Raw genomic sequence first — 68322 nt, 5'->3', positions numbered from 1 at the left:
CACTTCCCAGAGTGGCTGGAGTGTGCTGGTTAAGGGATGTGCACTTACACCAGACAGTCTCCAAGGTGCATCTCAACAGAGACATTGCTGATGGGATTTGCTTTTTTTGGGTGTGTTAGATACTTTTTAAAGTTTGTTTAAAATGCACTGATGTCCTTTATATTACGAGTCTGGCAAGCTCTGTGTTTCAGAAGGCCTTGCAAGGGAGTTGCAGGAATTTCCTGCCTCAAGCACTGTGCACAAGCAGAACTGAATGAAGCTATGTCTTCCACCAGCAGCACTTGGGGCTGTGAGAGCAACAAGCCCTGAGTGCCAGCAAGGGTTAAACACTGTTGCAAATGATCTACATTAGCCTTGTGTTAGAAAGTCTCTCACCTTCACATTTCCAAATATGAGAGTCTGCTTTCCCTGGAGAGGATGGTGTATCTGCTGTCCTCTGCTGAATCCCAGTATTGTGTTTTGACAAACAGGCTGCTAGAGTCTGATGTAGGACCATGTCTCCTTCTTAGCAGTGCAATTTTAACATTTCTTGCAGGTGGGGAGCAAGGGAGGTAGAGAGAATTGGTCTCAGAAAGTAGAAAATGGAAAGTAAAATCTATCAATAGTTTGTTTCTTAAAAGCAAGCCAAAGAACATTGTTCTATTTGTTTAGCTCTGACTGTGAGATGTATAGCTTTTTTTTTTCCTTTCACCACAGCTATAAGCCCATTGTTGAGTTCATTGATGCTCAGTTTGAAGCCTACTTGCAAGAAGAACTGAAGATAAAAAGGGTGTTGCACAACTACCATGACACCCGGATCCATGCTTGCTTGTACTTCATTGCTCCCACAGGCCATTCCCTGAAATCCCTGGACTTGGTAACCATGAAGAAGCTGGACAGCAAGGTTGGCACAAGTAACTCTTACTGGGCAGATTTACAGTTTGCATAGTGGAAAGGCTGCTGCTTTTCCAGAGGATCTCCCCACCTTGAATAGCCCTTCTGGTGGAAATGACTGAGTTGGCAGATAATTCTGTAGATTTATTGAGCACTTACAAGTTTTTGAAGGTTGTATTGCAGACTTAGAGAAACTCCCAGGAGCAAAGTTGATTACTTCATACCTCTGTTTTTTTCTAGGTGAACATCATTCCCATCATTGCCAAATCTGATGCCATTTCCAAGAGTGAGCTGACCAAGTTTAAAATTAAAATCACAAGTGAGCTGGTCAGTAATGGGGTGCAGATCTACCAGTTCCCAACAGATGATGAATCAGTGGCAGAGATAAATGGGACAATGAATGTAAGTAACTCAGTTCTTCCTCCTCTTCCAGAGCAGCACTGTCAGTGTAGAGAGTGGTGGCCCATATCAGGATGTTTCTTAAATCTACTTTCCCTTTTGTTTTGTGTTTTAAAAACAGAGGATTTCATAAGAATCTCATCCTTGTAGTGTCATCCTAGGCTAGGAGAACTTTGTGGTAGGCTACTGGCTCTCTGATGGGCATTTCTAGTCAGAAAAGAGAATTTTAATACCCTCCTTGTCCTCGTGCATATCTGTTGAGGGCCGTATAAGAAATCAGTGTTTCAGCCCTTTTCAGCTCAAAGGTTTGTCATTATTCCTGTCCTATGATCACCTGATGGCCTCCCACCAGTAAACTTCCAGGATCCTGTGGCAAGGAATTACACAGCTTAACCAGCAAGGTGTGAAAAACAGTACACAACTTGGGCCAGACATGCCTCAAGGTGCCTGCAGGTGCCTGTTCTGGCTCTGGCCTTCCCAGCACCTTGGGTACCTGTCTGTGGCTCCTTGAGGATGATGCAAGCTGTCCCTTGGCCCTTCTGGCAGCACATCCTGAACCATGGTCCCATTTTCTAGAAGGCTTTTCACAGGAAATCAAGTAGGGGAAGATGATGACTTTACTGCTGTGGATGTAGTAGAGGTCTGGCTGATGTGCATTTGTGCCACCTCTTGATTTAGTATTAATACTTGTAGAGTGTTCTGGAGAGGCCTGAAAGAAAGATGAAGTTTGTCCTGATGTAGGAGCTGTCAGTGATGGTTCCCTGGTCACAGCAGTTCAGTGTTTGCCTTTCTGAGGGTGGAAGTGAACCTCTGCTTGTCTTTCCTTTCAGCCATTTACTTGTCTCCTGGGAGGGAATTGCTGTCTTGGGTTGTAGATGTTCTGGGTTGTGTCAGTTGCTGCACAGATCAGTCAACTCTTGAATCTTCTATTACAGTCAGAATTACCAGGTTTATGGGACTAAGCAGGCCAGAATTTTGCAGGTCTGGAAAACTGGTATCCAAATACAGATATTATTAGAAACATAAGACAAATATTACTCTTATTTTGTATGTGTCCTATATAAGAGCAGGGGGCTGAGGGATAAGGGGGAAGAGTCAATCTCTGTGAGTCCTTGCTGGCAGTTTTGCTTTGTTTGCAGTTTAACTGTAAAAGAAACACTCTGAAAGCAAAAACATCATCTCTGAAATCAGCTGTCATGAACTTGTTCAAATTTCTGGATAACCTGTGGAATTCACTGCCTGCTCTTGAGAGCAATCCAGGGTCACTGATCTTCCATGTAGTTGGCTTCCTGAGCCCCTTTCAATTGTCCAGGATTTGATGCACTTCAAAAGCTTTTCCTAACAGATGTCACTTCACAAAACTCAGCAGAAAGGATTGGTGCAAGGAGCTGGGAACTCAGAGTGCTGAAACTTTGCACTTGACTTCCTTGCAGCTTGGCAGAATGCAGTATAGTTTGCAGGAGCAAGGGAGGTGGAGAGAAATCTCACTTAGAGAAAAATGCAGCAAAGTACGATGGCAGTGTCTGGGGTTTGCTTGGCTGCCTGAGTTTTGGAAATGAGAAGACTGTAAGATGAGATCTTCAGGGCCTAGATGGGTGTTGGGAGGGTTTCAGTTCCAATTATGCTGAGCTTGTCCTGGACAAGTCTCTTTTTGCCTTCTGCAGAGAGACCATCTTTACTAAGAAGTGACTGTTTCTGATTTCTGAGTTTCTGAAAACCAAATCCCTCTTGTTCTTAGTCAGCCTTTGTATAATGTGGAGTGCATATCTCAGCTTGAAGAGTGTGACCTTGGGCCACACCAGACACAGTGGCTGGGGACATGATCAGCCCTTCCTCACCAGGGCAGAAGCAAGCAGGGAGGAAGGAGCTGTTACTCTGGGGGTGAAGAATGGACTTCCATCTCATAATCTGGTGGAGCAAGGTGTCTTGTGCTCCAGCATGAGCTAAACAAGTGGTGGGGGGTTAAAATCAAGAAGGCTCCAAGACCTCTTACTGCTTCTGTGCTTGTGCAGATGTTCTCCTCAGGCACGGCAAGCCCTGGGACAGCACCGCAGGCCGACCCGCAGCACTCTGTTCCAGCTCTCACTCTGGTGCCAGTCTTGCACTGGCTCATCTCACCTGAGACTCTGTGGCTGGGAGGATCAGCCAGGTAGAAGATATAGAGTGGTAGCACTAACAAGGTTTCCAAAAAAGGACCCACCCTGCTACCCCCTGTCTTGGACTAGTGGCCAGTGACTAGACTCCCTGAGATTAGCGTGTGCATAATGACTGTCTTGCTCAGTGGCTGTGCTCATCTCTGTGTGCTGGTGGGTCAGCCAGGTCTGAGGGGGACTAACATGGATATCATCAAATGTGTTCCAGGCCCACTTGCCATTCGCAGTGATTGGGAGTACGGAGGAGCTGAAAATAGGAAACAAAATGATGAAAGCTCGTCAGTACCCTTGGGGCACAGTGCAGGGTGAGTTGAGCCCTGGGGTTTTCATGGCATGAATGGTGACACTTGTGCAAGGTTGCAGTAGGCTTTCATAAAAGGAGCAAGGGCCTGCTGGACTTGATTATCCATGGGGAATTATCCTCTCTTAAATCCTTGTGTCAGGCCTATAGTGCCAGTTTTCTCTGCTTGGAAGGCTGCTAAACCTGTTGGAGGAGTATACAATAGGGGAACGTGGGAAGAGATCTTAGTTTCTCCTTTTTTGTCCTTACCATGTCTTCTTACAGTGGAGAATGAAGCTCACTGTGACTTTGTGAAGCTGCGGGAGATGCTGATCCGCGTGAACATGGAAGACCTTCGTGAGCAGACACACACTCGCCACTATGAGCTCTACAGGAGATGTAAACTGGAAGAGATGGGGTTCAAGGACACTGATCCAGACAGCAAACCCTTCAGGTGAGATCCCAGGAGAGGCAGGAGAGATTAAGAAAGGCACTGTTGGATGAGCTCTGTGTATGTGTGTCCTTGGGGGAGCACGGAAAAAGCCAATGCAGCAAGAAAAACTGCCAGGTCAGATAAATCCAGACTCCAGCAAAGGAGAAGGTGAAAACACAGGGAGGATGTGCAGGACTGGCTGTGAATCTGCAAGTATGGGAGTAGAAATGTCTGTGCTGCAGAGAGATGGTGATGCCTGCTTTGGGCTTACCTAGAAACAGAGGCCAGACAAATTGAAAAGGATGAAAGGAGATATATTTAATGAAGGGCCTTCAGGTACATTAAGGGGCCTCCCTAAGGGGTTACACACAAAATGGATGATGGTCACAAGTTTTTCAGACAGATACAAGTTTTATATATTTACATATCAGGTGTTAATCCTCCAATAATGACTTCAGGTAATCAAGTCATATACCCCCAGTTTGCTCCTCCCCAAGTCATTTTTGTTTATACTTTTTGGGGCCTGATGCTTTAGGGTGTCCTTGGGTTTCAGGCCCAGAGGGATTGTTTTGTCTGACCAAAATGTGAAGACATTTAACTAACACTTTATATGGAGTTTAGAATTATGCATTAATGAAGTACAGGATTTGAAAAATATAAAGGCTAAAATCTTAAGGCATCAACACCAGTGTTCTTCTGAACTAGTGTTTGTTGCCAGCTGATCTCTTTGAATTGCCCAATATTTAACATACAGAGAAGTGACAAAAATCATTGGATAAAGAAGACCTTGGGCATATGTGGGTGAGTAGCAAATGTATTGTGTGCAAAGCAGTAGTCATGGTGAGGGTCTGATTTCAGAGGGTCAGGGAAAGCAGTTTGTCCCAAGTCTTATCACTTGACTTTCTTTCCTTTTCAGCTTACAAGAAACTTATGAAGCCAAAAGAAATGAGTTTCTGGGAGAACTGCAGAAAAAGGAAGAGGCAATGAGACAGATGTTCGTCCAGAGGGTCAAGGAGAAAGAAGCAGAGTTGAAGGAGGCTGAAAAAGAGGTAAAGACTGAAGTACTTGTGTCTTCATGTCTGTGAGTGATAGATTCACTGCCAAATAGGTAGTTGTTGCCAAAGCACTTTTTGCAGTGTGGTTTGGGACTTTCTTACCAAGAAGTCTGAGGTTTAACTTGGGGGGGGAATGTTAAGGTGTTCAGTCTGTAGAAAAAACTGAATCACAGTGCTTGTTGTGCACAACTTACTGCACCAGGAAAGGGCCAGGGTCTTGATTCTGATGGAAGGTTGCAGTCTGGTGAAAGTCAAGGAGAGACGAAGTCCATGAGATGAACGTTTTTTACAAAAAGTACACCCATGCAACTTTCTTAGGATTGTGAAAAATCCATTAATTTACTGGCCTTTAAAGAGGAATAAGGCAGAGGCCCCTGGAGATGGATTAGGGTTTTGTTTTACACTTATGCTCTCCTAGTCCTCTGTTCTTAGTCTGCACAATGATGCATTATCAGAACACTGCCTATTAGTTATTGTGGAAGGAGGCTGTTCCCTGCCCTTTGGGCAGTGGCAGCTCAGGAGCTAGAAATGATGTGGAGACCAATGGAGACTCACAAGTTCAGATCTCAAGGGATCCTTCCATCTTCCTCTTTTCCTGTGAACAGAGTATCTGGTAGTGCTGCGTCCTGCTCACCTCTCCTTTCCCTTTAGCTGCATGAAAAGTTTGATCGCCTGAAGAAATTGCATCAGGATGAAAAGAAGAAGCTAGAGGACAAGAAGAAGTCTCTGGATGATGAAGTAAATGCATTTAAACAAAGGAAGACAGCAGCTGAATTGCTTCAGTCACAGGCTCAGCAGGCTGGAGGATCACAAACTCTTAAAAGGGATAAGGAAAGGAAAAAGTAAGTTGCTAACCCAGAGGTATTTGCTGTTTGGTTATGGTTCTCCTTTACTGTTTTTCTGCATGTTCATATCTCCCTCCCCACATAGCCAGTCCATATCAGAGAAAGGTTTGCAGCCAGGTTTAATCCCTAGCAAAGCTGAGCAGTATCTGGAACCATGTAACATTTGCTGTCATCCTGAAGAGCAGGGAGCAGTACTAACCTGCTCTTTACCTTCTGACAGCATGGGAGGGGATGAACTCGTTTTTATTCCCCAAGATTGCCTGTTCCTCCCTTGGTCTCTCAGTGCTTATAAAGAAGTGGAACCATACTAGCTGCCAAGGCTAGGGTGTGGGTAGCAGGGATGTCTCATTACCCTCAGAGAGGAGCATGGTCTCGCTCAAGTTCTTACTTGTTTAGGTTGAAAAGATTGTGGAAATTATTCATGGAGACTCACAGTCTTGAATTCTAGAATCTACAGAATGTAAGACTGCAAAATGAGGGGACAGGTCATAGCAGCTTGTTAGCATTAGTACTCTTCCATCCTAAATCAGCTTTTTGCCCTCCACAGAAACAGTGGGAGATACAGCATGGCTGTAGCAGGGGTTCCCCATGCCAGGGACTGGTGTGACAAGATCCAGCCCCTCATCAGGGTCTGGCATCTGGACTGTCTGCAGTGCCTGTGCCAGGCTCCTGAAGCTCTGCAGTTGCTCAAGAGCAACCAGCTGTACAATGAAACAGTTCTCCCAGTCCTCCCAGCACTGAGCAGTTCCCTTCCTTCTTACTGTGGTACATTTCCCAAAAGGAGCTCTGTGCCACCTGTGCAGGTGTGCAGACAAACAGGTTTTGTACCACTGCCATGATCCCCCCTCTGCACAGCCCTGGGGCAGTCCTTGCCTGCACTATGCAGGCTTAAGTACATGAAGAAGTGCTGTTGAATTGGACAGTATGGGGCATGCCCAAAGTGCTGAGAGCACTGTTTGTTATGGAAGAAGCCTGTGGCTGTTAAGCTTTGGATCAAATGAGACAGTGGAGGAAAGACTCAATTACAGGAATGAGATCCTGGTTTAGTTTTTTAGTTTAGAGCTGAAGCTGCTTCAACATGAACATTGTTTTGCAATTAGCAAAACAATGCCCTTTTCTCACTCACCCATTACTTTTTTCTACTGCTTATTTTGATTTGTTAATTTGAATCACATTCAGGGGGTTTTAATATCTTTTCATGCTGAGGAGTCTGAGACTGACTGGGGAAAGACCTCTCTCCAGCCTGGACTGTGAGAGGAATACCCAGCTGAGTTCTTTCATGCTTAGATCCCTTAGACATCTGCTCACTCAGGACTGCAGACTTCAGGCTTGAGATCAGTCAGGATCAGAAATGTAGAGAAGGGAAGCAACAGCCATGTAGTATCAGCAATTAGTTGTGGCCCAGGTCAAACTCTTGGTCCTTGAAGTGGTTCTCATCTCAGAACATCTCCTTGACATCAAGCACATTGATGCAGAAAAGCTTTGGCACTGTCCTTGTCAGTTAAGGGCATGGAAAACTCCATGACACAGAGATAGGTCAGTGCTTCAGTAAGGCTTGGGAAGATAATGGGAAGCCTCTCTTGCCTCCAGGAACATTTCTGTGCTAGAAATGGTGCTGCTTTCTTTGCTCTGTAACTTCTCTGATTATCCTTAATAATGGATTTCAGTATTTAGATCATATTTTTTTTTTTAACAATCCATGAATTTTGCAAGCTGGAGCTTAATTGTAGCTTAATTATAGTTTGTTTACTACTGGCTGGCAGTACAATAACCTTTTTCTTTCACAGGTGACTTGTTTAAACCCAAGCTCTGTAATTTGCACTAATCATGACTTGGTTTATTTTTTTGTTGTTACATCATTATCATCATTATTAGGTCTTACATGTGTGCTGTTTTACAGTTAGCTGCTGTTTGGCTGCATGGTGCATGAGGCACATTGTCCTGGTAAGCGTCATTTACTAATAGAACCTCACAGTGGGATCAGTTACCTTTCTGAGAAAAGCAGACTGTGTGCAAGTCCTGAAGCTTATAAGTATTATCTGTCTTCCTCTGCTTTCACCCCCACTATATGTGCTCTACCAGTCACTCTCTACATGTGCAGTTGTAGAAAAAGTATGTTATCTTTAAAGATTCTGCAAAGTTAAATTCAGAGACTCAGGATATGGAACATAGAAAAATAAGGATTACGTCCTCTTCCTTTTAAATCTTCCCAGCACTTCATTGGCTCTCTATTCCATCTCTTTTAAAAATAAATTAAATTCTTTAATCACACAGGTTATGTTGATACTATAGCAACAATTGCTATGGAGATGTGATGCTGATGATACAGCCCAGCTAGCCATGAAAATGTCTCTCTTTTCTTTCTCCTCCTTCCCTCCCACTCCTCCAAGCTGTAATGTTGACTTGTGCTTACAGTGAAGGTAGATGCAAGACTAGTTTCTATAATCCTTATTAGGATTATTAGTTAAACTGCTAATGACAGTGGTCTACTTACAGCTAGGTTGAGTGGGTTTAATTGAGCTTTTTTAATTTGCTGGTGATTCTGTGGTGAGAGAAAGAGGAAAACATCCCACAGGAATGTCTTGCTTCTTGACAGAGCAGCAATAGTTATTATCTGTGACAAACATGACAGTGCCTCAGGCTGAGGTGCACAGGCCTCTCAGAGAAGGGACCCTGTTGGAAATAAACTATAACACACCCTAAAATCTCATCTTTGAGTACACTCTTCCCTGCAGACAAAGTTAAGACTTACATTCTCTCCTGGATAGTCCAAACTAAATTGCAGTCTACCCTTTAAACTGGTAGAAGCTGATTCCAGGATTCCTTCCCTCTTACTTCCACCAAGGGAAACAGAAAAGCAAGTAAACATTATTCTGTCAATGAGAGGCATTGGAATGTAATTTAAATTGTACCTTCCACTTAACAGAAGAGCTTCAGAAGGGTCTTGCACTGACTTGAACTGGCTCTTGCAGTTGTCTTGAGCTGTCCAGTTGAATGAATGTCTCTGCTGCCAATGGTAACTGTAGAACAATGAAAAGAACAATTCTCTACTTATCAGGCTGCAAATATAGACAAATAAGCTCAAAGAATAATAGTGTTCATTCTGGTGCTGAGTACGAAGGCACAGCTAAAGTGCAGTTAGAGTGAACATTACTGATTTTTGTTGGTTTTGGATTGCTTTTGGCAATGTCCTCCTAACTGTACACTGTTGTGTGCTGGGCTTTGAATCAAATGAAGTTCTTTGTTCTCACTATACAAATGCAGGCAGTGCCTTTTTCAATGGGCATTTGTCATTGCTATATTAAATATGTATATGTGGTACTTTTCCAGGATTTAGAAAAACACTCTCCATATTGATCCATAAAGTGTTGCAGGGCTTCACTGTTTTGCAAGGATATGAACAAGTCACAGTTGATGAGTCCTATAGCTTGCAAAACTGTGAAATCATTGTTTTAGAAAATAAATTTGGTTCATCCCACTGCTGAGTATGTGTGTGTGTCTGCATAAAGCATGTTTTGTAGTCAGATTAAACCTTATTAACACTTAGCAACATTTTTTTTTGTGTGTGTGTGCGTGCGCATTAGGAAAATTTGTATTTTTATTTTGTTTTTTGTCATTAATCCATAAAACCATTAACCTGCCTTTTTCTTTCATTTTCAGTTCGGGTTTCCTGTAGAACCTTTCCCTTGGCCCCAGAGGCGAATGCCCCACCCTCGGCTGTGCCATTGTGCCTGTTTGCTCACCTTTCCCATTGCTCCTCTCCCGTGCTCGCCACTCGGGTTAAACCAGAGCTGCTGGGATTGTTCTTGTGAGGGACCCTGCTGGCCAGAGGGGCTTGTGCCAGGTCCCTCCTGCCCCTTGGGCAGCAGCAGGACTCCCACTGCTCTCCCCTGCTCAGCTTTTCCCCTCTCCCTGCTGTCAGAGCTGCTTGGGGGGTGCATTCAGCTCCTGCTCTGGCTGCAGCCCGGTGCTGCCCTGGGGTGGGATGTGCTGTCTCCAGAGACTGGCTGCCCTCTCCCCATGTTAATTTGCTGTTCCTAAGCCCCCATTATCCCATGTGTGACTCAAATAACTTCCAAGGACTTTTTGCAAAACTTGACATCCTCACAGACATGGGCCTGAGTCCAAACCTCTAGTTCCCAGGCTTGAGGAAATCTCAAATTTGGATCCATGGTTTGCAACTAAGTGTTCTCTGAATGCTGCAGGGGTCATGAAGGATCTCTTGCCTGGTCTCCCTCTCAGTTTGCTGACCTGGATGCACATCTTGGATCCAATCTCAGGGAAAGCTGGTCACCTTGCTGTACAAATCAGTGTTTCTGAAGAAAGATGATGCTGTTTCATTGACTTTCTTCTCAGTGATTCCAACAATTTCTGGTTTTAATGAAAACAAAAAATACTACCTTTATTTGTTTTTAATCTGGCATTTCTTTAGAACTGTACAGATGTTGACAGGTTTTTTCTCATATTTTTTATTCAGCAAAAGCCTTGTTTTTATTGCAAGATTTGCACTAAAAAGGAGGGTGTTTTGCTCACTGGGCCAGGAGTCACTCTGGCCAAGTGCAACTGTAGTTTACTTGCAAGTGCCTTATCTCTGTAATTCTGGCTGAGTTTTGTTTTTAAATAAAGAGTTCATGGGACAGTGAATTCTGGTTAACATTTACTTCTTTTGTTTTTTGTTTTCTTTGCCCTTCTTTTACAGTAACCCATGGCTCTGTACTGAGTAATTACCCCTGAATACAATGGCCTGGAATGGACCTTCATTTACTTGTTAAATCGGAGGGTCTAATAAAACATGACAGCATTTCAGCTGTGACCTTTCCAGGGTGTTATCCTTGCTCTTTTCTATGTCCTCGTTGTGATTTTGTCTTTACTATGTACTGGTGGTTATTGCTTTTATTAAATGATGTAAAATTACTCATAACAAGTTTCTGGATGCTACAACTTTAAATTCTGCCATATTTTTTTTCCTACAATTAATGGATTCCTTTTTTTCCTGGTCTTATTCCACCCAGCTAAATAAGGTATACGGAAATAAGTTCTGTGAGTTATTTTTGCTGGCAAAATAACAGTGCAGTTTAAATATATTTATTGATTACATTAAAATGACAACACGGTCTTAGTTTAATTATCACACAGTTCAGAGATAAAATGCTCTTGTCTCATTATATTTGGTGTCATTTTCATGACATCGTCTGTCTTTTTTCATTTGCTTTTATTTTTTTCTTTTGCTAATTCATGCTGTCTGAAGACTGTCAAGTAAATCCTCGTTTCCATTTCAGACTTGCTTGTTGTGGCCCCGATCCTCCAGTGGCTCTGTGGGCGGGCTCAGTGCTCTGGATGTGGTGAATCCACAGTCCTGCCCCTGCTGAAAGATCAGATGTGTGCTGCCAGACAGCCTCCACAAACCCCCTCCAGACTCCAGCAGACCTGAGATGGCAGCCCAGCCCAGATGGGTGATGCTGTTCAGTGCTAGCTGCTGCTGAGGCTTTAGCTGAGCAGTGCTCTGGGTGATGCCACAGGCTCAGGAGCAGTTTCAGCACAGGGTCATCCTGGCTCCTGCTCACAGCAGCAGCCCCAGGTCCAACCATGGCCTGGCCTCTGTTCCCAGCAGTCAGGGCAGTCCAAACTCTTGATTGCAATGTATTTTCTCAGGTATTCTGTTTCACCATAAATACAATTTCATTTCCCATAGAGCTCTTTTATTGCTTTGTGGTTTGTTTGGGATTTTTTTAACAAGTTAAAATGATTTGAATATTTTCTTCTTCCTCTACTTTTGAATGTTTCCCTGCTCGCAAAACCAGTCAACATTAATCTGTTAATGATTTCTAGATTATCTGCTAAAAGGACAATTGAATGTGACTTATTTTATCTTACTGCAGGTCACTGTTCTTCCTGACCATTTGCCTTATTAGAATGTTATTTAAAGTTACGTGAAATATTTTTAAAGACTTTAAAGAAAAAAAGGTTTTTACTTGTGTGATTTTCCTGAAGTACTTGAGATACCACAAGGAGGTTCCATCTCTCTGTCAACTGTTTCCATGTTGCATGTCTTTTTCTTGCTTTTTGAATGTCTTTCTCTTTTTTACTAATCTTCTGGTTTTTCTCTTTTTTTCCCCTTTTCTCTCTCTGTAGCTTTTTTTAATCTGTCTTCGCCAGCTGCACTGTGTCTGAGGGAGAAGACTGCCACTTCTAGAAGAGTTTAAGGGTCTTATGTCTGGGGAGGGGGGAAACAAATCTTCAGTGTTAGTGTCTTGGAAAGAAGCTCTTTTAATGACTTGCATGATACTTAAAATTGAAGTGTCTTGTAATTTGTGTGACAAGACAGGGTGATGAGGGGGAAACTGATGACCTGGAATTTTGAAAAGCCACAGAAACGTGATGTTGGGACTAATGATGTAGCGAATACATTTTCAAACGTTGTTATGGGCATATGTTTTTTCTAATGTTGTCTTTAATAATATAAATGTCATGGGCTTCCCTGAGGTGTGAAGCCTAAGGAATATTTTCAATATGCTGTTGTTTGATTGGTTTTGGAAACCATGCATTCAGAGTCAAAGGAAATATAAACATGGTGCAACTTGCTCTGTTGGCAGCCACGAAATATTTAATTTTATCAAAGAAATAAAGTAAGAACTGTGTGTTCTCACCGGTGTCCTGTGTCTCACCATCCTGTTAAAAAGCCCCATTGGCTGGTGGACGTGACTCCAGTGGTACTTTGTTTCCTAACTGCAGTTGCTCTTGTTTGGAGTCAGGGGGATGTGGCAGTGCCAGGGGCGGGTGGCAGGGTGAGTGTCCCCTCACGGCCCCCGAGCCACCCTCCTTATTACAGCGAACTGCGTGGAAACAGCACCGCGCCCTGTACTTACACGGCAAACACTGAGGAACCAGCACTGTTCCGCCTGTTACCTTTCTAATTTTCATGTACATTTTAAATAAAAAATACGAAAGCCAGCGCGGCTGCTGTGGTGTGTGTGTGTGTGTGCGCTGCTGGCGGGCCCGGCGCGCCGGACGGGCACGGGGAAGCGAGGTGAGGATGGCGGTTCCCGGCCCTTGGGGCGGCTTGCGGCTGTTCGGAGAGGCCCGGGGCAGGTCCCCGGGCGCCGGGAGGCGGGCGCGGAGCGGGGCCGCGGGTGCCGTGGGTGCCCCGGGCGCCGCCCCGGCCGCGCTCCCTCAGCGCCGCTCCCGCGCGGGGCAGAGCCGCCAGGGGGCGCCGGCCCCGCCATGGCCGCTGTTTCTCGCGGCGTCTCGCGCGATCCTGACGCGCGGCCACGTGACGCGGCGCCGGCCGGGCCGCGCCGTTCGGCCCCGCGCGAGCGAGGGGAGCGGAACCGGTACCGCGGCGGCACCTGCGGGGCGGGACCGCCAGGGAGCGGGGCCGGGGGGGGAAGGTGGCGGGGAGCTGAAGCCGGGCCGGGCCGGCGCTTCCCGGTAGCGCGCGGCGAACCGCGGCCTGGTCCACACGTGGGGCCTGGTCCCGCCGTTCGCGCCCGGACCCGGTGGGTCCGCGCCCCCGGCGGGGTTCGGCCCCGCGGCCTTTGTCCGCCATGCCGCCGCCGGCGGAGCCGCAGCCGGCGGAGCCGCAGCCGGAGGCGGTGCCCGAGCCGGCGCTGGAGCAGTGGCGGCAGTACAACGAGACGGACCGGCAATGGGCGCTGCGCCGCCGCTTCATCCTCCGCCACCTCCCCGCGTACCCCGGCGCCGCCATCGACAAGCTGCTGGCGCTCTCCGTCCTCTGGACCAACCACGTCTTCATGGGCTGCAGGTGAGCCCCGCGGGGCGCCCCGGGCGGGCTGTGGGCTCCCCGCGCCCGCAGCACGGCGGGGCTCGGGGGCTCGGCCGCACCGTGCTGCGGGCAGCTCCGGGGGTGTTTGAAGGCGGGACGGGACCCTCGCGGGGAGAAGGGGCACCGGCTCCCGTCGTGGCTAAATCTCGGCCCCAGATGCATTTTAGAAAGTAGCCGCGGAAAAGCTGGGATGAAAGGGGCTGATGCAAGAGAACCTGTCCCTGGCCAGTTTAGTTTGCTCGAATATGTCGGTGTTTGTGTGTGGAGAGGAGCAAGCTAAAGTTTATGTGTGTTTTGCAAGTAGCTCTTGGTGTCCCGCCCCCAGGACTCGTTAAGTTTGTGGTGCTGTGCTGTGTCATTTTAAGTGAGGAAAGAGTTTCCCTCTGAGTACAAAGCAGCCTGTACAGTCCCCTGAACGCTCAGCAGAAAAGGGAGAAATAGGCGCGGAGAATGGAAGGCGTATCCTTTCATCTAGCCGTACTGTCCCTAGCTGGGTTGTGGAGATCTCCAGAAACGTCACCCACGTTCCGCTGACACCTTTGATGATGTGATTTGTTTTTAACTGGACGAAAGGACCGAAGCAGTTGCTTAACGACCAACTTCTGCAAACTGCAGTGACACAGTAGCTTGTAAGCATTGATGGCACATAGATGGACTTTTAATAACGTTCCATCCCATACTCCTTGTTGGGGAATACTTTGTGTCATCTCTACAGAGCAGAATCAGTATCTTTAAATACAGATCTTCCTGTTTCCTTTTTTTTTGCCCCTAGGACAGATAGTAAACTGTTCTGCTCTGCAAACACCAAAATTAAACATAGATTTAAAATAGTTTCAAATTCCAAAGCTTGAGTAATATGTCAAAATTGAGAGTGTCTTCTTCGTATAGAGTCTGTGTGGTCCATCTTAATGTATTTGTGTGCTGTCTTAGTGAGGGAGCTTCTCTGTGCCTCTGCTTTTGGGAATGGTGCAATATAGTTACAGGGTGCTGGTAATAGAAGTGGACAACTATGTTGGAAGGTTCCAAATCCCAAAAACTGATGCAGTTTAGGCCTGTCCTTGCCCATACTTTCTGTGATGGACTCCTTCACCTGCAGCTCTCAGGGGAGATGAGATTTGGGCAGGATGCAGTCTGGAGCCATTACAATGAAGATGTTTCCCCAGAGCTGGTGTGTCTAGCTGGGAGCACTGCATAGTGTTAAACATAGGGAACATAGTGTGAAAACAATTCTAGCTTCACTTACAATTGCCTAGGGAAAGAAGCGACCCACAGCATTCCCTAGTACTGCCTTTTGCTGTTTGGGAAGAGCAGTTGTTGATTTATCAAGTAAACAGCTTCAAAGTTTGAGGGATTTTTGTTGTTTTCTCTTAGGTTTGTTGTCTGGAGTTTGGTTTGGGGTTTTGTTTTCCTAATGCTGATTTCTTGTCAGCTGAAGACAACCTGTTTGTCAGAGTAGCTCAGCTAGTTAGAGCAGGATGCTGATAATGACAAGAGTTGTGGGTTCAATCCACGTATTGGCCATTCACTCAAAACTGGGACTTGCAACTCAGACTATTCTGTGGTTTTGTGAAGATCAGATCAGAGTCTTTGTAATGAAATCTGAATGAGTATTCTGTTGGGAGATGATGTGGAGAATGTCCAGAATGCTTAGAAAACATGGTCTGTGAGGAAGGGGTTAAGTGAAATGCTCCATTTGGTTTAAGTGTGGAGAGAGAAGCGCTCCTATTCCCAGTTATGTTAAAGGTGGCTGAGAATGGGGGCAGTGGTGCAGGAAGGCATTATGCTCCAGAGCTGCAGGGATCAGGATAAGGGATAACCTATTAAAGTCACAGCAGGGAGATTTCAGTTGGGTGCTCTAGGCACTGGATTCCTCTAGGCAGATTAGACAAACACATGTTGAGACTGGTTGATCTCCTCCCCACCTCCAGCAGAAGTATGAGCCCCAAAGATCTCCATCCTTTGTGAAGAATGACAGGTGTCAAATCTGACACTGTTTCCTTACACCCTCCTGGAAAGGGATATTGTCCTTCATAGGTAATGTCATCTCGTCCCTGTAAGCCAGAGTGAGAAACAGATTCCCACTCCTCTCCCCTTTGGCTGTGAGAGGATGAGGACATGTCTTGGTTTGAAAGGCAGGCGCCTGCCAAGATAGCTTGGAACCTCCCTTGGAATGGAAAATATGATCCCCTCCCCTCCAAAATATTGTAACTTTGAAAATACGGGACTTTTAGGAAAAGATATGGGGAAAGGAACATCAGTTCTTTGCTGGTGTGTGCCTGCAGAGCAAGGCCAGCAGCAGGAACAGAACACAAACCCAGGCACAGCCTCTCTGGGCGCTGCAGTTCCGGGCACGGCCAGCAGGGGCGCTGGGGGCTCCCGGCCCCGCGGAGAACAAAATGTAACAGGAACCGCGGGGCCTTGGCAGGGGGGACTGGGGTGCAGGGGTAAAGTGTAGCAAGAAGCCCCAGGCAGCTGCAGAAATCCCCCCCTGTGGGAAGGGGGGGGGGTCTTTGGGTTTTTTTGGGGTTTTTTCCCCCTGAAGCACCCACACAGATGGTGAGGGTCCTTTCCAGTGTGACCAGGTGTTAATAAGGTCACAGTTCAGTGGCTGCTCTTATGAGCAGAGGCTCACTCACAGCAGGGGAAGCAGTACAGGGCTGGGCTCTGGCAGTGGCAGTGAATTCTCCCTGCACTAAGCAGCAGCTCAACTGTCCTCCTCCAATACCAACAGTGAGAGATGGAGAGGAGCTGAGCCCAGCTCCTCATCCCCTGGCCAAAATCTCATGGTATCTTTTCCCTTCCAAAGAGACAACCCCCCCAGGTAAGACAGTAGCAAGCTGCACACTTCCCTCATCTTGGCTATTTCTTTAGTCTCTCTTAAGTACTGGTTGTTATTGTCTCTTAGCAACAGATGGGACAAAGTTTCATGAGAGAAAGCAATAAAAGGAAAAATCCTAACCCCTGACTTGGTGGTAGGTGTCACCACTATCTCATGTCCCTTTGATGTCTCCTGGAATTTTCTTCCCATTCCCAGTTCCACTGCCTCCTCTGAGGGCTGAGCTGTGCTGGTGAAGGAAGCACTGCAATAGTCTGTGCTAAATTCTCACACAGGTATTTATATGGATCTAATTTCTGCGTGCCCCTCTAAATCAGGAGCAGGAAAAACCTTTCTTGAGTGGATTTCCAGAGCCTGTGAAAACAGCAGTACTTAGAAGCTGGTGCAAATCACTGCAGCCCTGGCTGTTGGGGCTCCTGTCTGTGGGCAGTGCCCTGATGCTCTCTGACTTTGGAAGGTGAACATACCATGGAGCAGATGCAGCACTGCTCTTCCTCCTTTCTGAACCATGGTGTGCAGCTGTCAGAGGCTGGTGTCAGCCTGTGTTTGTAGGCTCTCCTTGGATAGAAAGGTTTGAGTTTTTTTCCTGTTCAGTCTCAGTGTGCAAATGGCTCGAAATCATGTGACAGATCCCCAGTGCAATGGAAAACTGAGCTGGAGGGGGATGTAAGGCCTAGAGGGATGGGACAGGGCTGTGCCATGCACATCCTGCCTGAGTGAAACTGTGGGTGCTGCAGCAGGATCAGGATTTACTCAGAGCTTGTCACAGCCACCTCACCTCTCATGGTACAGGAACCTAAAACATTTTGCTTACAGCACCCAGCTAGAATTTAGTTTGGCTTTTTAAAGAGTGGTCGATGAAGGCTGAGTGGTGCCTTTGTAAGCTGACATGGCAGTTGCAGTGTTGGTGACATGCAGGCTCTGTCTGCTGCCCCACGTAGGGCTCCAGTGCCAGTCTGAGCTCCCATGTTTGATTCACTGAAGCTGCTGCTCCTCCTTCACACCCCAGTGTTCATTATCAGTGCTCCTGGCAGCTCTGCCAAATACTGTATTTTGTCAGCTAATGTATTTAAATTTCAGTTCAGAACACTGTCAGTGTGGTGGCTGCATGGTTTGCTCAGAAGTGGGTTGATGCAGAGCCAGGTCAGCTGGTGTGTTGGCTGTGTGGCTGTGCCTGTGGCAGGGGGACAGTGGTCAGCGCTGTGCTCTGCTCCAGCAGGATCAGAGGAGCATCTCCCTTGCACCTGCTGCTGTGTCTCAGGCAGCTTTAGTTCTTGTTGTACATAATAAAAGCGTGTGTGTGCCTGTGTGCTGCCCTGGGGCTGGCTCTGAGGTTCTGCTGCTGCACCCGCACAGGTACGGCCTGCAGGTCATGGAGAAGGTTCTCAAGATGGCCGAAGGCATCGACATCGGGGAGACGCGGTCCTACGAGTTGGTGCCCAACAGGAAGCTGAAGAGATACCACTCTCCAGCAGACAGTGAGTACATCTGCCCTGCTAATGACCCCTTCCCTGTCCCTGTCTGGTGGCCATCCCTGCGAGCGTGGGATGCAGGGAGGTGCCAGTGGTGTGCTCTGCTGGACTGCAGAGCAGTTCCCCCTCCTCTGCTGTGTGCATGATTCACACAGACTTCTGTCTTTGCTTAAGAAAATACCATTTTTCATTTCAATTATCAGGTAATTGGTTTCCCCTAGGGATGGTGTCTGGAATTGAATACCTGTCTGGCTTTGTCTGCTGTGGTAAGGGGTGATGTTATGAGCTGAGGAAGGATTGTACATGTACATAGAGATGTTCACCTCATTGATTTTGAGTTACAGCCTGTTTGGAGCTTTGAGTGGATGGGAAGCAGATATGATGTTTAGTTTTTGGTTTATTTTTTTTTTTCACTCCCTGCTGGGCCCAGAAGAGTGCTGTATATGTCAGTCCAGTCCTATGGTCTTAGGGATCAGCTGTAGCTTTTCCAGTGGAGGAAATGCAACAGGCTGGCAGTTTGTTGGCTGTGTCTGCTGGCTTCTCCATGGTACCTTCAGAGCTGCCTGTCCTCCCTCTGGAGCAGGGCAGAAATTGTGCCTGGGTGCAGGCAGGCCCCCGTGTCAGTCAGCAGTGTGGCTGCCTAAGGCACAAATGGTCAGACAGCACAGGACTCCTTTGGGCTTGGAAATAATTTCTAGCTCTGCTAAAGTTGCTTCCCTTACTTTGACAGCCAGTAATCTTTCTGTGCTTCTGTGGGTCAGCTGCAAAACTGAGGAGACACTGCTCTTCTCCTGTGTTTTGTCTGTCACAGGCAGCAGCCCTGAGGGTTCTCCAGAGCTTGTTGCACGGACGGCATAATGAGCTGTTCTGCTGGCAAGAACCTTTAGGTGCTGCTGCAGTGCAACCATCAGAAACAGACGAGGAAGAAATGCAAACTGTGCCATAATTCGTCAGAACCAATGGGCAAAAAGGATTTATTGTGTAAGAGCTTTTTCACCTGATTTCAGTACAAAGGAAGGACTCTTGATGCTGTGTGCAGGTGTTGTTTTCACCTGCAGCAAGCTGAATGCTGATACCTGTGCTGTGGTGGTTGATGTCTAGACAGCCTGACCTGCAGCAGGGCTGCACACATTGGCACTGGATTAGGCAGCATTTCCTGGCACTGGGCTGGCCTTTTGCTCCTCCGATGAAATTACACACATGTACCACGTCAGCATGTGGGTGCTGAATCTTCCACAGGAGAAGCCTTGTGTAACCATCTCTTAGATGTAACATATTTGCTTGTCGGCTATTTGATTCTCCCTTTCTGCAGTAGCTGTGCACACCAGGATAGTCTGTCTCATTTGCATTTCTTCTGGTGAAGAAACAAGAGGTCTGTCAGTAACGGGGCCCTCAGTCACCGCAGCTGTCCCTTGAGGCTTGGGCAGATTTCTTCATGTTTGCTGCCCTTTAGCCCAAAGCAACTGAGAGAAAATGTGCTTAAGTCAGTATCAGCCCCGTGTGTTTTGGAAAGGGGGTTTTGGTACCACTGTGTTCCACCTCAGATGAGAAGACCTGATGATAAGGTAGTTTTATCTGATATCATCCTGCAACCCTGCAGCAGAGTCAGAGCTGAGGCTCTAGTTCAGCTCTGGTGTTCCGTCTTGTTGGCCATAGTTTTACTTATTTAGTAGATTTGGAGAAATTAACTTCAGAAATGACCAAGTGGGTCAGTGTGCAATGCTGGAAGGCAGTATCATGTGACTAAGTATGTAGAGATTTTTGTGTGGTAGCTGTGAAGGTGGAAATACCACTGTAGTGACCTGCAAAAGAATGACTGGCTGTTTGATGAATTGTGAATGCCTTTTGGAAGGAAACCTTTTGGATTTTGACTAAGGAATGCAAATCCTGTGTTCAGAGCCTGCAGGCTCTTCTTGAAGATCACTTTCTGAAAACACTGTCTCCCTGTCACAGCACATATTGGTAACTGTGTAATTTTCTTCTATCTCACAGGTCCAGAGCCAGAAGAGATTGCTGAGCCACCCAAAAAGGTGGTCCCCAGGTTCCGAGTGCGACCGCGCTTTGAGCCCATACATTTTGTCACCAGCGCTGAGAAGGACAATTCTCTGGATAACCAAATACAGGAGGTGAACCAGGAGCCAAATACAAACAGCGTGGCACAGCCAGCTGAAAACTGTACAAACTCTTTTGTGAGTGCACGAGAGGTGGATCCCCGGCTCTCCAGCTCAGGGCCTGCGAAGCCAAGCCCAGCAGCAGCAGCCAAGAAGGCTGTGAATAGTGTGGACTCTACCACAAGCAGCGCCTTGCAGGTTTCTGTTTCCCCTTCAACTGCCCCATCTGCATCAGAGACTTTCCCTCAGTCAGCAATAATGCTGAAGCAGAGCTTTATGGAGAAACTGTCAGCAGCTGTCTGGAAAAATCTTACTAATCCAGATGCAAACACTGGGACGGATAAAATTAACTTCACGTATCTTTTGACACGTTCAATTCAGGCATGCAAGACAAACCCTGAATATATTTATGTTCCTCTGAAAGAGATTGCCCCAGCCGACCTGCCCAAGAGCAAGAAGCTGCTGACGGACGGCTTCGCTTGCGAGGTGCGCTGCCAGAACGTGTACCTGGCCACGGGCTACGCGGGCAGCAAGAACGGCTCCCGCGACCGAGCCGCGGAGCAGGCGGTGAAGCTGCTGAAGAAATCCGTGGAAGTGCGAATTGTGCAGCGGAAGTTCAAGCACACCTACCACGAGGACCTGGTAGTGTGTGAGGCAGGTGTGTGTCGCCCAGATTTCCCTCCCGCGCTCAAACCTCACGACGAGTTCGTAGCTGCCAACAGGGACTGTGTCCCAATGCAGCCTGGTACTGAAGCCACAAAAGGTGCCACAAATGCCAACAAACACTGGACTAGTTTTGTCCTCACAGAGAATGCCAGCGATGCAATAGGAATACTTAACAATTCTGCCTCATATAACAAAATGTCTGTTGAATATAAATACGAATTAATGCCCAACCGCTCGTGGCGTTGTCAGGTTTATCTCCAAGATCACTGCCTGGCCGAGGGATTTGGCACAAAAAAGACCAGCAAGCACGCAGCAGCTGAGGAGGCACTGAAAATCCTGCAGAAGATGCAGTCAAATATAGCATCCCTCAAAGTGACCCAGGTGCAGAAAGTGGGCTGCTCATCGCGGGGCTCTGGGAAGAAGAAGGACCTGAAGGACCTGGTGATCTACGAGAACTCCAGTAACCCGGTGTGCACCCTGAACGACACCGCCCAGTTCAACAAGATGACGGTGGAGTACGTCTTTGAGAGGATGGCAGGCATGCGATGGAAATGCAAGGTGATGCTTGAAGATGAATTCATCGCAGAAGCAGTTGGAGTGAAGAAATCTGTCAAGCATGAGGCAGCAGAGGAAGCCGTGAAAATCCTCAAAAAGACTCAGCCAACTGTTGTTAATAACCTGAAGAAAGGCACTGTCGAAGACGTCATCTCCAGAAATGAGATTCGAGGGCGATCAGCAGAAGAGGCTTTCAAACAGAAGATCAAAGAAGACAACATTGGGAACCAAATTTTAAGAAAGATGGGCTGGACAGGTGGTGGCCTAGGGAAGGATGGTGAAGGAATTAGGGAGCCTATTTCAGTAAAGGAGCAGTTCAAAAGGGAAGGACTTGGGCTTGATGTAGAAAGGGTGAACAGAATCGCTAAGAGAGATATTGAAGAGATCATTCGAAACTATGCACGCTCGGACAGTCACATTGACTTGACTTTCTCTAGAGAACTGACCATGGATGAGCGGAAGCAGATACATCAAATTGCCCAAAAATATGGTCTTAAAAGTAAATCCCATGGGCAGGGACACAACAGATACTTGGTGGTGAGCAGGAAGCGGCGCAAGGAAGATCTGTTAGACCAGCTGAAGCAGGAAGGCCAGGTTGGGCATTATGAGCTTATCATGCCCCAAGCAAACTGAGGTGAGGTGTCCCCTTTGACCAGAGACTCAGTTTCCTGGACACTCAACTAAAGAAAGAGATGCTGCATTTTTCTTGTGGGTAATAATGACATTAAAGTATTTTTCTTTGGCAATATCATTTCTAAAATGTTGTTAGGTGTTTAGGACCGACCGAATTCTGTTCAAGCACATTAGCACAACCCAAAAGCAGTAGTGCTGTTACTGTATGTGTCTTTGATATTACTTGTTCCTTCACAATTTAATAGTTTTGTAATAGCAAACACACAGAAGGAATTCGACATCATTTAAAATTAAGGTCCCTTATTCTTCTTGAACAAAGAAGGGGAAAAAAAACTTTAAAAAATAAATTAAAAAGCAAAGGAAATGCAGTTGGAGGCATAAACTTGTATGTAAAATTGGTATTAATGACAACAAAAATAAAGTTTTATTTCTGGAAAAAAAGGTTTTGTCACACTTTGTATTAAAAAAGTGTGAAAACTTGATTAGTTTAAGAAATACATATATCGAGGTCTTGTCTCTGCTCTGTGTATGTACAGTATGTAATCCTTAACCAGTTTAGTGGTAGTTTTATTCATAGATTTCTACCTTGAGTTTCCCATTCTGAGAATCACTGAAGGCGCCTTCATTGCCAGCAAATGGGACTGAGGGAATTGCAGCGTGTTCCTACCTTGGAGAACAGTGGACATGTGCAGAGACCATGGTGAAGTGTGAAATAGAAAAACTGGAGGTAAATGCAGAGCCCACGTTCAAAGATGCTCATGTAGCTTGTGAGGACTGTTATATAACTTATTTTTTTACTTGGAATATCAGCTCTTTAATCCTGAACAAAACTGAATCTGTGCCTGGTTATTTCTCTGCTCCATCCCTGTACCGGTGCTCGTGTCTGATGAGGGCGATTCCCCAGGAAACTTCTGGCCTTGCTCTGACCATGTGTGAGTGTGGGAGCTCTCCACGGCTGGCTTCTGCCCCTGGGAGACCTGAATGCTTCCCTCCTCAGGGGAAGCAGCCTCTGAGCTCCATCTGTGCTGCTCTGCTGGCAGGGTTACAGGACACAGTGCCCTGAGCCTTGGAGAACACTCACTTCGTGCTTGGGATGCTTAAGGGATAGCAATTGACCTTGGAGAGCCAGGAGTGGGGCATGCCTAGAGAGCTGGTTGTTCTATCAGCAGTGGGGTCTGCAGATGCCCTCTACTGCTAAGCCAGTCCTACTGCAGTGCATTTGCCTGGGCTCCTGTTGCCATGTCTCAGCCATCACCTTCAGTTTTTTGCTGCTTATATTTGCCTCTCCAAATCATTACCACCCTCCTCTACCTTTTTTCCCATCTCTTGTTCTGTTTCTAAAATGCTCTCAGGGCTGAGGTGAGGATGTCTAACCTCACAATGTCCCAGTGGTGAGCAGTTAGGGGGATTTTGATCCCTGCAGGGTGAGGAGGAAGAGGAGAGCTTGCCCTGGCAGGTGAGATTCAGGAAGCAGAGAGCAAGGCTGCAGCACAGCTTCTGCCTGCTTGGCCTGCTGAGTAACAACGTGCAGCTGCTGTGAAAAAATAATATGGCAGTTAATTCTGAAAGTAGGGGTTTTTCCATTTTGTTAGGGGTTGTTTTTGTGCATTATTTCTTCTCCCTATGTCTGAATTCTGCTCTCAAGAACACTGGGCTCTAGCAGATGGTACTGTAGGAGTGGAAGAAGGCTGGTATTTTCTAGGGAAAGAAAAGTGAAGCTCCTCCTCCCTAAACTAGGGTATGCACCAGGTTGTTAGAGCTTGGTGATACCAAGGCAGTAAGAGCACCACTGGTATTCAAGATGAAAATCTCTTTTGGGAGAGATGGGGCCTAGCTGTAGTCACTGCAGCTCAGCAGGGGCTGAGCCCTGACAGTCTGCAGGACGCTGCTGTTCCTGTCCTGGCTGGTGGCTGTGACCCCTCTGCCACACACGGTGCCCGTGCAGGACCTGGGGGGGCTGAGTTTGGCTGCCAGGGCCGGGCAGGGCAGGGGGGAACAGCAGCACCACTGTCCCCAGGGGGCTGCAGAGCCTCAGCCCTCAGGAGAGACACCATGGGGGCGGTGATGGGGTCTGAATGAAGGACTGAAGGTGGGATGGAGCTGCTTTGGCACCTCTGTGCTGCTCATTTCTGGCTGTTTTAACTAGTGAAACAAACACAAGAATGGTGGGACTGCTAGGAGGCCTTAGAGACTTGTCTCCCCTCAGAATGGGCTGTGCCTGCAGCAGGCATCACAGCTGCTCCAAATGAGGCACAAGGCTACTGTCACTGCAGGTACAAATCAGCATTGAATCTTTTGAAAGAACCCAGCCACAGAACCAGCTTGTGGTGCCTGCCACTCAACATCAATCCTGTTTTCTACCTGCTAAGACAGGAGGAAAAAGAATGTGATTACTGTATCACCTGAGCTAACGCAGGGTGACAGGCTCCTTTCTGTCCCCAGCCCCATCCCTGCCCCAGGCCCCTCTCCCCCCACTGCTGCCCCCAGGAGGAAATATTACACAGTGCTGGAGCTTCACCCTACACCCAGCTGTTGGCAGCCCAGTTAAATAAGCACAGTTGTACACTTATTGCCTATTTATACAATAAGCACTAAGGTTACACTTTATTTACAACATTTGAAAAATGTACAGTTTCTTACATGGGTTACTTGTGCAAAGTTATAGTTTTCAACTAACAGACCAATGTGCACACAAAAGACACTGGAACAGTGGACAACACAATTGCAGGTTCCATCCCACACTGCTGCTTAAGGTTCTGTATCCAAAGGTACAAACTTGCCTTACAAAAAAAGTGACTGGACTTACAAATGTTTTTTTCAGAATTGAAAAAATACTTTCATAAAACTGAAGGGAAGGAACTCGAGCATGCAGCAGTAGCTCAGACAAACCACACGGTCATCTACAAAGAGCAGAAACTGCAGACTCGAGTGCCCACCCTGGACTTAATTCAAACTTTCCATAAGACAAAGATCCCAAACAACTTATCTTTCTCAGCTAAAGATAAGGGGCAGGAGAAAGACACCAAAGGAGAGTAATTCCATTGCTGGAAGAGGTCAGGTTTTACCTCTTCCTTAATGTGGAAGGCCTTTTGCTGAGTATCACAGCTCTACCTGGTTTTGTCCAGTAATGCCTCAGTGACAGGACTATACAAACCTACTGACAGTGTCTGTAGGCTGTCCTTTAAAATATTAATTTAAAAAAAAAAAAAAAAAAAAAAAAAAGGGCTTGTTTCTCACCCTCAGCAAAGATCCAAGTACCACAGCCATAGTAATTTATGTAGATCTGTACATAAATCTTGCATGTGAAGTGCAGAAGTGACAAGCATTCCAGGGCCCTACTAAATCTTTGAACTGGAATCAATTGAAGAGTTGATTTTTTTAACATGAGTAAAGGACTTGATAAACCAATACAAAAGGGAAAGTAAAGATGATTTCTTCACTCAGTACTTACAAACGCAGTGGGGTCTAAATCAATAGAAGAGGTAAGTGACCAGCCTGGACACATCAGCACTTTAATTAATATCAGTTAAAAAATGTGTATGTATATAAACATCCCTTTTATCAAGCTACACATAAGCATCACTGTGTATAACACAATTACAATTAAAAGCTTAGTGTACACTACAGAAATGCACAATACTGCCCTAAGACTGGAGAGGGACCACAGAAAATGAATTCAGCATCAGTAACTCTTTTGCAAGTAACCCAAGTACAGAACGTTTGACTTCAAAGTGGGTGTGTTCTGATGTCCAAGGAGAAGAAGCTTCAGCAAGGGAGGGTGGCAACAGCACAACAGCTATTTTGCTTGCAAAGTAAATGCTAGGAGGAAAAAGATGACTCGGACACTTTGTTTATTTTCCTCATCAACAGAGTGTTCATTTGCATCATCCTGGGTCAACAGTCACGCCAGCTCTGTTCTACTATTGCAGAAACCCGTTTTTCATATTCCCGCTTATTCTCTTGGTATAGCTGAGCTGCCTGGCTGTTTGCTGGACTGTTCGGATTTGGCTCATCCAATAGGGACTGTGCAAAGAGAAAAAGATCCTTAGGCACTGCAAAGTACAGCTCTACAACACCTTCTCTAGACTGTGCACACTAGTCAGAGCAGAGATGTCAGTCCAGGTGCAGCACACTGCATCCCTGCAGCTGGAAGGCTTTAGAGGCTTTGGCCACCAGTGTCACTCCTGCACAGTGCAGGCGAGTGACAGCCAGGCAGGGCATCACCGGGGCCCTGCAGTGACCACCAGTGTCACTGCCTGGCCACTTCACACCCGGCAAGGATTCACACTTGGCCAGTATGTAGCTGCTATACTGGTACACAGTTAAAACTGCTATACTGGCTCTTAGGAAAGGGGAAAAAAGTTTCCCAAGCTGTGTTTGTCAAGCATCCTAATGTAATTCTGTCTCTTCATGCAGAGTTATTTTACCTGTATGGATGTTAAGATGGAGGAGACATCATAAGTGGGGCTCCAGCGATTCTGAAGGATATCCAGACATATACTACCATCTGCATAGACTGGAAAGGGTCAAAAAAAACCAGCTTAAAACACAACTTGTACAGCTATTGGCTTTTCTCCCTAGTATTGCCTGGTCTTGAAAACCTGTGTACAGACACACTGCAACAGCCCATAGTGTCTGACAGGTTGAAATCCTGTAAACAGGCCTTAGAAGGAAGCAGTGAAGCTCCTCACCACAGAAGCCTGAAGTATTTAAACTGAACCCCTGGTTATTCTCTCACAAACTTCTTTGTGTCATTACAACTACAGCCATGGAAAACCATGAACAGATTTTAAGGCAAAAAAAATTTTAGTTACCCAAAAGTGAACCAGACAACACCCACAAACAGCTGTTCACACTCAAGGTTTCCCCATGAAGTCTCTATGACAGGGTCCAGTCACCTTACTCACACCATCTACAGGAGAACCTTCCCTCACTGCACTGTACCCACACTTGCCATGTTGGAAGGTTTCTGGTATTTCTGCACAAGGCTGGTATTTTTTTGGAGGCAAGGAATACCTCTCCAGCCTTTAGTTACCAAGGAAGGGGGTCAATTAAACAGTCTTACTGTTAACTGGCTATAGCTGGATCCTAACACTACATTTCATGGTATATCATTTTTACAGGTATTTTGGGGAAGAAAAGTGATAGAAGACAGCTGCATTCACCAGTGTCACTATGCTATGTCTACAATACATACAGACAGAAGTCCAAAGCACTGCTATTTAAGTACAAAACATTCTTCTGTAAGGCTTAACAGGCAGTTGAGTGTCTCATCAGTACTGTGCTGTGACACCTGAAAGGTAAGAGGCTCCTTTTATTGCCCCTTTCTTTCCAAGCCTGAGCACTGCTCATATATCCACCTTCACCAAAACTACACAACCACATTGGAATTTTGCTGCCTTATTAGATAGTGGAAACTTTTATAATAAATAGACCTTTTTTACAGCAAGCTATAACAAAAAACACTGCAGCCCTCTCTTCCTCCCCCCCACCAAACCTCCAACAAAACAGGAAAAGCAAACCCAGGCATTGTGTCAGTACTTACCATTTGGATGAAACATTTTAGAGACAAATCTGACAGTAGGTGGCTTATTTGGGTATTCTTCTGTGAATTCTATTGTAAGTTTGAAAGTTCCTGGAGTTGAAAGAGAGATAAGTGACCTTTATTCAGCATGAATTTACACAAGGGATGAGTAAGTAGCATTCCCCCACAATACACACTGACACTACTGTGCTCACACAGGCATGTTGGATATGGAACACACATTGTGCAATCCCACAGCAATTCCTTTACTCTCATGGAGTTAATCATTAACACTGAAGTGCCAGACAGTACCGGTACCTGTGACTTATTGCCAATACCAATCAAAAGGTTTATGTAGGGAAATAAATCTGCCCTTGGGGTTTTCTTCCAGAGAGCCTAATCCCAGTACACTGTACAAACAGCAGTGGGTGTAGAACCATCTGTGTAACACACCATCATTCAGTGAGTCCTATCTATGGAATATGCTGTCATGGCAAGGACCTTGTAATTTATTTCCACTAAATTAAAAAGGTCATGTTTCTCAACAACTGTAAGGTAATCAGGTCTTGCAGAAAAGTAGTACTGAATGCAGCATCCAAATCTGGCACTTTAAAATATAAATCTGACCATTTACTTCACACTAATTGGTAATCCTTTGACAAAGGCTGATTAAGCAGAAACAGAAAACTGTGGCTGAGTCTCAATCAAACCATTTTAGCAGCCTGCACCAACATAAGTTATTTTAGCCCTTCTCCTGAGGCTATGACAATCTGAGAATAAGAAGTCTGTCAACCAAGATGCACGAATGGGTTCAGAGGATTAAGAACTGCTCCTGATTCAGCTCAGTAACTAAGGAACTCTACCTACTCCACTGCAGGCCATGGGAGCTCCTCCCAGCCACGCTACCACCAAGAGCAACAACCCGAGGCAGCTTAAGATGTTCCTGGGTATGCCCAGAGAGAGTACCTGAAGCACCTTCCTATAAATACACAGCTCTCCTGTAGAAGGACTGCACCTGACAGTAGCTGGAACAAGCTGCAGGTGGGGTGTATTGCCTTTTTTGAAAGGGCATCCTAATGTATCAGTGATGAGTCAGGTTCCCCCATCTCCCCCATGCTCAGTGTCCTTGCTTCCTACTGTGAGGGAGTTTTCCAGCACTAATATAATGAAGCTATTCCTTTGTTTGGCTGGCAAACGTGTGCCAACAACTGCTAACCCAGAGTTTCAGTTTTACTGACTTTTTTTCCCGGGTCAGCAAGGACCTGCAAGATTTCCCAGGGACTCCTTTCTTTATAAGGAGATAAACTGTAACACTGAGTTGCAAGAAATGAAGGTCATTGCTTTGACGTTCAAGTTAGCAAATGAAGACACAGCACAGATGCTTTAGCACTTTCCCTACAGCAGTGGGAAGTCTCAACACCCTAAAAATAAGCTCATGCATGTTTGGTTTTTTATTAGCAGCCTAACAATGTAACAGCAGAGAGACAACATTATGCTATCTCACTGTGAAACAAACGAGCCAGAACAGTGGAGCTGGGATTGTTCAAATTAGTGGAAGTCTGCAGTGGGGTTTTCAAGTATACTCCAGTTTAGTCCAGAGGCACAGAGCCAGGTCCGAGATCAGCCTGAAACCCAGGACTGGGAAGTTAGCAACAACTTCTACCAGCTGCAAACATCAGCCCTTTAAAGCCAAGCCCTTAAGAGATCTGACTCCAGATATTCTCAGTTCTCCCTGCCCCAGTTCTGGTTTTCAGTAGCCTCCTCCTGAGAAAGGAGTGACTAAGCAAGCAGTAGGCTGAAAACCAAGCACAAATCATCACACAGGTTTGACAGTAACAGGAGCAGTTTGGTCTTAGAATCTACATACAACTACTGAAAGAAAGGGAAGCTATTGTCCCACCACAGATAGGACAACACTACTTTTAACACAAACCTGAGCAAGGGGCTCATCTGGAACGATATCCAGCTGGAGTATCTACCTGCTCAGATTTCCAAGTCAGGGCCCAGAGTGGCAGTGGCTCTTTGGAAATGGTCCACAGTCAGCAAACCTTCTCTACTGAGCTTTATTAAAGGGCAAATCCAGAGATTTGACGCACCGAAGGCCAAGGGTCACTCGCACTGAAAGCCCACAACAGGCATCACAACACTGCTGGGGATGAGGCCTCCAGTGCCCAGTCTCTCCTGTCACTAATTTTAATGCTTTCAACTGCTATTTCTCACAACTTACCCTAGACAGATGTTTGAAAAACATAAATTATCATATTTACTGTCATTACTTATATTGGGATCACCACTAATCTTAGGAGAATATTCTCTTCTCTGCCCTGTACTTACCTTGTTGATCACCTCTAGTCAGGATTTGAGACCCAAACAGAGCCAAGAGAGGCTGCACAGCCTGTGCACCAGCCCCAGCAACTCCAGAGAGCAGAACCTGTGTCCCTGCAGGGCCCCCTCACTGCAGCCCCTGAGAGCAACCCCTTCATTCCACTGCCCAAAAAGCAGGGACAAGCTCTTTCCCTCCTGCACAAGGACAGGATCCATATTCCATAAGCAAGCCATAAATGCCACAGAAGACACGTGCTTTGTGTTCTCTGTTCAAGCCTCCTGCACAATCACAGCAAGGCCAGATACTACAGCAGCTGAACGACTTAAATCGCTCTGAGCCAGGAATCCTACACTAACCACAGTATCATCATCCAGTTTCAGAGAAACAGGTCTAAAGGATTGGTACAGCCTGGACTTCCATGGCTGTGCCAGCATTGTCACTTTTAAATGCCACACACAAAGATTCCTGGAAATATGAAGGGCAGGATAAATATCCCCAGGGTCCTACTGCAGACAGCTGCAATCGAATCCTCTTAAACCAGAAGATGGAAGTTATGCTGCTGATCTAAATGAGTGGTTGCTCCTAAGCACACCAGCCTGCACACTGAGCTGTGAAAACACCCTCCAAAGGCTGGGGGTGGAGAAGGTGGGGTATCAGCTGCAGAATGCTGCACAGCAAGTAAACAAATGTGTTTCAACTTCAGTTTGCAGCCCAGGCAAACTACAACACCTCAGAAGCAGCAACAAGAGAAGGGCCTCACCAGAACAAGGATAAAGAACAGTAACTCTCAATGTTTACATTATTATACCACTAGAATAACACCCCCACCCCCCAGTTTCACAGGCTACTTTTACAAGAACTAAGCTATCTGAAATTTTACAGTATCACCACAGAGGGAAAGAGCCTAAAAATGAGAAAGAACACAGACCTGCAAAGGCTTCATAAGAAAGATTATAATTTCAGCACACCTTTGAGTTACAAGGACTGCACAGATGCAAAGCAAGTTCAAACTAACATACTGTTAAATTAAAATTTCCTTACTCTTACAACCTGGAGCTGAACTGCATCTGGACTCCACTACCATTATCTGGACTGTGCTACTCCACTCACTGAATGGGAAAGCACAGCTGGGGCACCAACAGGCCCTATCTCCAGGCACCACTTAGTGCTTTGTTATCTAGCTAGGTAAGATACATCCAGAGGAGAGGAGATAAGCAGATATCCTGCAACACAAGACACATCTGTTTTCCTGAGCACACAGTATGAAAACACAGACTTGGCTAAGAAAAGAGCATTCTGTCACAACCTGAGATTACATTATGGCATCAACCAAAGCAGGAGAACAGCAGCAGCAGCCTCAAGCACCTGTCTGAACCTCAATCTCCTGTGAGTGCAACATGTCCTCAGTATCCAAGATAAAGACACAATGCTGCCTCAGAAAGCACAGGGGAAATCAATATGTCAAGGCTCTCAAAAGTAGTCCTCAACCTTCTGCAACTAAATGGAAATAGATAGAAAAAGCCCTTACAGCATCTGTCAACCACATGCTGAGCTGGAAGAGCCTGAGCATGGCAAGAACCTGCATTTTAGCACACTGCAAGGAGACAGCTTTCTGCTCCAAACAGTGAATCACTCTATTAGCAGCAGTGCTCCAAGAGCCTAAGCAGCTCTAGCAACCCCCACAGAAGTTTAGCTGAGCCCTTCTTTAAGGGATACCAGATGAGACAGCAACATACATTTAGTGTAGCTGTTCTATTATGCAATGTTTTAAGTCCAAGTTGTAAACATCAGACTGCTGGAGCAGCTACTCCAACAAATTTATTAACTAACAAAATACATCAAAAAGAAGTAAGTCTTCAGAGTTTTCTTAGGCCTGAAAAATTTAAAGTCTTCAAAATCTTCACAGAGAAATACAATCTGCAATTCAGAGGCACATCCACAGGTGCTACCTCCAAGGATAAACAAAGACAAGGGAGTTAGCCAAGAGCAACATAAGAGTTAAGGAATTTTTCCTATGCTTTTGTCATGAGTCACTGAGATCTAAGATTAATTATAGCCTACACTGAAAGTATTTCAAAAAATGCATCACTGATTTCAGTTAGACAGTATTTCGTGTCTAACAGGTTTTCACAAGATGTTTAAGTACTCATACAACATCAGTAAACCTATACAAGTCAGTAATGCCAGATGGAAGCTACAGGTCTGTCACCAGCACCTATTCAATTAGCTTTTAAACTTAAAAGGTCTTTCCAGTCTTAAGCCCTGAATTATATCAATTGTAGAAGAGCAAAATAAATGACAAGAAAAAGCCACTCTTCTGAACTTCTTCTAACATTCAGCCCATTTCCTACTTCAGCTGACTCACATTGGAACTTTCTCACAAAACACTTCCAGCATCAGAAAAAAACAGAACTCAAAAGACAACAGTTCTATACCAAGTTATTGATGGTTACCCAAACATGAATGTCACTAACAACATGATCCAGAGTTCAACACAAAAGTTCGTAGAGATCCTTAAAATAACTTATAATAGATGTAGCGATTATAAGCAAGACTGTACAAGCTAATTTGTAAGTCAACACAGCAATCTACAATACCTCCTAAAAGTAAGATTAGAAAAATAATATTTACATAAATCAGGCACACAGGTGTGAGGTCAGGTGAACATGCACCCACGCCCCCCCGCCATCCCCAGGCCCACACCTGTTGCAGAGTCTCCGGCAGTGACACCAAGGCCGTGTCACACCGCAACAGTTTACCCGAGAAAGCCAAACACCAGCCCCGCACGCCGCACTTACCGTCCTCGAAAGGGGTCCCCTCGGGCCTGGAGAAGGGAAAGCAAAGCACAGCGTTACCCCGCTGGCAGCCCGACTCCAACCCCCCGGCGGCTGAGCGGCCCCCGCGGCCCGCCGCCCCCCTCCCTGCCCACTCACCCGAAGATGACGGCGTTCCACACCATGATGTTGTTCTCGGAGGGGGCCCCGCTCACCCCGGCCGGGGGATCCTCCTGCAGCCTGCGGGGCACAGGGACGGTGAGCGCGGCCCGCGCCCCCCGCGCCGCGCAAACGGCGCAACCCGGGACGCCGCTGCGCAAACGGCGCAACCCGGCCCGGCAGCAGCGGCCTGCGCAAATGGAGTAACCCGGCCTAGCAGCGGCCGCCTGCGCAAACGGCGTAACCCGCGCAAGGCAGCGCCGCCCGCGCTACGCAATCAGCGGAGCGCGCCTTGCCCCGCCGCCATGTTGTGCTACCCCCTCCTTCCCCGGTAGCTCTCGGCCCTTCGTCCTCCTCCCGCCCGCCCGCCCCTTTATCCTCGGCCCGCGGCCTCGGTACCTCTTGAAGTCCCGCATGAGGCGCCTACGGGCCGGAGTGGACATGGCGGGCTGAGGGTTATAGCTCAGGCATACACTGCCGGAGGGAGCGCCGGGCGCGGCTGAGGTTCGAGCTCCGACTGAGGCGGCGGCGGCGGCGCTGACGGACAGGAGCGATCGCGGCCTCTACCACTACGGCGGCCGCGGGGGGGGAGCCTGGGCTACACCGACTCCTGCGCCGGCAGCCGGACGGTCCCGGGATGTACCAACGGCGCGGGGAGGGGGGGCGGAGCCGGATGTAGCTGAGCCCCCGGCCCAGCCTCTACCACCAGGGCGGGGGGCGGTGCCCGAGGGGCGGCGCTTGGGGGCGGTACCACCGGCGGCGGGGGGCGGGGCTGCGGCGTGGGCAGTGGCGTCACGGACGGGGCGCGGCGGCGGCGGCGCTGCGGGTTGAGACCAAAACAGTTCAGTAGGGAAAGCGAAGGCAGGCGCACGAGCGAACCAAAACAAGGAGTTCGTTCCCCACTTCCCCAGGGCCGGCAGGGCTCCATCATGCGTAACGCTGTCTTGGGAAACACCATCACTCCAAATGCCTCCGTTCCCCCTCCTCCCCCAGATACATGCTGAGCATGAGGCCACATGCTCTGGGATATCCCCGGGTCAGTTGGGGTCAGCTGTCCTGGCTGTGTCCCCTCCCAGCTCCTTGTGCACCCCCAGCCTCTCGCTGCTGGGGTGGGGTGAGCAGCAGAGAATGCCTTGGCTCAGGGCAAACCCTGCTCAGCAGTAACAAAAACATCTCTGAGCTATCAGCATTGCTTCCAGCACAAATCCAAATACAGCCCCACACCAGCTACTGTGAAGAAAACTAACTTCATCGCTGTCAAAACCAGCATAACCTGCTACACTGCAATTCCTGCTTTCACAGAGTGTTTTTCAAGGGAAAAATAATCTATTTTATACGTTTCTTTAACAGCTTTTGGACATAAAGAATCTTTCGTGGAAAACAGGCTGGCTGGGCTCTGTTTCTTGAGTTTATCCTCACTTGTAATTTCATATAATCCAGCTGTGTGGGGAGGCGGCTGAAGAAAGAGACAGGAGAAAACCCAGAGAAAGAAAGTGAACATTGTTATGACGGCCGTACAGCGGCCGGCCGCACTGCAAACCTGCCGTTCCGGACCGTGCCCGCCGTGCCAGCCTGCGCAGTGAGCACCGTGTGCGCTGGTGTGTTTGTCACAGAGCCTTGTGCAGCGCCCGGCCCTTGGCCGCACGGGAGCCCCGCAGCCCCGGCCCGCGCTCCCCGCGGCACCGCCCCGGCGGGCGGGGCCGGGCGGGCGGCTCCAGCCGCCGCCGCCATGCCCAAGGTGGTGTCGCGCTCCGTTGTGTGCTCCGACACCCGCGACCGTGAGGAGTACGACGATGGGGAGAAGCCGCTGCACGTCTACTACTGCCTGTGCGGGCAGATGGTGCTGGTGCTCGGTGAGCCAGGGGCCGGGGCGGGCCGCGGCCCGGGGAGGGAAGGGAAGGGCGGGCCGCGGCCCGGCGGCGCAGAGGGCCCGCGGAGGCGGCGGCGGGGTGCGGGTGCGGCATGTGGGATATGTGGGGTCGGGATGCGGGATGCGCAGCGGGGCTGCGATTGCGGGTTCCCGGCGCGGGTGCCCGTCCGGCCCCGCCGCCAGCCCGGCCCCGCCGCTGCCCGCAGATTGCCAGCTGGAGAAGCTGCCGATGCGGCCGCGGGACCGCGCCCGCGTGATGGACGCGGCCAAGCACGCCCACAAGTTCTGCAACGCCGAGGAGGAGGAGAGCGTCTTCCTGCGCAGGTCTCTGCACCCCCCGTCCCTCTGGGCTGCCCTCCCGCCCGGCTGCGAGCGCCAGCCCGGCACGGGGACCCTGCGCCCCTGCGCTCTGCTCAAGCGCTGCTTCTCTCCCCCAGACCCGAAGGCATTGAGCGGCAGTTCAGGAAGAAGTGTGGCAAGTGAGTGACTTTTAGTTTTTTATGAGGAAACCATAGGAATCCAGAATCTGGGTTTACTCTCAGCTATGCATATTTCTGTTTCCAGGTGTGGACTGCTGCTGTTTTATCAACACCAGCAGAAAAATGCTCCTGTGACGTTCATTGTTGATGGTGCTGTGGTCAAATTTGGCCAGGGTTTTGGGAAAACAAACATATATACTCAGAAACAAGAACCTCCTAAAAAGGTAATTGGCTTTACAGAAGAAGGATATCCTTGCTTTTCTAAAGGTGTTGTGTATAACATAACTTAATAGTGAGGGCAGAGGGGAGAGAAAAGAAAATGAAAAAGAAAAGGACCTCTGAACAGTAACTCAATTTGGTGTCTTGTCCACGTCTCCCTTGTTTTCCTTGACAGAGGTTCACTGCAGCGTAGAATCCTATCACTAAAGGAGAGCAAAATAAACTCTAAAATCTAGAGTGTGCCTAATGTTAAGGCTCAGTTAATAGAAAGATTCAGTTTTAAGTTGGTCAGGTTGGTAGCCTGCACAGCAATTCTCAAAGTCTGGCTCATCTATTATATATCAGTGAGCTTGCTTCTGGTGAGCATAACTCCCCTTTGCCACCCACAGAGTTCAGGTAATCTTGATGGCTTGCATAAGAAATGTTAAAAGCTTTGGAAGGAGGAAGCAATCCCTACTGACACAACTGTTGCCAAGGTTTAACAAAATATTCTTGTTTTTCACCCAGGTGATGATGACCAAACGGACCAAAGACATGGGCAAGTTCAGTTCTGTTACAGTCTCCACAATTGATGAAGAGGAGGAGGAGATTGAAGCGGTGAGTTTTGCATGTCCTTAGTGGCAGCCACATCTGAGCTGGGCAGAGCCAGCAGTGGTCTTACTGTTTGGATGAGATGTTGTTATTTTAGAGTTTGCTGTTGCAAAGTGATGTGTGTATTTCAGAGGGAGATTGCAGACTCGTATGCACAGAATGCAAAAGTGATTGAGAAACAGCTGGAACGCAAAGGCATGAGCAAGAAAAGACTACAAGAGTTGGTGAGTTTTTCTTTGGTGCTGAACACAAAGCTCTGAGATGTGTTGGCTTTGTACACAACCTGTCTTTGTACACAACAGATGAGACTAGATGAGGTCCTGGCATAGTCACAGGCAACTTGCAGCTTTGTGAGGATGAGATTTCCTTTACAAGTTTCATAGAGATGTTTTAGTCACCCTGAACTTAAAATTACATGCCATTCCCTAGAGAGGTAACTGAAGAGCAGCCAGCAGAGTGCTTGCAGGGAGGCTTTCTATGAGCTGTTGGATGAGGAACAAGGGAAGGAGAAATCTTTGCCAGACTGTGCTCTCCTGCCTGCTTGGCAGAGCAGGTCACTGCCATGAGGCATCAGGGCACAGCAAGGCTCTTGTGGAGCAGTTGTGCAGCTCAGCTGCTACTGCAAGGGACAGTCAAAGAATAAATGGCAAGAACATCACAATTGATCTTGCCTCCTGTGACAGGAGGGTGGTAGATGGAAAGGGGGAGGAAATGTGCAGCTTCCACCTGAGGATAGAAAGTATGAAATAGTCTCTTAGGCAGCTGGTGTTGGGCTTTTTACGATTTTAAAGATGGTCCTTGTTCCGTACATCAGCAAACACTTGAGCTACACTTTCTCCTGGTTTTGGAACTGAAGAGTTTGCATTGGTCAGACAAGAAGAGCAAACTTAATTGGAGCACCGAAGGGAAAATTATCCAGATGTTATTTAATTCTGCCTTAATTTTCCTATTCAGGCTGAGTTGGAAGCCAAGAAAGCCAAGATGAAGGGAACCCTGATTGATAACCAGTTCAAATGAAATGCTGTGTATCTGCTGAGTATTTGGAGACAGGAGAAAACTACCAAGAGCTCTCACAGTTCTGTCAACAAAGCAGAAGTAACAGACAATGTTCAAGAGTTGCACTGTGCTTCAGCCTGCTTGGAAGATGAGAACCTCTCTGTATTCCTCTGTATAAGTGATACTCTGGGTACCAGTCTTAACTCCAGTGGCACTGGAGACTTTGAACAAACTGCAGTTCTCTACAGACCCAGTGTTATCAGCAGGCTGTTCCAGGTAGAATATTTACTTTCAAGAAAATCTTTGCTGGGTGCCTTCCCAAGTTCACCTTTAGATACCTGTCTTTTTATTTTGGAGTTTTCAAAAGTGTTTCCTTGAATACACTGGAACGACGTGTGACCATACAACAAAGAAATCCTTACAAAAGTAAGCTCTATGTCTTTTGTTAATTTTATTATTTTAAATGTGTCCAAAAGGTGCAGCAGCCTGAGCCATGCCATTCCAACACAGTCTGGAATGACTGGGATGCAAGGCTTGGGCATGGTGCTGCTGCTCACCCTGACCTGCCAGAGGCAGCTAGCACAGACTGGGCTGCAGCACTGCAGTCTCAGCTCCCCCTGAACATCACAAGGCTGCAGTTGTACAGAATTACACTGTCAAAATCCAAGTCTGTTTTAAACTACTGTAAATAAAAACTGCTACTAATGAGTTCAAATACATGGTTGGAAGTTATTGATACAGCCAGTGATCATTAAATAATACAACTGCACATCTGAAATAGCCCATTGGGCAAAACTATCAGTATTTGGAGTTGTGAAATGTGAAGGAAAAATTGTTTGGACTGTACTGACCACTAAGGACCTGGATAGACTATATTACACACCAGCTTTTAAAGTACCTTGTTTGGGTAATAGTACTTTGTGTCTCTTGTGTGATGTAATAACAGTGCTCTCTAGCCCACGTCTTTGTTGCTCTACATTGGATTAAATACCATGTTACAGATCTCTCCTGAGATGTTCTTACTCTACCAAGTAAACACATCATAAAATGCGAGCAATGAACAAGATGCTTCCATCTCCCACAAATACTATGGAAAACTTCCTGTAATCAATAAAGATTTTCCATCTGGCTTTATAACCCTGACTGAGAAAACTCAGATCTTACCTAGGGATCTGTCCTTTCTTTCTCAGGAAAACAAAGGAGTAAAAGAGGGAGTGAACTCAGGCCACAGCTAGCAAAGATGGATCAGTAGATCCTGTGACAATTTATTGCCAGGCTGGTTAGCAGGTGTTCATATTAACTCACACAGTGCTGATCTTGTTCCCTGCTCATCACCTGCTAATCTGAAGCCTGTTTGCAGAAGCCTATGGCCAGAAACCCTTGGTGGTGTGCAGTACTTGGGAAGGGCAGGAATTGTGTAAGTTTTCCTTTCCCAGTGTGCTAGCACAGTCCAGCCAGGTGAGGGCCTCAGGGTTCCTCTGGGAGCAATCCAAGCCTGGGGTAACTCTAATAATTCAGGTTTTTTCCCAAGCAAGAATAAAAGACTTTCACATCTGAAAATAGGTTTTGAACCATGTGAGAGGTGCTGGAATGCAGATGCTGAGTCTCCAGTTGTCCAAGGATGAAGTGTGGTCTTACTCCAAATGACACCAGAACAACAGGCTAACTTTGGGATGGTGTGATTTATTGTCAGGGTGAAGGCAGGGAGTGACTAAAGGCTTCAGCTGTGGATGGGCTGTCAGGGGCTGCCAGGTGGGGATAGACCACCTCTACAGTTTGGTGAGGCACAAAGAAAATATGGTGAGTGCCCCAGCTCAGCACAAGTTAACAAAGTAGTTGTTACCTACTGTAGTCAGCTGCCACCTGGAACCTTAGACAGCATAGCACAGGCTTCTGGAAGGCCAGTCCGTGTTCAGTCAGTGTTTTTTGTTTTTAGCACTGGAAATCTGCTTAGTTTGGCTCAGGACTTGTGCATGGACCAAGTCAGAAAAGGGAGTACCTTTTTTCTTCTGAGGTGCTTTTGATAAACTCTAGTTAGGCAGTCCATGGCTGAAATAACTCCAACCCGGAGGATCTAATCCAATACATTATTATGTATTTCTTACTTTAACTGGAGCTAGTTCAGTGTAAATCAAGTTTTTCATTCCTAAATCTAAATGAATTAAAATATATTAGCTGACTATAGCAACAGGAAGCAGGGTCACCAAGTTCAAACAATTGATGAAACACCCTGTTATAACAGATAAAACCAGCTCTCCCTGCAGGGCTTCTTATAACCTAGGAGCAAATGGGCAATCTGTAGCAGAGTTCAGACCAAAGAAAAGTCAGATTTCATGTTACTGTAAAAGTCAACATTTGTTTTTATAAATCTGTAGATAAAGGTAAGTGATAGATTTGTCTGTTCAACTGAGCACCATATTGTATATAAGAACTTGTCCAGATGCAGAGGTATCACAAAATGTGAAATAAAAGTGAAGGAGGGAATCTGTTACAAAAGTAATGGCACACATGGCCAGACTTACCTTACTGTATTTCATGACTTAATCCAGATCAGTTTCCAGGTACCTTCACAAAACTCTAGTCTGATTTATCATGTCAGAACAGCTCTGGATGTAACAATGCTGCCTGGTTCCCTGTTCCCTGTTCAAAGCACCCACACAATTTGTGAACGCTCAAGAGAAGTGTTAACAGTGATTCCAGCCTCCTACCAGTTAATCACAGCTGTGCCTGGGGAGCAGCACTGAGTTCTCCTTGCCTCTGCCCCCTGAGGGGAAGTTTCTGGCCAACCTTTTAGAGCTTGTCTTGTGCTCCATCTTTGTGCTATTTTACTCAATGACTGATGTGCAGATGGCTCGCTCTGAATCCCTAGACTGATGCATTGGTAAATGCACATTGATAAACTACACATAACAACGTGTCTGACACTGATCAGCCTGAATCGAAGCAGTCTCAGCTTTTGCTGCTGCTATCCTAAAGAGCACATGGGGCTTTGCCAGATCCAGGCATTTTAAAAGTATAAAACTATGGGCTTGTTTAAAAGGCTCAAAGTCTGGGTGCCAAGGATGGAATGGAAGCCTTGTAACTACCTGCTGAGGAATCCTTATAAACTTAGCTGGCCACAGCATGCTGGGGTTTTGGGTAGATTTCAAGGCACAAGTGGCCAATCTCTTTTTTATTGTCAGCCAGAAAAACTCCATCCCCATTCCTGCAGCCAGGGCTGTAACTCCTGTCAATAGCAGGATCATAAAGCAACAACCAGCAAACCACTGGTGGGATGACACCTCCCAGAACCTTCCAGGTGCTGCCAGTCTTTGTGTGGGGTCTTGGCAGGCCCTGAGGACTCAATGTTCCCAAAACCACTACCCCTCAGCAGCTCGGGATGGCTCCAGTGGATGTCCCTGCAGGCTGTGTGAGCTCAGCTCCATCCCCACAGCCCAACCCACCAACTTGCTTTGGGCAGCTGATGGGGCCACCTTGCATGGCTGGGCAGTGGCAGGAACAATCCCCACTGGGAACAACTGATTTTACCCTGCATGACAAAGCATTGCCTCTTCCCCTGCCCCTCTGCACCAGACACTGCCAGTCATTCAGGCAGCACCTGAAAGATGCTGGGGCAATGCCTGCCAAGGGTGACAAGGACACAGAGGCACTGCTGGCTCCCAGAGACACAGCCTGGAGTGACCCAACGATTGCTGAAGGGGACAATGGAGTGGATAAGCTGGCACTCTGCTGGTCTTTTACAAGACTCCAAATCCTTGGAGTGGGATGCTCTCCACTGCAAGACTCAGCACACAGCCAGGTGCAGCCCAATTGGGACAAGCTGGTGCACCCTGAGCCATCCCAACCACCTACCCCAGCCACTGACAAGTGTGTCACACGATCCCCTGTGCAGCTGTGCAGTGTCAGCACCTCCTGAGCCTGGGATTTATGGCTGCTGGGTGAGGGGCTGAGACAAAAGCTGCATTACAGCATTTGCCCATCCCTTCCCACCAGCCAAGGAGCTGATACACCAGGCTGGGCACAGCTCCTATGGAGGAAATCATGACGTGTGTGATGTTCAGCCCTTCCCACAGGACAATCACACTTAAAAGGAAAATCCACCCCCATCCAGACCATTCTTGGGGCAGCACAGCCCAGTGGGCAAAATGCTGTATTGGAGGGACTGCACTCAGCTTGCTGCCTTGCCACTGGCTGGCCCCAATATGTTTCTCACAGCTCAGTTTCCCCACAAGAATAAACCCTGTAATCCCTGTACAGTGTGCTCCTGTGGCAGGCAACAGCATCAGCTGAACCCCTCCATCCTGGTCCCCAGCTAAAGCTGCTCTCAGGAAGCTGCCAGGAGGGGAGAGGTTAAAACCCACAAGGCCTACCAGCCTGTGCTACCCATCAGTGGAGTGCAGGAAAAACCCCTTGTGGGCTCTGCCCTGCACCTCCCACCTGCCAGAGCTAAAAAGAGCTGTGAAACACATTCTTGTTTCCTGAATCCCCAAAGCAGTAAATAGGGCAGGTAGCTTAGCAAAAACCCATTTCACTCAGTGCCAGCCTGCACTCCAAGTCCAGTGCACAGTCTGTAGGTCTTAAGGACTTAGGGATCCCCCAGCTCAGCTCCTCTGCAGCCTGGCACAACAGCCCAGCTCAGTACCTCAGTCACCCACCACTATGTGCAGGAAGAAATTATGCACTTACCTTATTGTGCCAATGGCCTGGCCATTCACCCCCTGTGGAGAAAAGGACAGGAAAGGATGCCCCATGCTCAACAACCAGCAGCATTTCAGAACAGCCCTTGAAACCCCAGTGAGCTTAGCAGCAGGAGGCTGAGAGCTGTTAATTAATAAGCTGGCACTTGTACAACAGGAGAGGCCTCTCTGGTAAATCTGCCCCATGGCACAGTGGCCCCAGCACTGCCCACTGCTTGTGGCATTGCTTCACATCTCACCTTTACAGCCTGTTTCATATCCACAGCAGAGAGTGGGGGATCTCACCAGCCCAGGGGCAGCTGAAAATCATCAGCAAGGACAGTTGGCTCAACTGTGAGGCACAAGACTGTCTCCCATCAGGAAGGCACACACCCACTCACAGGGACCCTGGCAAGCCAACACCACCTGCAGCAGGAAGGTGCTCTCATGCCTGGCTGCCCTGCTTAGATTCCAGCAGTAAAAACAACTCCCGCCCCTCACAACACAAGGTCTTGTTTAACTGCCTTGGGCAGTGGTTGAGATTGGTTTCAGTGATTGAAATCAACTGCTTTGAGCAGGCCTGGGCAGCCAGAAAGGACCAAAAGCACAGGGGAAGTGAAGAGACTCACTGATCTGAAGGGCATAAGACCAGCAGAGCATCCACTCACCACTCCAGATCCCCAGGCAGAAACCAGACAGCTTCACTGGGGTGACTCAGACCTACAGAGATATCTGGGTAAAGGCCACACTACACACATTGCTCCCCCTTGCAGTTTCCCCCCAAATTGTCCCAGCAGCACAAAGGAATTTCCCCTTCCCCTGGAATTTTGAACCTTAACTTCCAGGGGTAAGGAATGAGCCTGGGAATACACCTTCCTGCCTAGCAAGCACAGCTGGTACAGAAGCTGTCTCTGCTCAGCTGCTGCATCCCCACAGCACAGCACCCTCTGTGAGAGCAAGGCCAACCAAGGAAGCTACAGAACAGCAGCAATTAACTGCACTTGTGTTTTCTGGCTACCTACATGCCCAAGTAGGTAGCTCAGTTTCTAAGGCAGAGAATATGATGCCAAGCTCTGCTCCTCCAGGGAGCAGCAAACACTCCCTTAAACATTCTTCTAGCCTACCAGGCATTCAGTGCCATAGGGAGTGCTGTGCTTTACAGACAGTTTAGGCACTTGGCACCATCAAAATCAGGTTTCATAAGCTCCCAAGGAGTAGACAGGCCAGAGGCAGGACTGTGGCACACACTCAGTCCATCAGCTCTGGTTAGTGGAGTCTCAGGGAGGTCAGCTGGATGAGCCCTTCAGAGCTGCCAGTCCCATTCCAGCCTAACCACTGGCTTCCCCTGGGAAGAAACACTACCTGGCTTCCTTGGCAGCCTGCACTATGTTTATCTGCCAGTACTTAGCAGGTACAGAAACTTGCAGGATGGAGATGGTTCATCCTCCTTCTCTACAACTGCTGAGACCCTCAGCCCCCTCATACTTCAACTGCTGTAAGAATAAACATGAGATGAGGAAAATTGGTTTCAGATTTTTATTTCTCTGTACTGTTTAAGCCGGAGTGACTGAAATAGAAACCGTTGTGAGTCCCATCAGGGGGAACAGTTCAATAAAGACAGGGCAGGCAGTCACCCCTGCCCCATGCCAACCTGTATAAACATCAGCTGCCACTGTTTAGTAACTAGATTGTTTTCAAACAAGTCCATGAACGGTCATAGATTACATAGAACAACATACCAGTTCACAACAGGAAACAACTTATGTATACTTCTTGATTTCATCATACAGGACTAAGACAAAAGCACCACCCATTCCTCGGAGTACATTTGACCATGCACCTTTGAAAAAGGCCTTGGAGCCCTCATCCCGGGCAATCTTCCGCCAGCAGTCAAGAGTGCCAGAGTACATTATGTCAGCTGCAGGAGACAGACAGCTTTAGGAACTGGATGCCCACAGCCCCCAACATCCAAGTCAGAAACAGCCTCATGTATCTGCTAGCTTTACAACCCCAAGTGCATCCCACTTCTTGGCTGACTTTCTCCAACACTAGCACATCAGAGGACAATACTGCCCAGGAGAGATGGGGCTGCTGCTGTATTATCCCTGGGAAACACTGGAAAGACCAGTTCAAGCAGAAGGCACCAACTCCTTGCTTTGATACCAACACTTCCAAACCCAAAAGCTATTACACAGTTGGCCAGGTTGTGCCTGCTATGGAGGCTGTCTTTTCTTGTCCCAGAGACACTGGCTTGAAACATCCTTGGGCAAGTTCTGCTGTTCCTGCCTACTGACATACCTGACTGTGCATGCCACCTTGCAGGTGTGCTGCACAGGCCCACCCATTCATGCCCCTTCCTGCCATCTGCTTTCACAGCCCCTCCTACACCCCTGCTTACAAGAGATGAGGATATCTATGCAGGCTGATGGAAGCCAAGCCACTCTGCCTTTACTTCAGCTCCACCACCAGCTATTAATTAGGGATGCCCAATAACTCTTACACAGTGAGGTAGAAACTTACCTCCTTTACGGCCAGACTGCATCATCATGCGACGACGAACTGTATCAAAAGGGTAGGAGACCAAACCTGCGACAGCAGTGACGGTCTGAGCAATCATCCAGCTGACAACAATGTGGGTGTTCTTTGGGTCTGGAAGCATGCCTGCAGGAGAGAGGCTTCGATGAGAATAGCAAGTAAGCCACCAGCACTGTTGAAATACATTACAGGCCTGCCACAGCTCAGCATCCCCCTTTTAGAGCCGTTCTGGTCAACCTACCCTTGGCGGTGTCGTAGATGCCAAAGTAGGCGGCTCTGTAGATGATGATGCCCTGGACAGAGACACTGAAGCCCTGGTACAGGCCCCTAATGCCATCTGAGCGGAAGATTTTGACCAGGCAGTCACCGAGCCCACTGAACTCCCGGTCGGCCCCGGCTTTACCCACATCCGCTGCCAGGCGGGTTCGGGCAAAGTCAAGGGGGTAGACGAAGCAGAGGGAGGTCGCGCCGGCGGCACCCCCGGACGCCAGGTTACCGGCGAAGTACCGCCAGAACTGGGTTCGCTTGTCCACGCCGCCCAGGAAGATCTCCTTGTACTTATCCTTGAAGGCAAAGTTGAGGGCCTGGGTGGGGAAGTACCGGATCACATTGGCCAGGTTGCCGCGCCAGAAGGAGAGGATGCCCTGCTCCCGCGGGATGCGCACCACGCAGTCGATGATGCCCTTGTATTGCTTGTCGGCGGAAATCTGCTTGCTGGCGTGCTGCACCTGCAGGGGCCGAGATGCCGCTGTCAGCGCCGTTCCCCGCGAGCCCCCGGCCCACGGCCACCACCCCCCTCTCCCTGCGTCGACCTTGGGACGGCCCCGGCCGCCGGCGCTCACCTGCAGCAGCAGCTTGACCCTCTCGATGGGGGCGACGGCGGTCTTGGAGATGGCGGCCGCCACCCCGCCGGCAAGGAAATCCTTGGCGAAGGACACGGCCGCATCGGTCATGGCGGGAGCGGCGCGAGCGGGAGGCGATGCCGGGTGAAGGAGGCGGGAGGCGGCGCTGAGGGGGCGCCGCAATGGCCGTTAATATAGGGGCTGGGGCGCGCGTGTGGGCGGGGCGCACGTCCCGCCAGCCCATTGGCTGCGGCAGGGGGCGTGGCCGCCGCAGGGGGACGGGGCCGCCGTTGGAACCGGCGGGGGGCACATGGCCGCGGCGACGGGATGGGGAGCCGGCATGGAGCACATCGGGACGGGCACCGCGGAATGGGACATCCCGGGATAAAGCGCCCGGGACGGCGCATCACAGCATGGAGGATCCCACCAGCACCGCGGGCAGGACATGCATGCGGCCCCGGTCAGGTCACAGCGCCTATCCCTACCCCGGGCACAGCACATGGCAGTGACGGGGCCATCCGTGACCTCTGCGCCATCCCGATGCCACGGCGAGAGCAGCCGGGCACAGCACAGCCGCGGCCAGGCTGGAACGGGACGGGCTCTTCATGAGGCTGCCTCATCCACGGACACGTACGGGTGCCCATCTCTCAGCCGCGGCCCAGAGCCGCGCTCAGAGCCCTCGGGACACTGTCACCCTGCACACCGGGCTCCGGGAGTGACAAGGTCGTGTATGCAGTCCTCCTGCTGAGACAAGCACATCCCAGCAGGCACACCCACTCCCCATCACACACTGGCATCCAAACGTCACTGGAGTAGAACTTCACCAAACCAAGAGTTTAGCCTTGCTATTGAATGGTTCTTGATGGCCATACACCATTTCACATGTTAGTGATTCACCGATGAAGGGCTGGCTTTCAGTGACATCTAAATACTTTAGTGCTGCTTTTTGGGGATTTATCATGATTACAAAGGACAGGCTTGGTTGATAAAAGGTTAGTGCTTGATGGGTCATAAGAGTGCACTACAATACAAAGGTGGTGGTAGCACATCAGAAATAAGTTAGAGATAACTTTTTGACTCACTTGACTCTTAAAAGGTTTGAAGAGCTGATCAGACATTCGTATGTACCCATTCAATCTTTAAAATCTATTTAGAAATACAGTGTTAGTAAAAAACATACAGGTATGCTTGGACAAGGCAAGAAATCCATTCCTCCCCAACATGCTTACAATTCACATCCCCATATCCATACATGTACAGTAAGTTTCAGTACTATTATCTGTGCTGTGCCCATGGGAAAACTGAGGCAGGTTGATTAGAACCAAAAGCACTTACAATCTCAGGGTGATGCATGAGCCACCAGATCTGCTCTCTACCATCTTAATTTTTGCTATGCTTGCATTTCTTTGCTGAGAAAAAATCAGTATGAACACCACTGCAGCAGAAGAGAGCGAGTCCATTAAGGGAGGTACCACAAGACTTCAGCTGTAAGATACATCCACAATGAGTTCTAGGTGCAAGGCAGGCCTTACAGTTACCCTAAATCTTTCTGCAAGTTTCTCTCCACAGTTATTGTTCCTGCAGGGATTTACCAATGCCTCATCCTGCTGTGACATGTTCTAACCAAGCAGTTTTTGAGACTTACTTATTTTCACTCATTAGGTGAAACAGTGCAAAAACACTGATGAGGAGCTGTGTAAAGCAGCAAATGCTGTGCTGAGCCCAGGCTGCTGCAGCTCAGAGGAGCTAGTGTGCACACACCTTTGTGAGCTGCTGTGATTCCCATGCTGCCAGGGGCCCAGCCAGCTTCCCACATGGAGAGAGGTTTGGGTTTTTTATCAGAAGGCACTGGGAAGAGGCTATTCAGTACTTGAACTTCTACAAAGGAACTGGAGCAACACCACGGTTCCTCAGGCATAACATGAGATGATATTTTGTTGTCCAAAACAAGGCTCTCAAAGAGGCCCACCTGTTGCAATGGCCCTGGCAGTAACCTGGTGCTCTTGCAGAGGTGCCTACCTACAGGACCTGTCTGCAGCCCCTGGAGCACACAGTTCAAATGGATCAATCAGAGGTGGTGTGCATGGTGCTATTCTGTGTGCAAGATCAGGGCAGCATAGTAGGCTTAGGTCTGTGCACTGGAACTAAAAAGTGGTCTAATGAAAAACTAGAGCTTTAAAAGTAAACATCATGACAGAGTTTGTGGCTCTGAAATATCTAACACATTTAAGAACTGCATTTTCCAGGAAATATTTCAGTTAGAGAATGTCAGGAAAATTATTTTTTGAAATGTGAAGTATTTCACATATATGCAATAACAATGCACAAGAAAGGGAGAAATATTTTTGAATATGCACTTAAGTTTACAAGATTGTCATTCCAGTGTATTACAGTCCATTTTGCACATTACAGTTCTGTCTTAGCAAAAGCACAGTTGCAGCAGCACACATTTATCTCTATGCTGAAGATTCAGACAAAATTATTATTCTCAAGTACATCTCAAAAACTTAGGAGTGGATTTTAGGAGTGTGACTGAACTAAGACTAATTCTGACTCTGTAGAATGCCACATCCACACAGTATCACTAAAAAACCTGGAGATGTCAGTAGAAGTTCTTGCAGGTATTTTATTATGTTTTATTGTTTTTGGCTGACTTGTATCTCAGATTGCTTGAAAAAAGCATTTTCTTAATGTTTTTAAAGACATTTATACTCTCATCTCTATTCTCTTGCCTTTCTGCAACTGGTTGAATCTCAAATGGCTATTCAGTATTAAAAAGCACCTAAAATACTGCCATTTCAAGTTCCAGTAGTTTAGAGTTTTCAAACTAGTTGCATCTTTCCTCTTCAGTATGTGCTTGCCAGTCACATTCTTTATATCCATTCAGCATATGCAATACAGATTCACATATCTCACTACAAGAACCATGCAGTCTACTGAAATGTCAGTACCTGTAGCTCAGCATGTCTTTCTTGCAAAGTTCCTTAAGAAAAATATTTGCATATCTGTAGGGAACACTCTGATGTCAGTTTTCAAGTGCTGATTTCCTTGGCTCAAAATTTTCCCTTCGGAGGAGCTTTAATTCTCTCAGTTCTTGTGGGTGTAAGCTCTGGTCAACACCAGGTGTTAGCTTGTAATTTAAAGGAGATTCAATATAACCATTTCTGTAGAGACAGACCCGCTTGCAGAATTCAAAGGTAGTAAACATAACACCGAAGTATGGCACAATCTGATAAAAAAAAGCAACATAAGAAAAAAAATTAGACTCACTAGTAGTATCCATGGCTTAGATGTTTTTAAAAAAAGGAACTTCTAGGACATCAGATCTGATCTGCTAATAGACCTTGTCCTCATTTATATAAAATCAGAGTCTCATCTCAAACTACACTGCAGCTGCAGTGTGCTAAAAGTAGGAGTTTATTGTTGTTACATAACTAATTATAGCAATATTTCAAGGAAGAAGGTCTATGATAGCCTACAGATTACCAGAACTTGTCAAATACCCAAGCACATCCTAAGCAATCTCATCAGGAAATGTGGAATTTATTCTACATACTGGAGTGACTCCACAATTTTCTTCTTTTGCCCCATGCAGAACCAGCAGCTCCAAGGCTACTGGCTTTGTATCAGCCAAGGTAAGGCAGTCACAATCAATCCCACTGTCACTCAATTAGCACTCATTAGCTGACCTGTAGTACTCTATGTAGGTAATCCTCATCACAGCACTATAAAACGTATTTGTGTAAATTAAATTACCTTCTGTTTAAGCTACCATGCTTTATTTCATGCTTTCAACCCAGCAAGGGCTGCAGTAACTGATACACAAGCATTAAATACCTGGCTGAAAGCACTGCTTTGGACTTCTGGGCAAGTGGCTTATACAAGCATACTTTTTTTTTTACAGCTCACTACAACATGTCAAATTACTGAAGCTCAGGTCAGAAGGACAACTTGTTTAGCTGTCCTAAGTGGATTGCTTGCAATCCTCCATCCATTCCACATCTTCCCCTTCTTCAAAGATGTTGAAGTGAACTTTCCAGCAGTGACATCTAGAAGCCAAGCTTGCATTTGGGGAAATACAACCCAACTAAGTTCCAAGGCTGGTTCATAACCTGTTTTGTCATTGAATCTGTCATCTATAAGCTACCAAGTACAAAGGTATGACATAAGCTTTCTATCCCCAACTGTCCAAAACTGTCTTGATTCCTTCAGGATAGTATTTGACTGGGATGAAAGTAAAACCTCACCTTGAGCAGACTGGGTGTGAGCCCACTCCAAAGTCCAAGAACACCTTTGTGCTTCACAGTTTGTCGGAAGCAGTCAGCCATGCCAGTAAAATGCACATCAACTCCTCCATAGTGGGGAAGCCAAGGACTCTGGGCCTGTAAAGAGACACCCAGGGGAATTAAGAACAAGCAGAGAAAACCAAAGTAATTAATTATTTTTTTCCATTCTGATATATAAGGAACAGTCAACATCAGGTTTCAACAGACTGATCTAGATTCTTCCCAAAAGTATCTAATTTGCATTAAAATATAAATTTAAAAGGGAAAGAACACACTCTTTGATAGGTATGAAACTGAACAGTAATTTCACACAGCACCTCCTTTTGTGCCATGTCACTACTAGCAATAAATGCCACCCTTTTGAGGACAAACCAGAGCCACATCTCCCATTAGCCCCATGCCAGCTGCTCAGGTCCAGGTGGAGATATTTCACATTCCTGGCAGTGGAACACTATGAGAGGGAAGGTTGGAGCCACACTGCCTTCCTGTAACTCTGATCAAAGCATCTGACTTGTCCCTGGCTGCTGAGGCTGTGTCTGCACTGCTGAGAAGCATGAACTGTATTACAGGCTGAGGAGCAGCAGCACAGCAGAAATGGAAGGATGGAGATTTCAGCCCAGGCTGTTCAGGCCCACCAAGTGCTGCAGGTGAGCAGTTGGTACCCCTGCTCCCATATCAATGTGTTCAGCTGATAGGGACTAGTTAAAGTTAGCTGGGGAGAATCCTGTTGGCTGGCAGCTGGACTTCCAACTGCAGTACAGTGTATGTTCACATGGAAGAAGTGCAGTTGGTCATTTTTAACAGCTAAATCCTTTCTTCATTAATCTCCTACTGCGTTAGCACAGACAGGATAACCTGACCTTGAATAATCCCATCCTCATCCATCTGTGCACATGGAGCCATGGATTTATTTTGCATTGACAAATCACAGTTTCACTCAAACACATGGCAAGTGCCACTTCGGTGTCAGGGGCCCCAGGACTCAGGTTGATGACTTGCAAACTGATCACTCTAAGGTAGAAGTTTGATAAAAATGAGATTTGTACAGTTAATTGATTTATGAATATGGGTATCATGATCCCCACATTGATCTGAAAGCCCAGACTTGTCCAGACTAACCTGCAGCTTCTCAGAGCTGCTAAGCCTATGACAAGCCTTATCAATTGACAAGTGGTGATGACAATTTTAGGTGCCTTAGCTATAGCATTTCAAGTACTTGACAACTGAGGTGCTGGAAAGACAAACAGATCAAAACTCATGCTCTATGTATATAAGAGAAATTCCTAATCAAATAGTTACTGGCAAGTTTACTGTTAAAATTTAAAGGCTGGAAAAAGAAAAAAACCACAATAACCCCTCACATTAAGGACATGTCTTTTTCGTCTAAAAAGCCACAGACCATAATTTTTTTTCTGCCTGATTGAAATGCATGTGAAATACCTCTCATGGCAGGTAACAGGTAAAAACCTTTTGCACAAAGACTTTCATGTCTGTACTGCAAAAGATGCTAACTGCTGCAACTGAGACTTCAGAAACCAGTTCCGTAAGCATGGTGATATTAGCACCAGCAATGCTTAGAAAAAAAAAATAAAATTATTAAAGTATCCCTAAAAATGCAGCAGCAGTCATAAAATTGGATTCAAAACCCTGTTCTGCTTTCTGGACTGTCAGTCAGGTTCTACAAGCTTTTTGATAAATGAAGTTATAAGCAGCCAAGCAGTAAAGAAAGGCAGATTTCTGAAACGTTTCAAGAACACAAGAATACTATTAACATGTGATTCCCTTCCTTTTTCAGTTCCTTTGTGTTAGGCAGGGCATGGCCTGCCAGAATTCAACTGCATGAATTTGGCTTAATTCCCTTCATTACTGTACACAATGCAAAGGCACAGATCAAAGGTTTTGATTACAATACTTTTGCCTGCAACACCAAAAGAAGTGACAAGGACAGTGCAGGTTTCAATAACACAGTTAACACCTCCAGAAGGCAGTTAAAAAGGAACCTCTAGATCAAATCTCTAGATTTTCAACCTGCCCATAGATATTGACCTCTTAAGAGATGCACTGAAATTATTTATAGTTCCATTCTCCAGAGATAGAGCTGTTTCTAAGATTTCAGCCTGTGAAGTGAAGGCTGCCAGCCTTTCTGCTTTACAGGAGCTGTATGCTTCTAGGATCCTACACACAGTATTTAAATAACAATTGTCCACAGCATCTCAGAATCATCCACTGCAAGAGGAAAACTAAAAACTGTATCAGTGTGTAGTTAAAACTTCAGTATTTTGGAACATAGCAAAATGAAGTTAAAACGTATTAATAAAAGAATAATACTGCAAATGTGTGTCATTTAGCACTGTTGTTGATGAAAATCAGTAGCTGTGGGTTTTGGTGGTCCTGCATCTAAGCATGTCCACCACACTGCAACCCTCACAACCACCTTATGGCACCAGGTCCAGAAAACAGAAGTAACAGAACAGATCAAACTGGTTTTTCTACCTCTTTTGCAGAAACCAACCATGACATACAAATCAAGCAGCTAATCCCATTCCAAAAAGGTCAGGTTTATGACAGAGAATTTCATGCATCTCAAAGCACCTAGAATTTCTTGCTTTTGACACTCCTTGATGCTATGGGCTGCTGCATGGAAACCTGTTTGTTAGGAACTCTTAAAGACTTCCTTCCTCCCAGTTGCAACTGTCTCAAATTGCAGGAGGATGGAAATACAGCTCCCTGTGCTGATAACAGAGAGCCAAGGTGTTACTTATAGTAGTAGCAGGGCTAAGTTGCTTATCTTTTTATCTCAGATGGACAGTGGGTTCTCTAAATGATTAAAACACATCAAGTGCAGAATTGGCTCCACCTGCTCTCTCACAAGCACAGTATTTTTATATTCAGAGCCCACCAAGGTGACTATGTCACTGCAACACATCAAAAGGTAGCACTGTTCTACTGCAAGACTCTAGCCCGAGAGAGATGCACAAAAAACCACTCAACTACCTGCACTCGTATTCTTTTAAAATAAACACAATATTTAAATAAGGGTGCGTGTTGTGACTGCAGGTTAATTGTTATAGTTAATTGTTACCTGAAGACTCTTCAGACACCGTCTCTCCCATTGTCTGCATTGTGAGGTAACTGCCAGAACAACATAATCCCATTTTGGGAACTGATCTCACAGACCTTTTCAGTGACCTCACTCAGCCCCTCTCCTGTGCATGTTTTTTGGGACATTTTGATTTTTTTGTATTTGTATTCACATGTATCAGAGACTATGAATTCACATATTTAATTAATATACTTTCCCCCTGTTTCCTGTTCATAAAGTTTGTTGGTACAAATATTTACTATTTGTTTTTTGAGTATGCAGTACTCTTGGCACAGAGTATGGAAGATAACTAACAGTGAATAGCTGTCGTTGGTGGTATGCTACCCTGATGGTGGATAGAGTAAAACTGCTTGTTATTTACATATTTTCAGCAGATTCAGGTGTCCTATACTTCTGATCGTTTAAAAAAAAGTACAGGAAGACAATTTACACACAGCTCAAGAGTTCACACTCTTAATCTGGATGCTAAAAAAAGAAGTCTTTGCAGTCTGTGTTAATAAGGGCACATGCAACAGGCAAGTGCAGCTGTAGTTCAAAGGAAACTGAAGGTCAAGGACTGCAGTTTTCATTCAAGTTAATACCACTCCAGTCAACAGAAATTTCACTCAAGTGAAGACTGGATGCTTGAAAGAGTATTTCATTCCACTACAAAGAAAAAAAATTAAAATGTAAACATGTGTTAATATTTTTGGGGAAAAGGCATCCTCTTGGGCTTAATCAATTCCTCCTCCTAAAGGTCAGCCTCACTCAGCAGTAATTCCCTGTCAGTGGTTTGGTAATGATGGCTTACCCCTGGCTACAGTCCACCCAAAGGTACTCAGGCACAGAGGAAGGTAAACCATGGCAAGCTATCAGGATACAGTTGGTTCAGAGAGCACAGCACAGCTGACTCCAGTGTCCTGCACTCCAGGAACACCTTGTCCCCTCCTCAGTGACCTGAACCAGGGCCAAATCATGCCTTTCTGGGAAGTATGGCACCAAGTGAGCAAAACAGCTTCATGCTTGGTCAAAAGCTTAACTCTTTGCTTTAAATATACATCACCAGGCCTGTTGTACCCTGAGGCTTCACAGTTTGTTGCAGAATCCCTCCTTTGCTGCTGAGCCTAAGCAGGTGCTTTAACACCTGCTGTGTGAAGTCTTTAATAGAGAATACAGAAGTCTTTTTCCTCAAGGCAATGCAAACCTCTTGCATGGGCAGCTCTGGGTGGCTTCCAAATGCCTCATGATGGTTCAGGTGAAGCCCTGCAAATGGGTGCATCCTTTTCATGCACACTAGCACTAATTTATTTAATGGTGCAAACCCTTTGGCAGACTGGCTTGGTCCCACACATCACACACACACAGTGGATGGCAATGCTAGTTCTGCATCTCCTGCTGTCTAGGAACTGAGGAGAAAACTATTTTAAACAGGATTGGGGTGTTTCACAGGACATATTTTCATTTGCCTTAAGTGGATGAGTTAAGAATTTACACCAAATCAAAATAAATCACCTATAAAAGAATCACAGAATGAAATAGATCAGAAAAGACCTTATGAGATCATCAAGTCCAACCTATGACCTAACCCAACACCTTCCTCATCAACTAAACCATGGCACTGAGTGCCATGTTCATTTTGTTTTTCAAACACGTCCAAGGACGGTGACTCCATCACCTCCCCAGGCAGATGATTCCATTGCCCTATTACTCTTTCAGTGAAGAATATTTTTCTGATGTCTAACTTAAATTTCCCCTGGCACAGGGGAAGTTTAACTCTTAAGACTGTGTTCTCTCATTCTGTCAGCTGTTGCCTGCGAGAAGAGCCTGACACCTGGTTACAACCACTTTTTAGGAAGTTGTAAAGAGTGATAAGGTCTCCCCTGAGCCTCTTTTTCTCCAGGCTGAACAGCCCCAGCTCCCTCAGCTGTTCCTCACAGGGTTTGTGTTCCAAGCCCTTCACCAGCCTCGTTGCCTCCTCTGGACACGTTCAAGCATCTCAATGTCCTTCCTAAACTGAGGGGCCAGAACTGGACACAGCACTCAAGGTGGGGCCTCACCAGTGCTGAGTTCAGGGGAAGAATGAGCTCCCTGCTCCTGCTGGCCACACCATTCCTGATACAGGCCAGGCTGTCATTGGTGTCCTTGGCCACCTGGGCACACTACTGGCTCCTGTTCAGTCAGTTGTTGACCAATCCCCCCAGTTCCCTTTCTGTTTGGCCACTGTTCAGCCATTCTGTCCCGAGCCTGTAGCACTGCAGGGAGTTGTGGCCATCAAGAGAGTGTCAATCAAATTTAAGCTCCTGTTTATGGAGTATTTTCCAAAATTAGTCACCTCACATGTCACAGGCATATCCCTCTAAGCTCAGATAAATGGATATGTGGCAGCCCTGTGTAACTGATGCAAAAGTACCCACGTTGGAGATAACAGTAGTAGCTGTACCTCCAGAGACCTTACTGTCTCCTGGCTGAAAGTTATGTCTGAAATAACTGTGTGAACAGCAGCAAACCCAGCCTGTGACAGCTCCTGTCTGCTGAGTGAGCTTATGGAGTTCAAAAAGGTGGGCTGAGTAAACCCATTTGATCTGTCCCAAAGCAGATTAAAGAGCTCTCACTCACAGCACACTGATGACAGAGCTAAGGCAGCTGGAAGAGGCTGTAAGACATGATCAGCTGGCACTACCAAACCTCAGTTTGGGGCATGGTGGCCACATTAGTGTCTGGGAAGAGCATTTGGAGAGAATTGCATTCTGCCATACGTCAGACTTCCTGCATTTCAAACAGGTGCAATGTGTTTTCCTGCTTTTCTCAGCAGCCCACTGTGTTGCAGCACAAAGCTAATCTACCTCAAGGCGAGTATTACATAATTATCACACTACAGCTTCTTGGATGAACAGGTTTAGAATCCAGGCAGACCTCACAGTTAAAGCAGCCCAGTCCTGCTTCCAATTCTTGATCTACAATTTCTCCATTCTTATCCAGTTTTCCTACTAATACTGTTCTGTGTTTCAATTTGAGGAGTCAGTCACTCCTCATGCTTTTCTCCTGTGGAAGTCTGGGGATCTAAGAGAAATGCTTCTGAGATTTGTTCAGGCTCATAAAAGCTGATCTAGGCTGTTACAGAAGGCAAAGCCAATGTTATGCTCCATAGCTTTTTTCAGGCGTTGTCTCGACCATTTACCAGACCAAATACTTCCCTAAGCAGCAGAGCAGTCTTCTGCAACAGCTTCAGAAGTGGTACAAAATATCTTTGTAACAACATCAATGAAACAATAAAAATTGTAGGTATCTCAAGGTATTCAGATACAGTAAAAAAGAGAAGGAAAGAAGGGATTTTTCCACAATCAGAATCTATTATCTGTTTGTTGATAATCAGAGGAGCCAGGCTGGTCTCAAATTCAAGTGTCACCCAGGGCATGGGAACCTGGCTGATGCCTGAACCCAGCAGCAAGAGGAAGGTTAGCATAAGATCACAGAGAAAAGTAAGAAAAGTAGGAACTCACACTGCATCCTCCTCCTTAGAGATGAGACTCTAAATATTTCACCTATCTATGCAGTTGTTTTCACAACACTTGAAGGAAGTTCATATCTCTGAGATCTCCACTCTTTTGTCAAGTTTACTAGAAGCTGGACAGCAGAATCAGAAGTTTTTGGGGGCAAGGACAAGGACAGACAGCTAGCAAGCACATAAGCCTCACTGAAGAAATAATATTAGAAGTAGTAATATTGCTGCTTATTTGCTTCCACACTATGGAATCTGTGTGGTCAAATGGCTCAATTTCTGAAAACTTTTGTTTCATGTTGTTCATTACCAAAGAGTCTTCCTGCCCAAACTCTCTGAGCATGCACACTTCTGAGATGTTCATGTGAACCACATGATTCAAAAAGGATTTCTTAGTTTTAAGCCAAGTTGTGACTCCAATAACTTTTATATTCCCAGCTGACAAGAACACAGATCTCCCCACCAGCAGTGACACTACAGCTTGTGAGTTTCCAGAGGCTGCAGGCCAGCCCAGTGACTGTCCCAATGATGGAACTCTTTGCTTAAGCAAAGCAGGAACACTGCTCATCATCTCAGCAGAGAGAAGGAACATTTATCATTCTCTTTTACAAAACTCATTATAACCCAGCCACTGGGCTCTTGCTAGACTGACTTTTACCATGCAAGGGGACTAATTTAAAATAAATACTTAAATAACAGTATTCCTTTTAAAAGAGATGTTTTTACTTTAAACAAAGTGTCTCACAAAGCAAATGACTGCTCAGTTTTCTTCATGTTATTAACACATAGCATTTACAACAGATGTCACATTTGCAGAGCATCTCATGTTCCAAAGAACCAAAAAAAAACCCAACAAAAAGCCCCAAACACATTGCAGATTTATAGGCAGCCAGGCCAAATTTTCAAATTGAATTTGAAAAGCAGCCACTTCCTGGGTGATGCATGGCAACAATCTACCCTAATCAAAAACACTAAGCTTGTTTGCTTGCAGGAGTGAAGCAAAGTCAAAGCCTGCATTTTGAAACAGAAAAATCAGCACTGAACAATGCTTTCCCTACAGAGATGTCCTCACAACTTGAGGATGCAGTGTAGTCAATACCAAAAATGTGCTGAATCCTGCACTTTACTAATAGTAGGATTTATTCTGTATTACAAGGGTTTGATGGCAAAGCTATACCTGAGTAGCATTTACTGGTGAAGGAGAGTTTAATAAAGGTTTAGTCAAAGATACTAAAACTTGGAGACAGGGCTGAGTTTCTGAAAACCGTGCAAAGTTGGTTTATGCAAGCAGGTGAGGAGTAACTGATGAGTATCTATGAAGCTTTAACGACACCTTCATTCATCTGTAGTAGCTTTAAATTCATCTTTCCTTACTGAAATGCCATAGCTTAGTCCAATAGGCACTTATGAAGGTTATTATTGGCCAAAAAAAGGTGTAGGAAAGTAGAAACATTACCAGTGATCCCTTAGATCCAGAGTAATTCAAATTTTCCCTGCTAAAGGTAGGAAAAAAATTGAAAAAGAAAAAATTGTTCTTGTATGCAAGTCTGCAAGGTAAGAAGGGCAGTATTTGAATATGGCTTAGAAACTGGATTTAACAAAGAATACTGTATTGTGAGGTACAAGAATAACAGTCAGAATGACATAAAGTTCAGTAAGTTTTTGTACAGAAACTGATACATCATAAAAGTAGGTCAGGAAAACACTTAATATAGAACATAACCCTCTCTTTCATGAATCCCCTTCTACAGATGCAAAACAAAAGCCAAATTTCCATGCTGAAACATGCATACAGTACCTCTGAATTCTCTAACATGCCAATCAGGAGCAAAGTGAAAAAAGGAAGACAAAGGAATACAATTAGGATAAGCACAACACAGAGGACTCAAATATTCAGTAAGACTCACTCATATTAATTAACATTTCTTTTAGGAAAAACATTCAGGTATATGTAGCAAACACAGCATTTTTTTTTAAGAGTAAACTCGATAAAGCTAATTCTAAGAGCAAAGCCATGCTTACAGAGCAAATCTGACATCATAAAGCATCACCAACACACAATTCTTCCTCAAGAACTGTTCACTGACAATCAGCTCCTACTCCCACAGCTGTCAGTGACAGAAGCTGCCAATGTCAGAAGTGTAGGATTCAGATATGTAAAGTGAGAAAGGATGAAGCAAGATTATTACAATGGAAATCAAAAATAGCACCTTATCCTTCCTCTCATAGCAGAATTAATTTCTAAGTCTATGCAAACAATTCAAGCATTGTCCAGATGAGGAGATGGAGTTAACTCTTCTAACACAGCCTAGCATATCAGGTAAAGATCTGAACTGGGTGTCCTGGTCTCATGTTTGTACTGCACCCCAGAATCAATGGAGCCTTCTATTCCAGTTTCTCAGTTTTCGAAGCTCCTGAGATTGTCTTACTACTCCCTGGCTCTCCATCACCAGCAGCTTCACTGTAAAAATCTTCTTTAGCAACATATTCCCTCCATCTATCAGACTGTGGGACAAAAGGGAGGGAAAAGAAATCTGGTACTGACTTCCACAGTGTGCTGGGTTCCCCTTCATACACCATAAACCCAGCATTCACTGCTCCAAAAACACCCAGCACATCTCCATGTGCACTGCAGAGCACACACAAGGCCCAGAGGTAGCTGAAGGCTCTAGAAGGCCCCTCTTTCTATCAGCCAGAAAGATGAATCACTAAATAGAGGCTGCTCAGAATGTCTGAGAAAAATTGAGATCAGAAGAATCTGTTCCCTCATTTTCTACAGAACTCTGAAACGTCTTGAAGTTCTTTTCCTTTTCTTTATTCTCCCTTTTTTCTAGGTCCATCTCTTTGCATGAGACTTTTCCTGGTGCTGTACTAGGCATTTCTGCCTTCTGACCAGCACCCTACAAGCTGCACAGACCAGCAAGCACAAAGCAGAGCTGATCTCTGCAAAGCTGGGCCATACCCTGGTGCTTACTGGAAAATCCAAACTTCTTGGACAATCTTGCAGGAGTTCCAGTGCACTCTTGGTATCAATGCAGGTTGCAAATTTCAACAGGTCTTGGAAAATTCTGCATGAATTAAGAAATTTCCAGTATCCAACAAATTACAGGATTTCACACTAGGCAGCTCGTTCTTTTGAAATACATTTGCATTCTCCCATCTGAGGATCTATCCCCTCAGAATAAATAACTGAACAGGAGGCGTTTCTCTAAGCTCAGAAAATCACTATTCAGTGTTGCAATGCACCTATGAGAAAGAAACCCTCTTCGTTAATGAGCCTTTCTTTTTCACAAGTGTTTTTAGCCTCTCCATGTCCCACATATTTAGGTAATAAATCCAGTTCCTGTGTTGCTGAAGTGCTGATCAGATGATTAAACCTCCCTTTGGTGAAAGAGCATGGCCTAGTGGCAGGAAAATGAAACCCAGACCTGTCCCACTTCTTCACATGCCTGTCACTACAGCCTGACACAAAACATCACACCAGCTACAGCCAAAACATACTTTTGAACTGACTACAAAAGCTGAATGTTCAACTAACTGTTGCATCAACAGAAAATATTAAAAGGGAAACAACACAGTAAATGCCTTTATTTTCTTTTATTCTTCAGGGCAACAGTATTCCTGTGAGCCTAAGGATATAAAGTCAAAGAAGGTTGTAAGGAGTATTTGCTTTCCTTAGACCCACTGGTACAGCTGGATAAAATGATAAAGTTTTTGCTCTCAGAATCTCTTTATTCTATCTTATAATATAAGCTATCTTATATAAGATACCTGATGAAAGTGCTCATTTTAAACCTTGACTTCTGGACACATCAGCTATATGAGCTGGTTTGATAAATGCCCTTACTCCTACTGCTGAGGCTCTCTGCTACATGATAGAGAGAAGGCAGTGAAGGCTCCTGTGGCACAGTATCTGACCCCTGAAAAGGGAACTTGGGGAGCAGAAGAGAGAAATTCACAGTTTCACTTACCTTTTGCTACCTTGTGACTTGCCAACCAGGCTACCACTGATGAAGGGAGCAAGGACTTATATAAGGCTGCCACAATAAGTAACTGTTTTTCTAATAAGATCCCCATAAATTTGCATTCCCAGGAACTAGGCTGAAAACTCAAACTCATATGCCCCTGCGAGAGAATTATGAATAGCTATTTCATATGATGAAAGCTATTCATTGTCTTTCTACTGATGAAGTTCTAATGAAAAGTCAACATCAGCAAGTGAATTATGTCAGTGAAATGGAAGCTGTGGGACAGTGGCTGTTTAGTGGGGTTTGGGTCTTTTTTTAGATCGTTATTAGAAAAGTTCTGAAGAAAGGTCAGGAAGATATAGTAATTCTCATTTTGCTGATGCTCCAATAAAGCAGCAGAACCTGCAGCTGGTAAGTCACTTGTTAACCAGTGGAGTCAGAAACAAGAACAAGGACAGTTATGGTCCTTCAGACTTAATACTGAGCGAGGTTGCTTTGTGGCAAGGCATAAACAGCAGACACACAGGCTCTGAAAATCACATGGATCTCATTCATCCTGCCTACCACCAAGGTCACTGAATCTCTTCAGCTGGCAAACTTTCAGCCTGTATTTCACTGAAGGTTTGCCAATTCTGAATTTTGAGAATTTGATGGAACTGCTATGACAAAGGAAAGAAATAAAGCTACAAAGATGTAGTCTGAGAGCATAGACATATCCCATGATAGCATTTGAACTCACATTAAATGTATAACCCCATTTGCAGCAATGATTTCCAGACTTTAAAACCAAAACAGCAAATAAACAAAAACCCACAAACGAGCAAAAAACCCAACAAAACTGAAATCTCTGTAGCCTACTGGTGAGGGAAATAAAGTGGCAGCCGTGATCACCTGGCTAGTCTTGTCCCAAGCTCTTGCACCAAGCACCTAGGACAAAGTACTGGTAACACGAATGTTCTGTACCTGCATCTTCCTCTTGACAGTCTCAAAAGGGAAAGAAAGTGTCTGTGCCACAGCTGCTGCTACACAGCCATTTGTGAAGTTCTGAAGAGGAGTGAAACGAACTATGGGTTCTTGCCAGATTTTGTCCAGACTGATGTAAACAAAGAATGAGCCTGCAGAAAATGGGACAGCACCTAGAAAGCAAACCAGACAGGATTATATCAACACACTGTACACTAAAAGAAGAGAACTTCCCATCACATAAATAGAAAGATGGGAGGAGTCACTGCAAATTTACACCTCACTTTCTACAAACCCAATCCAGATTTTGAAGAACTTGACTCTTTAGTCCCTGGTTTACCACCAAACACCTATATTGTACCATCTAGACAGGGGCATACATTCACCTATTAGAATGTGCATGTTGTCAGCATTATTAACTGCTATATTTTCCTGACAGGTCAGGTATTTCTCCAGGTTCTCTCTTGTGACATGCTCTTTCCCAGTGCAACCCAACCCTAGCACATGCACAGGTAAACAGAGCTATGTCTTCAGTCAGGCAGATGAGGGACACTTCTGGCCTCTTTTGCTTGCTTCATGCTCTTATCAGTTTTACACATTATTATGTGGGATTATGCATTTATTATTATTATTGTTGTTATGCATTTTATTTAATGTCATTTTGTGAAAAAGTGGACTTAAGTTAAATGGCATTTTTAAAGGCTATGTAGAGTAAATAAATAAATAATTAATTAAAAATTAATTTCAAGTAAAGAGAGAATATAATTAATATTCACTTTTCACACCTACTATAAACTACAGCTCACACTGGTTTCACTGAACAGCTCAGGAGACACTCTCACACACAACAGGAACTACAAGCATTGTGTGTGTGTATATGCAAATGTGTTTTAAGAGTTTAATGGTGAAAATTTTGCATCCAAGCACAATTAGATCATTTACAAAAGATGGAAAAGAGTATTTTGCTGACCACTTAACCATCTTTAAAATGTTACAGCCTTGGTCCTAACTGGAAGTAATAAAAGTGCAGCAAAGTCTATCAGAATTGCAGGGCCTTGCAAATCTCCACATCTTCTACAAGAAAACATTCCCATCTACTTTTGAAATCAAATGAGCAAGTGATCACAGCTGCAACAAAAAGCACAGTGAGGTGATTTCACCTCAGTATTGTTTTACCTAATATTGCTGGTGAAACACCACGGTAGAGTGCACGGAGTCCTTCTTGATGATAAATCTTGTAAAAGGCGTGAAGAATTCCCTCGTAGGATGGCTCCAGCCGGTTCTGCACGATGAGCCGTGTTTTAATCACATCACTGGGGTATGTCACGATGGTGGCAACCATGCCAGCCAGGCTTCCTGCCATGATGGCTCTCCAGTGGGAGATATGGCCCAGATCATCCATGAAAAGGGCAACCAGTCTAAAGAAAACACATAAAAGAAATACTATTAATGACACTATGAAGAAATTAAGGCTGATGATTCTTGACGCAAATTTTCTTCTGTTCACAAGCCACTTCAGTAGTAGGAATTGAAATTTTAATATCTGATTCATCCAAGATCTTATTATATGTAACACCACACAAACACCCATCTACAGGGTACAAATCTTTCTTTTACATTTCCACATACAGGATGAAAATTACCATGATTTAAACCACATCTGCAAGAAATTATCTGATCATCAGATAAGACACTGGTCCAACCTGCCAGTTAAGGTTATCATGTGAGAGGAAGTGTGTAGCTAATGACATCACAGGCCTTCTGAGAGCAAGTGAACCTTCTTCTGTTACTTATGCTGTTCACAGGGACACAGCCCTAAAGAAGGCTTATGTCCAGGCACTATTACGCCCAGGAGTTTAAGTCCTGATTTGAAAATCTGAAATTGAAGTACAGTTTTAAAAGCTACATACAAATCATGCATTTATGGTGCACTGAAGGTCTTTTTTTATGACAGGAAACTCCTACATTAGGGAGTAATGTCCTGGAGGCAGCAAGAAGCAAATAAAAACACTTGAGCGATTTAGCTGGAGGTAAAGAAATGTATTATTCTATTTTGGTGGCATTAACTAAAACATCTAAACAGCACATCTACATTTAACCTCCATGGTGTAACCTTGTGCACAACAAAACAATTTGCAAATATTTACAAGTCACTGCTTGCTCAGTTGATGTTTTTTCACATACACGTGCATTTTCTACTGCATGACAAATCCCTGCATCTACTTGTCTAGAGCCCTGGGAGTGCCCAGGGCAGAAAGCCCAGCCAAGCAGAAGCAAAAGGGCATAAACCTTTTTTCCTGTGTGTTTCATGCAGTCCCTAAACCCACACAACCTAATTTTCCTGCGTGTGCACAAATGCTTGAGGAAGGTGTGGGGTGTCTACAGGCATCACCTGATAACATTTAAAACTACTATGGAAAGAAAAGAGTGCATGCAGAGGAATTGCTGAGGGAGCGTGGAGTCACCCTCCCTGGGGTGCTGACTGCTCAGTCTGGCTCCTCCTGGGACTGTTTACCTAAGCTGCCCTAAAACATTTCTCTTTTTATGTTTCTTGCCTTTATGCAACCATTCTCCCAGCAGAAAAGACTTCCAAACCCCCCCCTAATACTGTATCAAGGATTAAGCTTAGGCACCTTGTATTTAATTTCCTGATAGTTTACTTCCACCCCTAATACAGAACACCCTGTGCAAACCAGACACTAACTTTAGCCTTGCAAAATGAATACACTGTTTCAAGCTGGATAAACAATGAAATCATTTTTGCTCAAAATCAATTGCTTTGTGTTAGTACAACACACTGCCTTTCCTGTGAACTTTATATTACATTTAAATTACTGTTTGTGTCTTCCCACACACATTATCTTGCTCTTTGTTTGACCACTGCATCTATTATGGCACAAAAAAGTGGCTCAATTTTAGGTTGACTTCATTTGTGGTCTCCTGAAGGGCGCAGGCAGTGATGGGCAGGTGACCTGCTGGGGCAGATGAGTGACAAACCCAGCAGGTTGGCAGCGCCATGAGGGCTGTGCTGCTTCTCAGAACAGAATAACTCATTGCCCAGCTGGGTGGAAATGTCATGTGCTACCAGGAACAGCTGACTGCAACAAAAAAAAAAAAAAAAAAAAAAGCCCAGCCCCCAGAGTGGCAAAACATTCTGGCGTGTGCAGTCAGGCACTCCCTGCAAAGGCTGAGAGATATTGGCAGCAGAAGGGAATCCTAGGAAACAGCAGAGCTGGCAGAGCTCCATCAGCACTGCTCCATGTTCATCCTGCTGCAGCCCTTCCAGCACTCACCTTAGTTTAATATCTGTGTTTTATCAAAAACAAGATCTTAAAGCAAATAATGTCACATATCAACGTCAAAACCTAACAAATTTGCTTAACAACTCCGGCATGATAAGGTAAAATATCTGACTTGTGATTTTGTTCTTTTCTTTGATACAGACAACATAAGTACTTGAGAATGTATAAATTAATTAAACAAATTGGTTACAAAGAACAAATGTGACAGCCACAGCTGCAGATTGCACTATAACTTCATTTCTAAACGAACCTGAGCAAAAGAATTTGAACAGTCTATCGACCTTCCATCATGTGAAGAATACCTATGATTTTATAAGCAATTGCTGGCATATCACCAGGCCCTAACAATCGCTACGCGCTGAATAAATTAGGTAAATACAATTACAAGCAAGGGTCCACGCCTCCGGGGAGAAGGGGCGCGCAGCCAGCTGAGCACCCGGCAGAGACAGAGAGTGAGACTCAACCCGGCACCGTCCGTCCGCTGCCCTCCTGTCCCGAGGAGCCCCGGAGCCCGCGCGGGCCGGTCGCTTACCGGCGGGAGGCGGCGAGCTGCAGGGCGCTGTAGGGGCAGAGGCGCAGGCAGGCCGTCAGGTTCCCCTTCCAGAGGGCCCGCACGCCCTCGGTGCGGCACAGGCTGCGCCCGGCGCCGCGCAGCCCCCGCCGGCAGTGCCAGGTGCCCACCTGCGCCAGCACCGTCAGCAGCTCCAGCGGCGCCGTCAGGCTGAGGCTCAGCGCGCCCGCCAGCCCGGCGCAGCCCAGGCGCTGCAGGGCGGTGACCCGGCCGTCGCGGCGCAGGGTGGCCATGGCCCCGCCGGCCCCGCCGCAGCGGAGCGGAGCGCTCGGAGCGGAGCGCTCGGAGCGGCCCGGCCCGGCCCGGCCCGGCCCGGCCCGGCGGGGCGCGGCCACAGCCAGGGCGGCGCCGCCCGCCTCGGCCGCCGGGGGGCGCTGTGGCGCGGGCCCGGGGCGGGCGCTGCCGAGGCGGAAGGAAAACCCGGAGCGGATGTCTGGAGCGGAGCGGCCCTGCCCGCGGGTGAGCCCGGACTGTGCCCCTACTCCTGTTGGCACCCGACTGCATGGATTCTTACATTATCGCCATTTATGTACCCGAAAAACATCGCCCTCGCAATAGCTACCCAGCTAATTAAACGTATTTCCACGCGGAGCGAATGCACACCTTTCTCTTTACATTTAAACGTATTTCCAGGGGGAGTGAATGCAGCAACGGCACGACTACACAAAAACACCGCGTTCTGTCCTGAAGCACTCTGTGTTCACTGAACTGAGTAACTGAGTGAACACCATTAATAAGACTTACGAGGTCAGTTAGTTCAGGATTTCTTCAAGTGCTGCCAGAGAAAAGAAAGAGGCACAGGGAGGGGAGAGACCAAAGTGGAAAGGAGATATCAGTTGAGATCAGAATCTGTGGACTGAGGAGATAACAACCAGTACGGAGATAGTAGCAGAGATTTGCTCCAAAACAGTATGTTGTGTTCCTTGTAATAAAAAACCCCAAACAAACAAAACAACCCCCTCCACCCAAAAAAACCCAAACCAAAAAAACCCATAACCAACCAACCAACCAAAAAACTCCACTCAAACTGAAAGTTATATTCAGTGTCTTCTTACAGTGCATCCAGCAGAACAATGTCAAATGACTCTTAGTCTGCCTTTGGCAAAAATGCTCTGCTGCTGATCCAATGCGCTAGAACCAGATGAATAAAAGAGCTAAAAGACTCTAGAATTGCATCTCTCTCAAGGAACTCAACTATTTATGGTGTTGTATTTTCTTGGTGAGAAGAAAGCATTTAATCATCCAGGAGAAAAACAACAATAAATGGGGATAACTTGCTATACATTCACGGTGCTTGGAAACAGAAGATTTCAAACCTTACTTCAAGACTTCAAAGAAAAGGGTGATATTTCTTCCAAGGTTTTTTTGTTGTTGTTGCTCATTTGCACAATACAAACCTCATCTTAAGATTCTTACTGAACACAGATATTTTCCCATATAGTTTTCCCATTTCCATTACTCATTTTGGGGCGAGTTTTTACATACTTGTTCTGGCTGATAAAATAAATCACCAGATAAACTCAGCCTCCCAAAGCAATCCTTGGAGAAGGTGGTGGTTGGAGAGAGTCTCTGTTGTTACTTTATCTCCTTTGTAAAGGGACCTGCCAAAATAAAACCAGTCACACATTAAAATTGGAGATGTTCAAGGTCAGGTTGGACAGAGCTTTGAGCGACCTGATTTAGTGGAAAGTGTCTGTGCCCATGGCAAGCAGATGCTTCCCCTTCCCTTCCCTTCCCTTCCCTTCCCTTCCCTTCCCTTCCCTTCCCTTCCCTTCCCTTCCCTTCCCTTCCCTTCCCTTCCCTTCCCTTCCCTTCCCTTCCCTTCCCTTCCCTTCCCTTCCCTTCCCAAAATCACCCACTTACATACAAAGTATTTCTGAAGTAACTTTCTTGTAGATTAAACCTATCACCATACAGAATGATAGAAAGTCTGAACAGGAAAGTTACCTACATTGAAAAAAGAAAACACCACCAGGTACTTTCTAACATTACCTTAAAGACATGCAAGCTTAACAAGTTTTCTGTACAGCTACGGGATGGCAGCTTCCAACACATTATTCACTTGCTCCTCACTAGAAAGTGGTTGTGTAGGTGAGCTGCCTCTCATTCAATAACTGATCACATTAGTATCTAAAGAAAGGATATTTCAGCAATGCATGACTGAGTTTCCTGAGTCAAATCTGCAATGACAGCAAACAGCAATAAGCAAGGTTGTATCACTGTTATTCACAAAAGAAAATTATGTGAGTTTTCCTACTGTCCCTTGGAACAGTTTCAGTTTTCTATTTCAAAATTAAATACAGCTCTGAGGTTTGGGTTTTTCTACAGACTGTACAACCTAGTGGCAGTGGACCTATACCTATATTGTCAATCAGGAAAGTTGTCCTGGCTTTTAAATGACTTAGGCAGTATGTAACATCCAGACGTAATTCCTGGAATGACATTACCAAGCCACAAGCAGAAACACAGCCAAGAGTATTCCTTTTATGTATTTAAACAAACTTCATGTTCAGACTTTCTTCCAACCATCTTCCTCCCCAGCCTAACCCTGAAGTTTCCAGAGAAGTTTGTCTGTGTGCCCTGGCTGCCAGGCTTTAAAGCAAACTCATTTGGTTGTGATGTTGCTCTGTGCATTCCCTGACTCCTTTCCCAAAGGAACCCTCGATATTGCTCCAGCCCTGTGCTCAATCCCAGCAGTCAGGATATTCCACAAAGGCAAAAGATTACAGTTTATAGTGGCTTGCTTCCTGAAATACAGACTATAAAATAGATTGTATTGACACATAATTTGCTTAATTATACAGACAAGGAACTGTTTTTCTGCATCCAGGGGACACACTTTCAGATCTCAAAAGAAATAGCTTTGTATGGCTACATGAAAGCTTTTATTCAAGAGCTAAAAGATTGAAGTTTCTCTATTTGTTGCTGGTTTGGAAAAGTAGAAGGGGAATATAATGACCCTGCTGCTGCAAATTGATCTCAAATGACAGTGACTATATGGGATTGGAAAAATTATGTAGAAGGAAATAAATTACATAAGTTAGAGAGAATATATTGGAAATTTGTATAATCAAAACACAATATTATCTTTTAAGATAAAAAAAACTCAAACAAATGTCAGCATATAATAACTCCTAGGAAACCTTCCTAATACAAGAAGCAACAATTATGGAGAAGTCAACCAGACTAGAAAAACATTTGTAGGTAAACACAGTATCTTTGTCTTACCAACTTGCATAGTGAGAAAATGCAAACATGCTTTTAGGCACATAAAATCATAACAGAAATGCACTCCTACAGTAAATATATGTGCAATCTTTGCTCTCAGGCTGGAATTGCATACACAGCAACTAGAACATTGCAGAGTAGAAGTGGTTGGTGCACTCTGCCTGCAGCCCCTAGCCCTGTGTGTATCCCAAGTGTATCACCCATCCTGGTCACAACTGTATTGATCCAGAAGAAGTGTCTGTTTTTAACACGGTGTGTATATATATATATAATATATATAAGGTTGTACAATTGCATTTAGAATACTGCAACAGACAAAAAACCAAACTGTAATCTGA

General features: G+C 46.1%; 6 protein-coding genes and 1 long non-coding RNA gene across 12 annotated transcripts in view; 3 read left to right on the top strand and 4 right to left on the bottom strand.

The window, feature by feature from the left end:
* The window catches only part of SEPTIN6 (septin 6), a 26399-nt gene extending 13715 nt beyond the window's left edge, over positions 1-12684 (top strand). The window contains exons 4-11 of one of the 5 annotated variants that reach the window (XM_079318513.1): positions 697-883; positions 1114-1275; positions 3634-3730; positions 3991-4159; positions 5055-5187; positions 5845-6035; positions 7939-7982; positions 9699-10682. In XM_079318513.1, the coding sequence (XP_079174639.1) occupies positions 697-883; positions 1114-1275; positions 3634-3730; positions 3991-4159; positions 5055-5187; positions 5845-6035; positions 7939-7942 (943 nt within the window). In that variant the 3' untranslated portion in view covers positions 7943-7982; positions 9699-10682. Of the gene's footprint in view, positions 1-696; positions 884-1113; positions 1276-3633; positions 3731-3990; positions 4160-5054; positions 5188-5844; positions 6036-7938; positions 7983-9698 lie in introns of all 5 variants that reach the window. The other 4 variants (XM_079318512.1, XM_079318510.1, XM_079318511.1 and 1 more) reach the window with 4 other exon arrangements.
* A 764-nt stretch (positions 12685-13448) lies between these two features.
* Positions 13449-22929, top strand: NKRF (NFKB repressing factor). Its single transcript, XM_079318559.1, has 3 exons — positions 13449-13800; positions 18014-18135; positions 20122-22929. The coding sequence occupies exons 1-3, from the start codon at positions 13583-13585 to the stop codon at positions 22092-22094; spliced, it is 2313 nt and encodes a 770-aa protein (XP_079174685.1). The 5' UTR covers positions 13449-13582; the 3' UTR covers positions 22095-22929.
* Positions 22930-24660: 1731 nt separating this feature from the next.
* UBE2A (ubiquitin conjugating enzyme E2 A) lies at positions 24661-33601 on the bottom strand. The gene is made up of 6 exons (XM_079319395.1): positions 33277-33601; positions 32878-32958; positions 32743-32768; positions 27640-27729; positions 26522-26610; positions 24661-26117 (listed from the first exon to the last, which is right to left on the bottom strand). Exons 1-6 carry the CDS (start codon positions 33318-33320, stop codon positions 25989-25991), a joined length of 459 nt encoding a protein of 152 aa, XP_079175521.1. The 5' UTR covers positions 33321-33601; the 3' UTR covers positions 24661-25988.
* A 954-nt stretch (positions 33602-34555) lies between these two features.
* On the top strand, positions 34556-38169 carry STEEP1 (STING1 ER exit protein 1). Its single transcript, XM_079318522.1, has 7 exons — positions 34556-34730; positions 34954-35071; positions 35185-35226; positions 35312-35450; positions 35953-36042; positions 36168-36260; positions 36991-38169. The coding sequence occupies exons 1-7, from the start codon at positions 34607-34609 to the stop codon at positions 37051-37053; spliced, it is 669 nt and encodes a 222-aa protein (XP_079174648.1). The 5' UTR covers positions 34556-34606; the 3' UTR covers positions 37054-38169.
* A 5061-nt stretch (positions 38170-43230) lies between these two features.
* On the bottom strand, positions 43231-45374 carry SLC25A5 (solute carrier family 25 member 5). The gene is made up of 4 exons (XM_079318521.1): positions 45086-45374; positions 44485-44971; positions 44229-44369; positions 43231-43626 (listed from the first exon to the last, which is right to left on the bottom strand). Exons 1-4 carry the CDS (start codon positions 45194-45196, stop codon positions 43469-43471), a joined length of 897 nt encoding a protein of 298 aa, XP_079174647.1. The 5' UTR covers positions 45197-45374; the 3' UTR covers positions 43231-43468.
* Positions 45375-47414: 2040 nt separating this feature from the next.
* On the bottom strand, positions 47415-65103 carry SLC25A43 (solute carrier family 25 member 43). The gene is made up of 5 exons (XM_079319272.1): positions 64718-65103; positions 62060-62301; positions 60884-61056; positions 49333-49467; positions 47415-48314 (listed from the first exon to the last, which is right to left on the bottom strand). Exons 1-5 carry the CDS (start codon positions 64987-64989, stop codon positions 48111-48113), a joined length of 1026 nt encoding a protein of 341 aa, XP_079175398.1. The 5' UTR covers positions 64990-65103; the 3' UTR covers positions 47415-48110.
* Positions 65104-66231: 1128 nt separating this feature from the next.
* The window catches only part of LOC306808255, a 2284-nt gene continuing 193 nt past the window's right edge, over positions 66232-68322 (bottom strand). The window contains exons 2-4 of one of the 2 annotated variants that reach the window (XR_013775942.1): positions 66749-67503; positions 66620-66659; positions 66232-66357 (exon numbers count right to left, since the gene is read on the bottom strand). This is a non-coding gene — a long non-coding RNA (uncharacterized lncRNA). The remainder of the gene's footprint in view (positions 66358-66619; positions 66660-66748; positions 67504-68322) is intronic. The other variant, XR_013775943.1, reaches the window with a different exon arrangement.

The sequence above is a fragment of the Erithacus rubecula genome (assembly GCF_903797595.1).
Source record: "Erithacus rubecula genome assembly, chromosome: 15".
Lineage (NCBI taxonomy): Eukaryota > Metazoa > Chordata > Aves > Passeriformes > Muscicapidae > Erithacus > Erithacus rubecula.
Note: the sequence above shows the minus strand (reverse complement) of the source record. Positions and strands in the feature narration are given on the sequence as shown.

Excerpts from the sequence above, each read along its gene's own strand:
- NKRF (XM_079318559.1), top strand. The coding sequence starts at position 13,583 with ATGCCGCCGCCGGCGGAGCCGCAGCCGGCGGAGCCGCAGCCGGAGGCG. Across the intron at positions 13,801-18,013 it reads CACGTCTTCATGGGCTGCAG|GTACGGCCTGCAGGTCATGG; the intron begins GTGAGCCCCGCG and ends GCACCCGCACAG. Across the intron at positions 18,136-20,121 it reads ATACCACTCTCCAGCAGACA|GTCCAGAGCCAGAAGAGATT; the intron begins GTGAGTACATCT and ends TCTATCTCACAG.
- UBE2A (XM_079319395.1), bottom strand. The coding sequence starts at position 33,320 with ATGTCCACTCCGGCCCGTAGGCGCCTCATGCGGGACTTCAAGAG. Across the intron at positions 32,959-33,276 it reads CTCATGCGGGACTTCAAGAG|GCTGCAGGAGGATCCCCCGG; the intron begins GTACCGAGGCCG and ends TGTGCCCCGCAG. Across the intron at positions 26,611-27,639 it reads TAAAATGTTTCATCCAAATG|TCTATGCAGATGGTAGTATA; the intron begins GTAAGTACTGAC and ends GACCCTTTCCAG.
- STEEP1 (XM_079318522.1), top strand. The coding sequence starts at position 34,607 with ATGCCCAAGGTGGTGTCGCGCTCCGTTGTGTGCTCCGACACCCGCGAC. Across the intron at positions 35,072-35,184 it reads GAGAGCGTCTTCCTGCGCAG|ACCCGAAGGCATTGAGCGGC; the intron begins GTCTCTGCACCC and ends TCTCTCCCCCAG. Across the intron at positions 35,227-35,311 it reads TTCAGGAAGAAGTGTGGCAA|GTGTGGACTGCTGCTGTTTT; the intron begins GTGAGTGACTTT and ends TTCTGTTTCCAG.
- SLC25A5 (XM_079318521.1), bottom strand. The coding sequence starts at position 45,196 with ATGACCGATGCGGCCGTGTCCTTCGCCAAGGATTTCCTTGCCGGCGGG. Across the intron at positions 44,370-44,484 it reads CATCTACGACACCGCCAAGG|GCATGCTTCCAGACCCAAAG; the intron begins GTAGGTTGACCA and ends TCTCTCCTGCAG. Across the intron at positions 43,627-44,228 it reads GCAGTCTGGCCGTAAAGGAG|CTGACATAATGTACTCTGGC; the intron begins GTAAGTTTCTAC and ends TGTCTCCTGCAG.
- SLC25A43 (XM_079319272.1), bottom strand. The coding sequence starts at position 64,989 with ATGGCCACCCTGCGCCGCGACGGCCGGGTCACCGCCCTGCAGCGCCTG. Across the intron at positions 61,057-62,059 it reads TGTTTCACCAGCAATATTAG|GTGCTGTCCCATTTTCTGCA; the intron begins GTAAAACAATAC and ends TTTGCTTTCTAG. Across the intron at positions 48,315-49,332 it reads TCACACCCAGTCTGCTCAAG|ATTGTGCCATACTTCGGTGT; the intron begins GTGAGGTTTTAC and ends TTTTTTTATCAG.